We start from the raw sequence: 71756 nt of genomic DNA on the forward strand, positions 1-71756 counted from the left end.
AGAGAAGAAAGAGCAGCGGGGAAGGAAAGCGAGGTGTTCACAGGCTATTTTGGTTTAGCCGTCTATTCTGAATCTTTCATGCAGAAGCAGCCGATTTACTGTGTGTGAAACGGCCTGGTTGTAATGAAGCAGCACTGGGCACCAGGAGCCATTTTCACACTGCATGTTGCACATGGTTAGCTGCATCCCAAAGCCCTTTCTTCCCTCAGTAAAGGGCAGCTCGGGACTCTGTGTTCAAAGTTTCATCGGCTCGAGCTTGAAAAGGCACAAAGAAGAAAACGCCTCGCACGCTGAAGGCTTTAACAGAGGACGCACATGACACCCTCACCAGCCTGAACACAAACGCAGCATACACAGAGGAAAGCCATTAGAAAAGCCATGATACAACACACATTTAGCCTCCTCTCTCTCACTCTGAGCCACTTGTTTGCACCTTCCTCGCAGATAAAACTGCCCAAAAAGATGCATGCATCTGCAGAAAATATGCTAAGCTATCCATGAGCACAGTGTTGACATTTCAAACATTATATGACATCACATCAATGCCAATCAACAACAGCCCCGCAGCAGGACGGGTGAAGCCAACCGTGACTGCGCTCTCATGCCGTAATCACGACTCACAAATGCAGCCTTTGGCCCACCAGAGCTGACAACCACAGTCAAAAATGGGGAACAAAATTGAAAGCAATACTTGTTGTGATGATTCTGGTACAACCACAGCAGACGTAAAGCAGCTCAGAACGCTGCCTGTGCGCTTCAGAGCAGCCTCGTGTCAGATTGAGTGGGACTGCGTGAGTATTCAAACTGTCCACTTGCCTACACAAGTGGGCAATGAGCCTACATACAGAGCAGTGAAAGCAACCCAGCTGATGAAGCGTTTCGAGGATGCTGGTGATGACATTCACATTAGCAGATGGTAGGCTGAGGTGATATGACAGTGTAATGAAGTCACAGCATCAGAGAGTTTGTACAATCTAAATTATATTTCAGGGTGGATGAGGTCAGAGTGGGTAATGTTTGTGGTAATGTTGGATGTTTGTATGATTTTTGCATCAATGAGATGGTGTAACTTCATTTGTCATGGATTTAACCCACTAGATGACCTCAAAAACACACTGTTTTCTTTATTTATCAACAGCTCCTCAATAGAATTTCAGGAAACTAGACGTCACCATCTAAATTTGAGTGCACCACAACAGAGTCCATGTCAATCCATGTCGTCCACTTATAGCAGCTGGGACACTCAAAGCTTTTCGGTTCCCAGAGGCACGAAAAGGCCTCAAGAGGGCCTTGAGGTGAACCCAGACTTCAGTAGACAAAACAAGAGCTGCAATAAGAAGTCGTTTTATTAGAAGATCAACAAAAAATGTAAGTATTTAACAGTAAATTATTTACATGCCAGACCCTCCAATATGAGGATTATCCTCTTATATCAATGTCGAGAAATGCTGACGTTTGATGGTGTTTGATGGGAATTTTTCACTATTTCCAGACATTTTATAGACAGCACAATTTATTGGGAATAGCCAGATGAATTGATAATGAAAATAATCACTGTTTGCAGCAATGACAGGTGATGGCTTCCTTTTAGCTGGTCCCATTTTGGGTCTGGTTGCTCGCTCGTGAACTGATTTGTGAAGCCCCCAGTCTGACAAATGTCTCGTCAAACCTTTTGTCCCATCCGCCTCTTTTCATTAGCAAATTTGTGTGAGCTTCAGCTTAATATAACTCTTACATACAGGTGCTGAAAGCTGAGCATAAAAAGGATTTGGTAAATGATTTGGCTTTGATTCAATTCTGGATTCAGACACAATAAAATGCTGCCCACCTCCAATCTGAGCAGCACCATGGCTGAAAATGAGAATCAAGTGTTATACTGGGAAGGCGCTGTTCTCTAAAAATGAATGCATCTTTAATTAAATAAATAAACATTTAAGGGAAAATAAATAACACTCGAGAATACTTAGTTCTTATTTAAGTAAAAATCAAAAACAGGGATAAAACTACTCAAATGGTTTCCCCTCTCACTAAAAGGATGAGCAGGCCTATAATAAACTTTCACTGTTGCCTCTCCATCTGCAGTGGAGGTGGTGGTGTTCAAGTGTAATAAACTCCATCCAACAACGATAGCGTGCTCAGATGGAGGTCCTGAGCTGACAGCAGGCCCTGTGTGATCTTACCTCAGCGCTGCGCCCTCCGACGCTTCTCCGGGACTCTTTCGCTGCTCTCGGTGATCTTACGGGCAGATCCCAGCCGCTGTGCAGGAGGATGGCTCTTCTGTGTGTGTGTGTGTGTGTGTGTGTGTGTGTGTGTGTGTGTGTGTGTGTGTGTGTGTGTGTCTGTGTGACACTAGAATAACACTGAGCATGCACGCACGCGGCTCCTCGTGCACCGAGGGAAACTTGTCATCCACTCCTCTGCGGTCTTGTTGCTTTCTTCCAGGCGCAAACTTGTTCGACGCTGCCGCCGGTCCTTTCTGCTTCTTCACCTTTTCACCAGAAATCCTCCTCCAGAGAAGAAGGTTTCAGAACGTCTCTGTGATCCGCCAGCGGTCTCCCTCTCCCTCTGGTTGTTTTAGGAAAACTTCAGAGCACGTCGCGTCGGCCGGTCCGAGCCTCACCGTCTGCTATCAGGGTGAATAGTTTCTCGGGAGGTTTCTGTTGTCATGCGTGCAGCTCGACACCTCCGAGGAGCTCGTAGTAAAGCGCTGTTTGTCTGAGTGTTTGAAGCCGGAAGCGACGAGACAGCCTCTCTCTCTCTCTCTCTCTCTCTCTCTCTCTCTCTCTCTCTCTCTCTCTCTCTCTCTCTCTCTCTCTGTCTTCTTGACTGTGCCGCTCTCTCCCTCTCCCGCCTCTCTCTCCCTCTTCACCTCTATCTTTCTCTCTCTCACTCTCCTCCCTCTATCTCCCTCTCGCACCCTTTCCCTCTCTCTCACCCCTCTCCCTCTCTCTCTCTCTTCCTCTCTCTCTCGTGCAGTCACCAGCGCGGGGAAGCCCTCAGATAAACATAAAGCACGCGTGCACGAGCGCGCGAGTAAACTTAATTAGTAGCGCGAGCACTTAGTGAGAATCAAAGGTGAACCGGTGCTGCGGCTCCCCATGAGCACTGATGGAGCCTCCCGAGCCTTTCAGCGGTTCTTCTCAGCTGTGGGCAGGCAGGTGGAGGAAACATTCACATCCTTTGCTTAAGTAAAATACCACAGAGTGAAAAGAAGTCCTGCACTGAAAAAAACCCTTCAGAAAAACTCTGTGTCACCAGGGAAATGTGTCTAAAGTATTCAAAGTAAAAGTGAAAGCAGAAAAATGTCCACTGTGACTGTTGAACTGTTATATGACATCATTCATTATGTCATCAGTGTAAGAGCAGCAGTGGTCGAAGCCAAATTCAGCAATAAAAATACTTCATTCTAAGTAAAAGTCCTGCATTCACCATTACACATAAGTACACATACAGATGTAGTAGTGACCTCATTCATAGTGTTGTATTAGTATAAATATCATGTTATTGGATTATTATTACTCATGTATTAGCACATAAGAGGTATTATAATGTGGCAGTATGTTAATTGTCAGTACTTTATTTACTGTTTGGTAGTTTAACTGAGTCATATTTTATTTGTAAATCATGTATTTTACATGTAAGATCATAATCTGAAAAGTGTCAAATCTTAATGTTTAAGGCGTTTAGTTTCATGTTTTCTTTCTCAGGTTTTCCATTCCTCTAAAGGATTATTTGCACAGATTTTCTGATGACATGATATCTTCCAAACCAGAACATTGACTATAATGCAGAGCAAAAAGAGAACTCTTAAATAATAATGGAAAAGCAAATATGTTGTATTGTGATTAAGCCTGTAATAAAGTAAGCAGGTGAAATTTTCAATGTGACGTATAACAGGACTCTGGTCTCAAACAGGTCCTGGTACACCATCAGTCAACCATGAGGTTTTTTATCAGGGTGGAGAAGTGTTTACCTCAGGTGTGGATGTCTGTGTTTCAAGGACCACTATCAGGAACTCCTATGTCTCTGAGCCACTGCCAGGTTTATTGGTTAATGACATTCGTGCTGCGATGGTGAAAGAGTCTGAATGCTGTCAGGCTGTCAGGGCTGACACACCTTCAATCTGTGTATGCAGGAGAGTGATCAGTATAGGGATGACAAGTAAGATCCTAATCAAACTGTCCTGAGGGACTAGAGTAGATACCAAAACCCCAGAATCAAGCTTGAATCCTGGTGCAACAATGCATCAGCTTGCTACCATTGATGTCGGAGGATGAGAGTCCTTCCAGTGTTTCCACATGTGACAGGAAATACATCAAGTTTTCTGAGATGTGGGGAGTCACCAGATCATTTATTAACAGCATTAATTACAAAATTAAGTCTGCAACATTTTAACTGAGAATGTAATCATATTATTTCCCCTCTCACGGTGTCATGGAGGATATGGGAGACTTAAACATCATATAATGATATAAGTCAGTGATGTCAGCACAGTAAGACTCAAAGAAGTGCCAAACCTGTTTGAAGCAATACTCAGGAATGAATCATCCAATGTCATGACAGTATTACATTAACAAGGTTTTTAAGATTTAATTTCTTTATATTTTAAGTCCGTAACAGGGACTTTATGACATTTATTGGGGTCGTCCTGCAAGCATAATCAGTTACAGTATGTAAGCTGGGGTGAGGCGTGTTTCCTCTCAGCTCTCTTGTTATGAAATACACAAAATTCCTCACATTTTTCCGGGAGGGCTTCAGTATGACTGTGACTTTGTGTAGAGTGCAAAAGAAAGAGAAAATCAAACACGACGACATCCACTCGTCTAACACTTGAGGAAAATGGGGCTCTCCTCAAAGGCAAATTGATTCAAATCTTTGTTCTAAAATAAAGAATATCTGATAGAAAATCTTTCTCTTCTATGTCTTCAAGATGGAATTCATCACACATGCCCAAATGCAGTGAAACTGAAGCTGAAAAGGTTTTTGGGGTTTTTTTTGTTTTTTTCCACTTTTGTGTCATGTGCTGAGATGAGGCTCTGGTGGTGCAATGGGGAGCTGCTGCCCTCTAATGGTCACTCTAGTAACATGCAGAACGGGCTGGCAGTGAAAGCATCACCACCGCTCTTATTTACCGGTGTACAGCTTTTGGAGTTGGATAGAAAATAGAAAGAAACTGTGAAAAATAAAATTTTTAGGAGTATTAGCAGGTTTCATACAAATGTTCACCATCACATATAACTTTTCCCATTTTCTAAAAATGAATACATCCGAGTGCACGCTTCTCAGAAAGCCTATGAGATAGTTTGCATGTCACGGATAACCGCAGTTCTTTCAGCTTATTTACTTGAAGACAGCTTTCTGTGAAGATTCAGTGCAAACCTGTCTCTAGTGGTACCCTTTTTCTTAGGTTTCATTGCATTTTAGTTGGTATTTAATGTATTTATAATGTCTATTATGGTTCTGACTTACAATGATCACAGCACAGACTCACCCTGAGTGTCAGTTCAGAATTTGTGGGTGTACACATTTGCCACACTCACACATGTGAACACACAAAACAAATGCAGGCGTTTGTGAAGTTTCTTGTTTCAGCTTTCTTAAGTCAAGACACACACACACACACACACACACACACACACACACACACACACACAGCTGAAACCTTTAATGAAATTAATAGGCGCAGTGATGATTGAAGAACAAGTTTCAGAGTAAACTAACATTTTAATTATCCTTTACTGAGGCAGAGATGCCTCCCATCCCTCTCTCTCTCTCTCTCTCTCTCTCTCTCTCTCTCTCTTTCTCTCTCCCTGTCTCTCTCTCGATCACCCCTTTCTGTCCTCTGCATCTTTCTTTATCTTTCTGAATATCAGCCAGTCATTGTATCTGTTTGTCCATCCTGATGTTTCTCTTTCATAGTCGTTCTCTCTCTTCCTCCCCTCCTTGGCCGACATTTGATCCTGGAGTTTAGAGTTACAACACACACACACACACACACACACACACACACACACACACACACACACACAGAGAAGTGTAAGAGGAAGAGAGAGAGAGAGGGAGGGAGCTGGTGGCTGACATGACATAAAACAAACAGGTGTGAAGTATTTGCTCAGTGTTGTGGTATTTGACAGAGCGAGAAGGGGAGTCACATGACAAAACAATCCAGTCAAGCAGCTCGTCTCAGCCACTATCGACTGGCTGTCAGGTAACATACAGTTCCTTGTGCATGTGTGTGTGTTCTGTTGACATGTTTGGGTTAAAGCATGTGTATGTCTTCAGGTTGGATGTGTACATTTGTGCTTGTGTTTTCCTATCCACGCATGCTGGGGGTGAAATTTGTGAAATATGTTCAGACAATGGCACAGACGCCAGCTTCGTCCGCAAGATTGTACTAAACAGCACTTGGGTTGGTGTTTAGGGCAGTAAAATGTCAGAAAATGAGCATCTCCTGCATTACTGAGCACACATGGTGGTTTGCGTTACGAACGCTGACGTATGTGCTGAGAGCTTCACTGGATTTCTGATGATTAATCAGATCTGTGTTTCCTCCAGTGGTGACTGAAGAATGACTGACTGAGAATGCTTTTTAGGAGCTTAGTCCACCTTCTTCCATGCACATGATTTACCAGACATCAGTTTGTTTATCATGAATGTAAAAATAGGCTTCACTCAAGTAAAGTGGATAATGGCTGGTGAAGATGTGGTAGCGCTTTTGAACAGTGGGGTTGCCTGATTGCACTTTAATGCAGTCGGCTGACTTCTTATGGAGCGCATTCTTGAACAGCCATGGAGGCAGGGAGGGTCCCTGTAGAGAATGAGTATGTACAGGGCCTAGAGTTTTCTACTACACCCCTGGAACTGTAGCTAACACTCTGTGAGCACAGTGCAAGGGCTAAAAGAGGAAGAAAATAAAAACAGTATGCTACAGTGGCCTTCAGTCTGTAGATCTTGTATCATAAACCTCAGACGATAATGAATCACTATTTATGTTACAATCATGAATATACAGTGCTTCAAATCAAATAACTTTTTGCCTCCAATCAGCAAAACGCAGAACAAGAACAACAAATCACACGTGAAATGCAGCTTTATGCCACTTGATTTAAGCATGCTTTCATTCGCTCTGTACCAGCTGAATGGATAGAGTACAGCTTCTAATGTTAGGGCGACTGAGCCACTGAGTTTACTGTTTTCTTAAACCAGGGTACAGAGTTGAATCAATTGGCTGTTCCTTAAATCCGGAGTGGAAGGATGAGTGGGCGATAGCTTCTTCAGATTAGGGCACAGAGTTGGCTGGACTATGCTTGGTCTAGTGGGCAATGTTATGCAGTCCAGATGGCTGTGTGAGGGTAATTCTCCTCAGAAGGGCTCGCCACTAATCCTCCAGAGAATCTGTTCCGACTTGATCTCATGCCTGCATGGGAAACTGCTAACAGCTAGCCTACTGTAGCTCTCTGGCTGCAGGACGCTGTGTTTCTGCCAAGTCTTTTTAGCTTATGGACCCTAGCACAATGTGTTGGTACACAGTGAGGACACCGCGAGCGTGGATGGTCAGCGCGGCACTGTGAGGCCAGGCAAAGGAAGGTAACGAGGCGACCGCTGTGTCCACTGGGAGGTTACTGTAGGTTAGGACGTGAGGCGAGGAGGTGGAGAGACATAGCAGAGAAGAGTGAGAGCAAGGACAGAGAGATACCCTCCATCAGGTCAGGCTGATTAGGTTTAGAGTCAAGACTGACAGCTGTCTTAATCTCAGTGTGGGAACCATTTCTGCAACATGGGACCTTTGACAATCAGGTACAGCTTTCTGACTTTCTTGGCTTTTTGTATGTCAGTAGAGATCTAGAAAAACATGGAGGAAGCTAATTGTAGTTAGTTGTCTTCACTGTGACCTTATCACAGCTGTAAATGTTACATCTCTTGAATGGATGGTATAATGATCTGTCAGAGAACCAAGAGACCATCAGAAACTGTCATGATGCATTTACTGACTCACAGTCTGCATCTGAACAAAGCACTACAGGTAGAGAATAAGAGCTCTGTTGCTTCTTATTCAGCAGATTTTACAGTGTTCTTCTGTTGTTCTACCTCTCCCATTTTTACTATTAATGTAGTGAAATTACCCTCCAGGTGTCCTGTATTTTTACAATGCAAAAAGCAACATCTAAATAAGAAAACATCTTAAATTGAGGCAATACACGCTTGTTTTTTGCTGAACGAGTAGATTTTATGTAAGAGCATTTCACGTGTTTCAGGCTTTTTTTTGTCTGTAATTATCTTAATAAGATATTAGAACTTCTTACTGAAATGCATGAACCTTGAATCTCTCGAATAATAAAGCTGTTTGATCAAAGCTGACAAGTACAAAACTGATTTGATGAGGTCAGAATTTCTTGGTATCCAGGCAAATGTAGTTATTTTTAGCCTGGTTGCATTATTTCTAAGACAACTGCAGGTTTTTCCCAGACTGGATGTTTTTACTTGTTTTAAAAATCATGGCATGTGAAACTTTCAGTTAAGATAATTTTACTTATCTTACATAACATTTCCTCCATTTTATTGCTTTTTTTTTTTTTTTTTGCTTGGCTTTGAGAGCTGAGTTTGTGTAGCTTTATTATGATCCAATCTGAGAGCGATAACGGTCCTCAGCAGGTTGCAAATCAATTTAAGGGCTGGTGAGTCAAAAGGGTCAAAGACTTCAGGGACAGAGGGAGGGGACTTCAATTCAATTATCCATTTATCATTTGTGTGATTAAATTTTCCCTCTGTGTGCATTTCCTCTCACTATCCTGACATGCAGATATTATGTCAATAAAATGACTGTTTGCTAGAAACCAGACTATTTGCTGTCACGCCAGACGGGAGATCTGCTGTGCACCGTCTTTTCCTCTTGACTGCTCTGCATGCTCATGTGTCACTCTTTGCCTCACTCATTCCCGTCATACTGTAGGGATCGTGCAGCTGGAATGAACCAAACAGCCAGTAAAATCAGCGTTTTCTGTGCAATGTAAGTACATGACATGATATTATGATCCTTCATTTCCTTGATTTTTCAACTAAATCTGAGGTTTGAGACTGTAGCAGGTGCAGCTCATAAAATAAACATGTCGGTGTGATGAGCAGTGTCTGATCATCTGTTCCTCTGCTCTCCGTTCCTTTTGTGTGTGCACGGTCTGCTGGGCTGCTGGGTTTCTCTGCTGGGTCCATGCTGCTCCACTAATGGTGAGTCCACTAGCAAACGCCTTACCTGCCTCCTGGATACTGAATTGGGACCCTAATCAAGTTGCATAATGTGATAACTGACTTACTGTCTTGCAATCAAACAGCCCCTTTTCTCTTGCTGCTGTTTGTCACAAAATCTAAATTTAATTTGCTAGTATTGTTATTACTTCACTCACTGAACTTCCTCTTTAGGTTGTTTGTATTATTCTACTGTACGTTAATGGTCTTCATATGTGGTTGTTTACTCCACCTCTTTTGTAGATGTCAAATCTTCACACTGCCTTACACTATAAGCCAATTACTTCAGCTTCTCTAATCTGGGTGTGGGTGTGTGTATATATGTAAGAGGTGTGTGTGGGTGTGTGTGTGCGGTGGCAGTAACCATGCCTTATGTTAGACAATGACAGGAGTGTGCCCTTTGCTTGGTGTGTGTCAGTAAGAATGAGTTAAGAAGTAATCAACATAATTAAACAACCAGTTATATTCACATTACTGCACTGCAGTGTTTCTCAAAGGCTCAGTTTGTGTCAGGCTGCAATTTTACTGTCTGTGAAAGCTCAGTATGTAGGCGTGAATCACCAGTGCAGGTTAAGCAACTTTGCAAGAAAGAATAAATGCCTTGAAAGGAGGCCATAGCCATGATTTTAGAAACAAGGAGGTCCAAGCAACCTTATCAGCCCAAATACTGGATTAATTCTGACCAAAAATTAACCACTTTAAGGACACTGATTTAATTAAAAAAAGCATATTGTATCCTCTTTTCAAAAAACATCAGTGTGTCCCATTAAAAGATGAAAAAAGAAAGCAGTTATCTGCATCATCAACATATTGCAGTGATCCTATTCGTCCTCTAGAGGGAGCTGCCTCGCTACACTAGCACTGCCACATCCGCATCGAACGGCCCTCAAATGCGAATGGACAGCGCGGATGACCAATCACATCTCAAGATCTGATACAGTATCCCCTCTGAGCCAATGGGAGACAGTCAAGAGATGTTTTTCACTGTATGAGGCGGGTCTTTGGGATGATGGACACGTCTGACTTGAGCCCCGGCCAGATTTTCGATGTGTGGACTGTAGTGGAGATTTTTGGAGGCTGAGGGACGTACGTTATTTTTTGGAGGAGAACAGGAGTGAGAGGCCACGTTTGGAAAAGTTCCCCACACGCGTCGTTGGAAATTACAGCAGGTAACATTTGATTTTACCACCTTTTAAATCACGTGATATACACATTATCGACTGCGGTTGGTCCAATGCTTTTCGGGTATTTAGCGTTTTCTATTGTCGATTTTGTTGCGGTGAATTTAGCTGTAGGTACTCAACCTGCATCAACGACCACCGTCACGAGAAGCAGCTTTTTGAAACGGTTTGCAAACCGCACTCTTCCCTCTCAAATCCGTTATCCGGGCTTGAAATCATACCTTCGGCGGCGCTTCATGGCGCCTATCTCCCTCCACATTATCCCTGTTATCATCACCCAAACTACTTTCATGTCCCTCCTTGTCCCGCTTGGCTGTGTTTGATGTGGTTAGCATCAAAGCTTTCGTTGAAACCTTTAGCGTAGCCGAAAACAGCGTCGCTGACATGTTTGAAAGTCATTTTGTGGCTAAATGACTGGTCCCCGCTCGTTTGCTGGTGGTTGTATTTCCTGGTGTAGGTGAAGGCTGCAGCGACGTTCACGGTGATTTAACGTCGGCCGTTGGCTCCTCTAATCATGCTAACGTCGTCGTTACGTCTCAAAGACTCAGACTGATCAAACATCCGTCTCAGTTTTCGTGGGGCGGTTCGTCGAGCTGCTTCCGACCGCCGAGTTAACAAGGAATAGACGGATGTGTGGAAGCGTGAAGCTGTGGAGAGCAGCATCTCCTGTGAAGCCGTTTGTGAAGTTGTGTCCGCTCCATGATGTACAGGCAGCGCCTCCTTCACAGGCAGCAGCACCGCAACACGTTGTATCACTGCTTTTAAATCATGTGGTTTTGTGCTGGGAAGTGATTTACAAGGATGTTTGACTGAAATGAAAAAAATGGCTCTGATATGGTGATGAAATTAAAGGTGGGACTGAGGCAGCCGAGGTGTTTACAGCAGAGCAGCTAACATCCCAATGAAGGAATAACAGTGTGTGGATTGGCATCATCTATTAGATATTAGTCAGCTGTGTGTGTTCTTGATAATTTAAATCTAAGTTGGTCAGCACCTCGCCCATATCAGCTTACCAGAGCCAAAACTGATGTGTTGAAACAGCTTCTAGTCTGACCAACATCCAGAAGAGATGCTCTTCAATTTATAAAAATAAGAAACAGAGAAAATGAAACCAGTCTTTCCATTTTCAGATTCTGATCAGCTAATATTTTACAGGATAAGTGCCTCCAGTCATCAGTTTAGAGCTGCAACGATTAATCAGACCAGCTGATTTGATTACCGATGAATCGGCTTGACTAAGTTTTTAAGAAAAAGTCAAAATTCTCTGATTCCAGCGTCTTAAATTTGAGAAAATAATCATCAGATTAATCGACAGTGGAAATGATCATTAGTTGTATCCCTAGATCAGTTGGACTGTTGTTTAATTTGATCACATTGGGTTGATTTTAATAGCCTTAAAGTGGATTTTAAACTCTCAAAAGTTAAGATTTCCCCTATGCTTTTTGTAAATGTGCCTGCGTACATACAGTCCTTTACATGTGCGTTTCCACACACGGCCTTAGTGTCATGCTTCGTGACAGATGGCAGGGTTCAGCTAGTTCACACACAGATAGGCGGGCAGGCAGACTGGACTGAGGTTAGATTGTGCTGACTTGTAAAAAGTCAGCCGCCATTGGCAATCATATCTATTACATCAGCCTAATTCAGTTTTCATCAGTTCAGTCAATGTCTGCCTGGTGCCACAGTCAGATGTAATGTGAGTGGCTACCTCTCTAGTTATTTCTATTAGTCTCTTTCTGAACAAACATGCCTGACTTTATCAATACATCTCATGTATGCTTTTTGCAATTCATTGTTTGACGTGTGCTGCAACTTTCTCATGATTTAACAAGACAGGCAGGTGGTTAGAGTTAGATTTAAGGGTGATTGTTAATAGCACAGCCTTAATATTAGTCTCCCTACTCTGTGTGTGTGTGTGTGTGTGTGTGTGTGTGTGGCCTCACGACTCCTCTTTGGTGCTCACAGCCTTCTCATCTTGTTTCCTCAGGGGGAAATGAAGGTAGGTTAGATAGAAATGGAGGGCAGGCACAGACAATGTCATGGACAGGAGGACTGTGCAGGCTGCAGAATGTCTCATCATGCTTCATAGCATTTTCATTGAATTGTTTTCCATGAATGACCCAGACCCTGTTTGACTTTGCATCACAGTTTATTCTCTTGTGATGGGCATAAACTAGACTGCAGGTGATGCCCAGCTTAATTCTCTCTATTGTGGTCTTTGTGGTCTGTGTTGGCCCATCTCTGTTTGTTTGAAAATGGAGCACAAGGCTATAATCTTTCTGTGCAACCCTAAAAGCTCTCTAACAGAGGAGTGGAAACCCAGTGGAATTGAACAAATTACATAACAGTGTCGCCATCCATCCATCCATCCATCCATCCATCCATCCATCCATCCATCCATCCATCCATCCATCCATCCATCCATCCATCCAGCCACGCCGCCCGCCAGTGACATTAAGGAGAGAATGAGTTTTAGAGGTGCCCGCTCGGTCATTTTTATGGAGATGTCTGCTTTTAAAATTTCATTGTTGTGATGTTGGCGTGCTGATTTTGGGATATATCAAACAATCACACTTTCTAGGATTCTATGTCTGTGTTCCCATTCGTTTGAGAGTGGAGACAAATAATCCAATCAGCACAGAGCTAAGGACCTGAAAAATAACACCTTTCTCTCTATACTCTCAGCAGCTATTGAACATCACATGCTTCGCAAAGGTATTATTTCCTGCTGTGCTATTGTGCGGGATTATATTGCGTTACAGGTGTTGTTTAGTACAGCAGCGCATGAATCCACTTCAGCACAGCTCCAGGTTTTCACGACATGCAGCCACGCTGACAAGCACTAAAACATTTACTACTTAACATAACTTAGTGCAAGCAGGAAGGATTCTTGCTTTGGTAAGCTGGAAGGGAAATCCAGCAGCGAGCATGTCTGTCGCTCTGGTGTGCTCTTCCTGTCAGGCCCCTCTCTCTGTGTGTGTATAGTTTATCTATAATCACTGGGGGCCATGTTCATTCTCAGACTCTCAGGATGTGTAGAACAGTGGCGGCACTGTCAAACCCACTAATGAGAGAAGCCTTAATTGGTTGTTCTGGTGGGAGAATCTGCTCATTAAAGGTAGCTGGAACTAACTAGAATAGCGCAGGATGTCTTTTTTCCTCTCAGCATGGCTCAGCATGCATTCACAGTCATTCTGGGATTATGTGTATTTTATGAAATGATGTTTTTGAATATATTTTCTGTGGTTTGGTTTTCAAGGTGTTGCAACATGCAGGGGTCAGAGCTGTAGCAGTTGAAATTAAAGGTCTTACTTGCACTGAGATACAGACTGATTTGTCGACTCTGTCTTAAGGGGGCTGATTTAGCCTTCATATTTTAGAACATCTTAACAGTTTTAATGTGCCACTGCTGCATCAGTTAAAGGAAAACACTACAAATGCACCTTCAGACTCACCCACTGCACCTCAATTTTTCTCCCTCTCTCCTTGTGAGATGCACAAAGGCAAGATGGAGAGACATGGAGACAAAAATAGGAAAATGGGAAACCAGAGATGGAGTGAGAAAAGCAGAAAGAAAGGAGCACAGAAACGAGCAGAGAGGAAGAGAGGCTGAGTGAGAGCGACAGAGAGTGTGAGAGATATTGCTTAACCATTCGGAAAGGCTATGGGAACATCCCTGTGTGTGTGTGTTTTCATCCTGACCCTGTCGGTTCAACAGGAGCGCAACACGTCACGTCAGCTCAGGCGCACACGGACGTGGCCCCCGCTGTCCCACGTGGAACCGAATGACCAGAAAAGAAGCACATGCAGAGAAGCAAAGTGTCACTTAAAAATCAAAATGCAAAGAATCCCAGTTGATTACATGTATCGTGGATTAGCACATTGCATCGTCCTATTCAGGTCTATCAAAGTGGTTTAAGACTGTAAATCCAAATCACAATCTTTCATCTCCTCCACGATTGCAGCAACACTGGGACAGTCACAACAATTACCAAGGTGGACGTACTCTACAGTGTAGCAGTCGGCCGTGACCGGCGGAGTATTAGCCTCTAGCTTTCAGAGCTGCTTGGCCGGCAGGCACTGCGGGACTCGCATTCACGCAGAGAAGATCAGAGAGGCATGGGTGAATGGAAACTGTAATGCAATGTTCAGCTTATTACCGCCACAGAGACAGTGAGGGAAGGAGGGGGGTGAGGTGGGAGAGTGAAAGAGATAGAGATGTAGAGGATGTGTCCAACAGAGGGGACAGAAAGGGAGGCAGAGGGAAGAGGGTTAGCTAACTGCCAAAAAATGTAAATGTGTAAGTGTAAGCTAAAGGCTTTAAATATGCTATCTTAATTGCATTCAGCCAAAAAGCTAATAGAATAGTCGTAGATTAGCAGAGTCATGTTGTTTTATTAAATAAGAGGGTCTATTAGAGGAGAATAGAAAATCCTTGTGTTGAAGGGGGACATTTTTACACCGGAGAGGGAGAAAAAGAGGGCAACCCGCCTTCCCCAGCAAGTGTCCGGCTCTGAAAGAAGCAACAGAATAAAAAACAGAGAGAGAGTGTGGGCCCGTGGCTTTGGCGGGGGGCCAAACATAGTTAAAAACAGATTAATCAGCATAGGGTCACATTCTCACAGAGAGAGGCTGAACGGAGCATGGCACGACGGGCCAGAGCCTTCGTCTTTTTAAAGGCCACATCTTAAGGAGCAGCACGAGGAACTGCTGGCACCGAGGTTTATATTGGCAGAAAAGTGGGTCATGTTGTGCTTTCAGCGCTGATACCTGATCTAAACATTGGCGATAGCGAGGTGACACATCATCCACACATGGTCAGAACATCAAGCAAATTGGGGAAGATGAGGTTCTTCTTTCTGTGTGATCAGCGCAGTTCATTCTTCTGAGCCAGCTCGTCAGCCAGGACTCCTTTATCATCCAAGATTAAGGAAAGACATTTAAGATATTTGACCAAGAGCACAAGAGAGAGTTGAATGCCAAAAATGGGATAATGAACCAATTAGGGATGCATGATAGTGGATTTTTGCCAATATACTGATATTTTCCTGCTCATTTTGGCCAATAGTCGATGCTTTGACCAACACATGCACATTTTTTCCACCTAATTGCAGGAAACAAAACAGCACTGAAGTGGTACTAATATTGCTTTTTTAAAAAGTGTAATAAGTCTTTGTTTGAACCATATGACTACAGGTTTATTTGTGTTTCCAAACATCCGTTCATTCTCAGAAACCAGTAACTTGGATGGAATTCCCTGCCTAATATGACCTAACTACCACATTTTTGTGGTGGATTGTGCCTTTAAATCTTCTGTACGATGATAGCTGGTAAAACAAAAGATTTTAATTTTATTAGGTCATTCATTCTTTCACCGATGGATTAATGGATTCGCTCATTCGTCATTTCATTAATATAATCATTCATTCATTTACTTCATTCATCATGTGTTGACCATTCACTCATTGGGGCTGTCAGGAAAGAGTCGGGGAAGGGCTTGAGAAGCGAAGAGGAGGGGGAGCACAGAGGAGGTGGGATATCAGGGCAGAGCGTTAAAGAGGAAGGGATGAGGGGAGGAACAGGAAGGGAGAGGAGAGGAGTGTTCGGGGCAAGAACGATGAGAGGGAGTCCAGACCAGCTAACTTGTTGTCATTAGTGGCCTTTGAGAAGCTCTGAGGTTTGGGAGGTCCACCTGAGACAAAGGGAGGTCCAGGGGAAAATCCCTGCAACACATTTTAGACAGCCCAAAGAAGGCCGCACACTATGAGGACATCTGTGACGTAACAGCAGTTAGCTGATCAGAAGCTCCACAGGGGAGGAGGCGGGACTTAAAACACTCAGAAAGATGTGTGACTAATCCTCAATCAATCAGAAGACACAAATGTTCAGAGACAGATACAAAAACACGATCGCACTGATGTGTTGCACTCATTTCCTGTTTTTATGTTGACAGGTTCCTGATAAGAGACACACACACACACACACACACACACACACACACACTGAGACGTATGTATGGCTAAAAATGAGCATTGAAGATAGGCTAAAGATGGAGGGATGGGAGATAAACAGAGTGAAACGGGAGAAGGGTTTGAAGTTGCCCCCTTCGCCAAACTTCCTGTTTCCCGGTTATGGGTCAGAGGTCAGTGGTCTGGGATTAACTGATACCAGGCGCCTAAATAATCTGTCTGTGAAGACGGCGGCTACAACATATTTCACATGGTGACGTGCACGTCCGGACTTTAGAGGCAACAGTGTCCTCATAATAATGGAGAAAACAGGATGAGGTTTTGAAAATGAGGACGTCTTATGGTGTTCACAAGGGGAATGTCTAATTTTAGAGTTAGGGTTTAAGGTTAGTAGTGAGAACATTAATGGAAGGCAGCTGTGAGTTGATGTGTGTTCGAGTGCTTTACATTCCCTCTGTGCTTACATTATGCTTTATATTCAGGGATGCACATAGCATTTTTAGACTAGTGATGGCTGATATGACCTGAAATTACTTCAAACCCGTGCAGAAAACCCTGTGAAACACATCTCTACAGCCAGCTCTGTGCAGAGGCAGAGGATACGATTCCCTGCATGTGCACCCGCTCGCCACATTAGGCAGCTGTGATAATGAGCCTTGATGCCCATGAAGTCATTTGTTTTGCCAGAGCACCTGTTGTTACCACCCTCTATGGGATGTACGTCGCCATAGCAACACCACACCCACTGCTAGTGGGGGAGAGCCTGCATCGAGCTGTGTGTCTTTTCACCGCAAGTTTCGCCATTTTTCTTTTTCTTTCACTCACTCGCTCCCCCGCCCCCCCCAGACAACGCCTACTTTCTTCCTCTCTTCTTTTCAATCCCTCTCACATACACGCAGTAAACTGTATCACCTCGCATGTGCACTCGTGTGACCCACCCATACTTTTGCACACACACACACACACACACACACACACACACACACACACACACACAGTCACTCACACATTCACACAGACAGGCCTCTCGCGCCTGACTGCTTTAATCGCTGAATAGGGGAGTTTAGCGGCTAACAATAGTAGTTATGAGCTGACCCATTATTCTCACTCACACACAGAAAGGCAGACTTGTAGTGCTGGAACATAGGGTTCATAAAATGTGATTTAATTTTAGTAATAGTAACATCAACAGCCTTTTTTTTTTTTCCAACATCCAGCATTTGCCACATTGATTGTGCTACTTTGCATTGAAAGCATTAGCAAAGTACCATTAATGCTAAGTAATGGTAATACAGTGTAACAGTATAACACTGCATCCATACATTAGCATTAAATCAGCGTTTGGTAGTAAAGGACATGCTATTACATTGAATGAGGCCGAACCTGCAGTATTATTACTGAGTTATAGTAGCATTGAGCGGAATAGAGTGTGTTGGTGTTTTTTGAAGAGGAAAATTCAACGGTTCTACTGCCATATAGTTTTGCAGCTGACAATAGCAGTTATGAGCTGACAGTAATGATAGGGTAAGAAAAGTAATGACATAGGATCTGTCATTTAAACACACCTTATGAGCTGACCGTTCATTTGCTGAGCTCAAACTGAAGGCGGCAGGGGGAATTTGTGTCAGCGTGTGTGTTCTTTGAGAGCAGCGAGGTGTCGATCAGGTGTAGCCGGGAGTGGAAGAGACGGAGGCGGAGAGAAAGATGAAGGGATGAATGGATGGACAGACAGGCGGGCAGACAGAGCTACAGACAAACATACATGGGGATTATCCCTTGTGTAATCCTCAGTTTGAGGGTTAGAGTGCAGCGTAAAGGGACGGGCATGTTCAGAATTTTCACACCAGCAAACTCGTGTGTGTTAATGTGTGCATGCATCAGCGTGCGATCGACAACACAAACCCGCAGCGAGTGTGTTTATCAGCGATTCTCTGTGCGCGTTTGCTTCAAATCCTTTCACGTGTGTGTGTGTGTGTGTGTGTGTGTGTGTGTGTGTGTGTGTGTGTGTGTGTGTGTGTGCCATTGTGTGACAGATGGACAGATCGTACAAGAGAACAGCACAGATTAGGATTCTGCACTCTTGTGTGTGTGCATGTTTGTGTTATTTCAAAACCAAACTGTCAGCTGTTGGCCTGTGGTGGAATAGTTTGAAAAAGCTGTCAGCTTGTTGCATCAGCGTCCAGTATTTCGGGACATCCCGGTGCGATCTGCTGGATTGGATTTTTAATTCATTAGTCCCGGCCGTATGATGGCCAATTGATTTCCAGTGCGTCGTTAATTGAAACCCATTGAACTCGGCGCACACCAGCTGTCACCAGCTTTGTAGCTCAGTTGAACCACTAACACAGCATTCGATTCAAAGTGAACTCATGGAGTGACCACAATTAATGATATCCAGACTGACAGCAAGCAGTGCATAGTAACATAGGTGCTGTGTGTGTGTCTGTGTGTTTGTGTGTCTGTGTGTGTGTGTGAGACATGAGGTTGAAAGCAGCTGGTTCTGACAGCTAATACACTTTGCCATTACACTAATCCACGCTGCACAGCACCCAACACAAGCACACGTGCGCACACACTCTCACCCACATATCTCTGGATAAGATGCATAAAGTTATGATGTAATAACACCTGTTACTACTTTCACACACATGCTGTTGAGCCTGGGTCCAGACCGCTGAATCACTTCCCACAGCGCAGATCTTATCAAGCAACTCATTTGGAAGAGCCAATCAGAGCCTTTAGATGGGACTGAGATCGGGAATTACATGTAACTGCGCCAGAGTCCGAATCTAAACATGTCGGATGTCTCTTCTGCTGGCTTTAGGAATAGTTTATCACTTTTCCCCTCTGGTGCATCGTGGGTTGGACGGACAACTAGAAAAGTGCAATGCCAACAAAAGAATCCACCATCATTCGTGTGACCTTCATGTCTGCTGTCCGTAGCGCAAACAAGATTCCAAACTCAAAAATTGTGAATCACCGCCACAGTCATAAATTGCACAAAAAATATTAGGTTGATGGGTCCAGTAGTATGTGAAATTACACAGGGGCACACCCACATGCAGACACATGCACACGTGACCAAACTCACGATCCCCTCCAGGCTAAGGTGCAGTGCAGATACTGTGGTTAAACAGCTCCACACAACATGTAACAAGTGCTACTAGCAGCTAGCACAGCATCTGGTTTGAGCGAGAATGACAGAGTGGATGGATACAAGCCTCATAAGCATCATTAGCGCCGCTCTCTAGAGGGTGTGGTGCATCAGCGAGGATGAGCGTGAGGAGGGGAAAGTAGCTCCTGCAGCCCCTGTAGGTCCAGCGTGTAATATCTGTAAATCTGATGTGCTTCAAAATGGGTTTATGCACGGTATTAATCTCTATTGTCACTTTTACGCTCGTCCACTAATCTGTGTTTTTGCTCTGGTAATCTCTTGTCTCCATGGGGACTTAGAGTTGTAGACCATGAATGTTGTTGCCATGAAACCCCCACCCCCAGTCTGCACCTTAGAGTTAGGGTGGGCGGTGATGTACATGTTTTTTTAATAGACTCAGAGTTGTCACACCTGCTTTATCACATAGTAAAAGAACACACATGGGCAAATCAGTGAAGCCAGTGAGTTAAATCTGCCTTTTCTCCTCATCTCCTCTCTCTCCTCCTGCGTCTGCCTGTCATAAAACTTTATCTCTCAGCCACAGGTCAGGTCAGGAAGTCGTCGTTGCCATGGCAGCAACCCCTAAAATGCAGACAGACCGCAATAAAGTTGTAAGTGGGAGAGCCGTGTGTGACTAGTGCGCCTGCGGTGTGCTGTGTGTGATAGCATGAGGGGTGAAAACAGCCATGCTTTGAATGTGGACATGAGGATATGGTCTCCTTTGGGGAATCTGGTGTGTATAAAAGTCGGCAGGGCTCTCAACGCAGGGATTTTTAGTTGTGTTGTCTCTGGTTATCAATTTGGGAATGTTTTCATTCCTTAGTATGTAATATGTGACGTAATGGCTCAGTGTTGAAGAGGCTCTCAGAGGGATTGTCCATTGCATGAGTAATCTGGCATCGTATTCATACACAGTTGTGCTGTGTCTCCCTCTCCTCTGTCTCCATCCATCTTTCACCTTTCTCCGTCTCCCTCTCTTCCTCCCGTACTCCCTTTGCCTCTGCTCCTCGCCTCTCTCATTCTTCTCCAGCGTCTCCACCCCCACCCTCCCCGCTCTCTCTCTCGCTTTCTGCCCTTGTTTCTCTGAGCGATAGTCTCGAGGGAAGCGGGCGCGGAGCTCCGAGGGAGGATGGAGGAGAGAAAATGGCAATGGCAGTATTGTAGGGCAGGCATTTGCTGAGAGGTGGGGGGACGAAAGTTAAGGAAAGAAAGACGAGCGCAAGGAAAAGAGAAAGTAAAAAGAAGAGACAAAGGGAGAGGAGTTGCAGGGAAAAAGAGAGCAGCAGGAGCAACGATAGGTAAGGCCATGAGTGTTATGCATCAGTTCATTTAACCATTCATTCAACCATTCATTTGGAAAACGGAAACTAACACAACAGGTGTCGAAAGGATGCGTTTAGTGTCTTGTGTGTTGCATCAGTAAAGCCCGGAGGAGCTGTCCAGTCCATAGGAGTCATATAAGTTTTCATCTTTGCTGCAGCTGCTCATTGAATACTGAAAGCGCAATTTGTGTCAAGAAAACATCATACTCTAATCTGATTGAGTCAAGCAAATAATAAGATTAAAAAATACTTAGCAAAACCAAAATAAATACTGATAAGCTGCTTTCAGCAGCAAGTAGCCAGAAAAGTATGTAAGCTTTTAGATAATGATAAGATGAGGAAATAAGTTGAGATACGTGGCCCGAGCGCTGGAGAGAAACAGTTGAATCAGAAAATCTTCCGAGCATGTGTACAAAAACAGAAACGACTCGTGTAATCCGATGCCTCGATGGACAGCTGGGTTACTTGAACGCTGCTAATTGCCTGTGAAACAGTCACAACCTCAGAGGAGATGTACGGCACTCGCCCCCAGACAAAATCTGAGTCACTTTCCCGATGAAACAGCCAAACACATCTGGCAATGTTGTTCAACCCGTGTTTGACCCCATACAGATGGAACTGCTGTCACAGCTCAGTCGCTGTGGTGACGGCCAGCGTCCCAACACGGACTCACATTAGATGCTATGCAGATTCTTTTCCCGCCATAAAGCATTCAGTGTGTCCGCATATGCGTGTATGTTGAATAATTGTGTAGGCTGTGATAATTTCACCGCTATTGTTTATATGGACTGTGGGAAGAAGAGAGGGCTGTAGGGAGAGATAATGCAAGCAGATGATTGGAGGGGATTGAAAGGGGGCCCGGAAGAGAGGGATAGAGAGAGGAGGGAGATGAGTGCAGAGACTTAGTGAAAAAGAGAAAAGAGGCACCCTGGGCTGGAGAGGAGAAGAGGAAGATAGATAGAGAGAGATGGAGAGGGTGAGTTAGAAGGTTGTGAGAGGGGTAGAACAAGGTTCCCGGTGTTAAACAGTTGTAGAGAGAGAGAGAGAGCGAGGGCCGGTTTAAAGCAGGCCTAAGCGGCCGTGACAAACATCTTGCAAAAAGCTGCACTCTGATGCCAACTCACACAAACTCGCACATTCATTACACTGCGGGCTAGTTCATTGAGAAACAAAGTGTCTTAGAGGGGTGGGAATGGAGGTCAGGAGGTAGTAACAGACCTGTTTTGATGACTCTACTGCAGGGTGGGAAGAATGGACAGATCCACTGCCTCGTACACAGGAACAAAAGTATGCTCAGGTTGATTATTCCTTAATTTAACTGAGTATTAATGATAAAAGTAAGTGTTATTCCTTGTCTTATTGTACAGTGCTCATTCAAACAACTTGGCAAGGCAAGTACAGACAAGGGCACTGCAATAAGAAAGAATACAAATATAGTGTAACCATATATTTGATCAGGTATCGCTCATGTTTCTATTGTGAGAAAATAAAGGACTGGCTTTAGACTGTCTCTGACTGACTCATGGTATGAAATAGTCCAAACCTCCATGATGTTACGTTATACCCCAGCGTCTCTCTGGCCTAATTTCAGCTAATTGGTGTTAGCTAAATCTGCCGTCTCCAGCAGATTTGTGTCCATTTTGATGACAAACACACAATTAATAAAGAAATACCTACAGTCTGTTTCATCTCCGATTGGTGAGAATCAGGCTTAATCAGGGGCGTTAGCTTTGTGAAGCGTTATATTTAGAGTAGCTTTATGAGGGGCCCAAAAAGGGGAGAAAAGTGACGGAAGGCATTTCTGTGCGTTACATGTGTTTTCAAACTAAAAGCTGTAATCATGCATCTCTCTGCTGTATAATTAGTTTCTGCCTTTCAAACGCTTACCACAGAGACAAAGCAGAAAGTGTCATTTCCTCTAATTCATCACCTGCACAAGGTGTGGCATTGGCTGGCTTACTGCTCCCACCTTAACAGGCGTTGCCACGGTGCGCGTCGTGCATCGTAGCGTAGACGCAAATAATCAACAATGAAATATGTTGCAAACTACATTTGGAATCATTTTAATCGATTAGTTGTTGCAGCCCTAGTACACCGTGCCAATGCCAAGGTTGTTCAGAATGGATTCATTTAGCAGAGATTGGCTGTACATACACGTTGGATGGTTGCTTTACAATGTACATTGTACTAAGCACTAAGGCTATGATTCTCCAGCCATGAGCGTCGTCAGCACCACATCAACATGCTGATGTTTAGCAGGTATAACCTTTAACGCGTTGATCAATCGGATAATGTTTCAGCATGCAAACATTTTTCAAACACAAATTAAAGCTGAAGGTTGCAGTATCATTGGCGCTGCAGGTATTTGGTCATAAACTATAAATTCATGGCAGTGCAGCCAGTAGCTGTTCAGACGTTTCAGCCTGGATCAAAGTGGTGGACTTAACGACGATGACATCCCTATAGCCAATAATGTATTCATGACCTAATTTAAAGATTTCCATCATTAATGGGAAACAGTTTGCTCGAGGCTGAGGGCTCATTGTTTCATGTCAGTGACACTTCCTCTTTCTGAGACAGAAGTCAGTTGTAAGTCTTTTTCTCTCCTCATCTGCACGAGCACATACGGCGTTGCCTCTCTGATATTTGCACACACCTACACACACACCTCTCTCCATCCCTCCCCCCTCCTCCCCTCCCTACCTCATTAGCCGATCATGCGTAAGGAGACCTGTGCTATTTTTACTCCCGCCCCCTCCCTGCACACCACTGCTGCACTTTGGATGTGTGTGTGTGTCCTCTCTTATTGAAGGTGGCAGGGCAGAAAAGAGAAAGTCAAGAGAACTGCTAAGACGGTCAGAAAGTAAATTGCAGACGACGTAATGAATAATAGAATCAGAGGGAGAGGCCCAAAGAGACACAGTGTGAGAAAAACAGGCTTAGAAAGATTCAGAACAACTGAAAGAATAGTGAATGACAATGACTTCACAGCGTATGAATCATGCTGAACCCTCAGCCCGAAGCTGCCCGTGTGCAAACGCTCAAACACACACACACAGCAGACCGAACCGCGTGCGCAGGTAGACGCCCGGTAGGTAGGTGTGCACGCTCTGACCTCAGCTTCACCTCAAGACCAGCGTCATGGTCATCTAGTGTTATCAGCAAATTAGCGTCACACTGAATAGCTCTGTCTGTTGCTGTGATGGGGGGGTGTGGACAGCGCTGACAAAGATATTTGGGTTGAAGACTGTGTTGACCACAGCTGCAGGGTAAAACCAATGACTCAGATATTAAGACTTGAGTAATTCCTCCTCCTTCACTGTGTGTTTGTGTGTATGTGTGCACAAATGTGTGCAATTCCTTGGAACCAGCTGTTGAGCTGTTGACCCAGATGAAACTCGTTGTGTGACATAATGACATCCTAAACTCTTGTGTTTTTGTGTACTTGTGTAAAAGAGACTTGGACGACTCCAACCCAACGAGCGAATGCTTTAAACAGCTGTGAGCTCATGTGCCAACAGCGATGAGCCACATAAGCCTCATGTGCTTATATAAGCTGAATATATCTGATTTTGGTGCTGTTTACAGTACCAAATCGCTTTATATTTCCAGAGATATTTTTCTGTCTTGCTTGCACTGTAAAGGGAAACATTGATCTCTCTCAAAGAATAAAAACGGGACCATGTGGCTCATTTATAAAAGATACTACAGAGTCAGACTCAAATCCAAGTTGCGTGCCATGAAAAATTCATGTTCGTGGCTAATTCAGTGTGGCAGTCTGATTTTTGTCTCGCTCACCGTGATATACCAGCCGCCAAAACAAAATGAATGCCACCAAGTATCATTTTAATTTCCTTTCTGGCTTATCTTATTTAGGATGATGATCCAATGAAATGAACCCTAAACACAACTTATATCATAAAACCAAGCAATGAAAATACTAGAATATTTTCGACTTTAACTCAAATCTACCGCCTTTCCTCTCCCCGCTCTGCAGGCTGACGTGTCACCATGACGACAGAAGCGGGCTCTGAGACCGAGGTGAAGGAGAAAGCCGAGGAGTCGGCCGCTCAGCCTGACCCATCGGAGAAGGCCGCAGAAGAAACACAGGAAGTAGAAGTAGAGAACACCGAGGGAGAGGAGAAGGAAAAGGAGAAGGAGAAGCAGAAAGAGGGGAAAGAGGGGAAAGGAATATCTCGATACCTGCCAACATGGCTTAAGAAGCAGAAGTCTCAGAGCCAGGTGAAATTCCTCTTGTAGGCTTATTAATGTCATGGCTGATTAGAAAACCATGTTTCAATTATTGAGCAGCAATCATTTTTTTTATAGTCTAGACTTTGAGTTTTTAATTTTTTTTGTGTTTGTCTTTTTTTGTCTACATGAAGACCTCCCCGACCAAGGAGGCCCCCTCCTCAGAGGAAGCTGTTAACGAGGTGACGCAGGAAGAAGGGGGGCCTGCCCCAGAAGTGAACGGTCACTCAGAGGAAGTGGAAGAGAAGGAGGCAGTGAAGTCGGAGCAAGTGACGGAAAAGGAAGCAGAGTCTCATTCCAACGCCAGTGCAGACACTGAGGTATTGGTCGCACCTGGCCTGATTTCTCTCCACACCCCATTGGTGCACATGCTGGATGATAGAGTAGACAGGGGGTTTCTCACCACTGTGCTTGTGGCTTCACGTGCAGGTTCACGAATGAAGGAAGTGTGAGTTATTAAATGAAAAGAAAAGAGAAGGTAGGAAAGAGAGCTAGTTAGTAGCTGGACATAGATTTCATGTATTGCTTAATGCTAAAAGGTGGTGATAATGGACTAGGTAGGCCAGTCTGTGGTTACTGGGCATTTCAGTGAGTGAAGAGGAAAAATACAGCACAGGCTGCACCAGGTTTAGGTTATTCCAGCAGGAATAGCCTGTGATTGTGCAGAAAGTCATATAATTATGATTCAACTTTTATGCCTAATTGTATGTTTTTTTTGTGGCTCAGTCATAGATGCTCTGGATGCAGGTATGGTCTTTGGACCAAGGTTGGGAAACCTTGGAACTAAAGGCATAAATAGAAAAAAACACCCAAACCTTAAAGCAGCAGTTCACCTTTTCTGAAATGTACCTTTATGAGCTTTCTGAGAGTTCAATGGGAAGATGGATTAGCTTAGCGTAGCATAAAGATTGGAAGGAGGGGGGAAACCGCTGGCGTCGCTCCAACCAAATGTAACGAAACCCATTCAACAGCACCTTATTTACATGTTATCTTGTTTGTTTGATACGTGCTGGATTCTTGGAAGTGCGCGGTCACTTCCTGGATTCATGTCATCACCGTGAGGCTGCCAGGAGAGAAGAGGCAGAGACTCCAGGAAGTTAGTGCTGCCAGCCAAGAAATATTTCAGTAAACATGAACAGAGTATCAACTTTGTGATCTAACTCTTGGCAAGAAAGACAAAGAAATTCATTTCCAAAAAAAACTGTTCCTTTAACATAATCCTTTGACTAAGAAGAGGAACCGGTTTGGATCGTCCCTGCTGCAGGTTAGTTAGTAACCACAGCGACAAAACCACCAGGAAACCTGTCCCCCAACAGTAAACTGATGAAAAGTATTTTACCTAAACAAATTTCCCCCTTTGCCCAAGCCACATAAACACACACACACACACACACACAAAGTCATTCTCCCTCACGGACATGCACACATGTTCCATCCAGTGATCACATTAAGGCACTCAGGCCCACCCAGTGACATCAACATTTCAGCAATCAGGCCAAAAGAAACGCCTGCAGTTCCTAAGAGCAGATTCAGTCGAGAGGGGGAATTACAAAAGGGGAGTGACAGAGAGAGAGCAGGGTTCCTTCTGACTGAGTTTAGACAGTCAGATTTTCAGTGTTTTCCTTCATTATGACCTTTTTAAGAAGATCATAAGCTTTAAATGTCGGCCACAGTGGGGGGAACACCGTCTGCAACGGCGGTTTGATGCACTTTTTCTCCTTTTTTCTTGCAAACTTGTCAGCCTGCCAAGGAAGAGAAGGTGGAAGAGAGTCCTGAGAAAAGTCCTGAAGAGGCCAAGGTGAGAGCAGAGGGAGAAGGAGCAGAGAAGCCGAAGGAGGTGGAAGGCGAAGAGGAGGGAGGAGGAGGAGAAGGTCAGACCTCCATTTTCCAGTCACCACTTCGCCTGGTGAGGAAGACCAAGATGAAGCTGGTGGTGTGTCACGTGACCCTCCTGGATGGGACCGACTTCACCTGTGAGGTGGAGGTAAGACTCGGGCGGGAAAAACCCAGAGACAGGCACGCACACGGCGTAGAGTAAGGTGATGTCATTCAAATGAAATCCTTAAAAAGGTCCTGGATGCAGCTCATTTGAGCAATTTAAGAACTATGTTCCCCAACATTCTGTCCAACGTTCCAGTGATCTGTCATTCTGCTGCAAATGGTTAAAACAGCCATCTCACATTCCTTTATATCTGTTTAGGCGAGAAATAAGTGGATAAGGATCAAACCAATGTGTCATGGCTGATGTGTGCAGAATTACAGAATGTAATAACATAGAGGATTTTTGCAGCTTTGAAGATTTCCTGGAAAAGTGTCATGGTGCAAGATCCACATTAACTATCAGCATTTCTGCATTTGATGTGACTGATTCAGTGTGTGAGGGGCTGATGAGACACACACACACACACACACACACACACACACACCATCAACAGGTTAGCTTTTTTTCCCACAACATCCTGACAGAGAGGATTGACACATTGTCCGTCATATGTTCTCCGGCTAGTCAAGTAGGCCACACGTGAGCGCCAGTGTGTCAATGATGTAATCTCTAATAGGATCAGATCTGGTATGTGTGTGTGTCTGTGTGTGTGTCTGTGTGTCTGTGTGTGAGCGGGAGCGTAGGGGTGTTTAACTTTCCGGCTCAAAGTGCAGTAACGGCAGAAGCACCCGCTCACAGTGTTTGGGCGTGGTTTAGGGGATAAATGCAGAGCAAAGCAGAGCACGCTACAGGGGCTTGTCTGGTGACCAGAACACACACACACACACACACACACACACACACACACACACACACACTCATGAAAACCTTGCAGATTATGGGGGTCCCACCAGATTAGTTTTCTGCATCTGCTACTCCCAAAAAAGCACGTGCCCCAAACCCCCCCCCCCACACACACACTCAAACATGCCTGCACAGATCCTCACAACATCATGTGTTATTCATGCGGGTGTACAACTATGTCTCTAGAAGGACGTCCCTAAAAGGACAAACAAGACACCCAGAAGTGTTTTAATTTGGTGTTTGCTTTAGTGAGACAGGAGGATAATGTTTGACCAGAAATGTCTCTCCACTGTTACTTAGTGACCTCTTTTCTCATTATTTCTGCTGCTCATGGTTAAAAACGTGTGTTTCCCAAGCAGCCTGCGCTTTTTTAGCAATACCCCTCCTCACATTCTCACATTCAGTGGTAAGGTACCCAGAATAGCCGCTGTGTAGGTCCACTGGAGCTGTCAACAGTTCAGTGCCGGGTTCGAGGGCCTCTCAACAGAACAGTCTACAGCATGTCTAGATTTTCTCACTGGGTTCGGGGATTTCAACTGGCAACTTTACCACAGCGAAGCCCTCTTTCCCTTATCGACAGCATGCCAACGCCCAACAGCGTGCCTGTGAGTGTCTACGGTCGTTTGAACAGTAGCGGCTTTGTCTCGCTACAGAAAACGCTGATACTGCAGCTAACTGCTATTGTCCTGAAGTGCGCACACACACACACACTTGCACACTCTTACACACATATCTATCCATCCCTCCCTCCACACACTGGCATAGTTAGGTCGCGAGAGGGAGAGATGCACAATGCATTCCAGAGATTAAATTTTCTGTTTTGCCCAGCAGGCCTCACACACACACACACACACACACACACACACACACACACACACTGGTTTCTACTCTAACTCCATGTCCATTCATCTATCATCCTTGTGTCCTGTTTATGAATCTTTGGCATCACATTTCTCCCCGTGTAATAACTTAATGCATATTTTATTAGTCGTAGTTGTTTGACTGAACTTCTTGCCCAGGCCTGTTCTGACTCTCTTAAAATAGAAAGTTTTCAAAGGAGAGTCTTAGTGTCACATGGTCTTAATGCCGTTTCTAAGAATTTCATTAGTATTGGTTTCAGCGGGATTTGAGTGTCACACGGTTTAAAGCAGCGTTTCATAGGATTTCATTAAGATTCAGTCAGACATGAGTCAAGTAGCATTTGCACATATTATGCACAGTTTTGGTTTTGACACGTCGAGCTGTGCATTTACTGCCACTTGTTTACACGGGAAACAAGATACAGATAAGCACTTGAGCTCTCCAGCTGGTTTATGGTCACTATATGGTTTCAGTCTTCCCCATGATTTATGATTTTATGACTCCATTCATGTGAATCTTGTAATTATGGTAGTTTGGAACTTGGCGATGTGGGTATTTAAGGTCAGTCAACCTTGATAGTGCATTATGTTGCCGAGGATACAAGCTGTAAAGCGAGGAAGTGTTTCAAACTAATGATCAACAGTTAACATGGCAATATGTAAATAGTCCTGATCAGGCCTATCACATCAGGGAGTCACAAAACCGTGTGTGACAGACACTGCGAAATTCATGATAAAAGGAAGGACTCTGTAGCTGCAGCGTTTTTAGGCAGTGCCTTGCTTGGAGACACACTGGCTCAGACGCAGAAACCTTGAAAGGTCACATTCTCACATTCATTGGGGCGTTCAGAATGCAACTGCACTGTGAGTTTCTGTACATGGTGCATGTGCTTGACCAAGTATAGGAAAATACCGCAGATGTTTTCAGTTGTCGCAGGACAAGGAGAAAAATGCGCTCTTTCATCCTCTTTCCTTCCACTTTCACCACGCTCCCTGCTCCGTCTGTGCGCCCGTCTGTGAATGCCACTGTCGTTTTGGTGTGTCGGGCCGAGGCTGTGCTGCCTCACTCCAAAGAAATGAATATCATTTGATTATTTCATTCTTTCTCATCTTTTTCCCCCTTTTCCTCCCTCTCTCTGTCTGGCCTTCTGTCTGTCTAAAGGGCACTGTTGTGTGTTTGTGTGTGTGCGCATCGCTCGTGCACGCATGCACGGATTTGTGTTAAATGTCATTGTCATAGTTGAGTGTGGAGGTTTTTTTATGGCTAACGCTCCCATCGGGCCTATGAAGGAATGCGTTGCCCAGAGACAGTTGGAGAAACTGAGAAAGAGAGCAAGAGAATAATGGAACAGATGGAGATGAAACGGACCATACAGAGATGCATTGATAGAGAGGATTGAACAGTGACGCTTTAAGCATCTCACTTTTTTTTTTTTTTTGAAAATGAACATTGGAAACTTGACTGGAAACTTTATTTCGTAGCTTTTAACTTTGTTTTATTATCAAAGAGCACCATAATGTACAAAGCTTAAACTTGAATCTCTGTCTGTCTCTCTGCAGAAACGTGCTAAGGGTCAGTACTTATTCTTTAAGGTGTGTGAGCACCTTAATCTACTGGAAAAAGACTACTTTGGTCTGACGTACACGGACAGCCATGAACAGACGGTATGTATTCATACACGCGCGCACACACATGATTTACTACACGCCAAATAAGTCAGCAGTGTTCACTTCTAGAAAATCCAGACATTGATGTCTGTCTGGTGCCTTTTGACACTGTTTCATGATAGAAGTTGACTTTCTTCCTCCTCTGTGTCTCGCTACCTCTCGCCCGGTCACTCCAGTGTTGGTTGGATCCCACCAAGGAAATAAAGAGACAGATTCGCAGTAAGTTTTATTTGTCAAACCTCACTCTTGCTGCCTTTTGCAAGTCCATCCATCCATCCATCCATCCATGCATGCTTCCCTCTGCCTGCAAGATGTTTCTCATAACACAGGGGCCACAATTAAGTCAAACAATGCCGGAGACATTTGAAACCAAACGACAGCAGTCTTGCTGGAGAGGGCGACGAGGAAGAAGTTACCAAAGTGTGATCGCTTTGCTTCATTATTCATAGATATCTTCATTAACTGTTGCTCGTTTATAAACACAGGGTGAGGCACGGCAGCATCTTTTGTTGACAGGCAGCTATCGAGCGTGTGGAGCAGCCAAGCATTGTTAAGATTAGTTTGATTTTTGAAGGCACACATGCGCCTGTAACCATTAAAAAAGGTTTCCTCCATTTGTGAGGACGTCAGGATCATGTTCAAATTGAGATGAATTTGTGGTATTTGGAATAAATTATTGGATTACTTGTTATTCTTTACATCTTACATTCTTATTTTTCTGAGGGTTTTTCAAAGATTATATCAATAATAACACAAATCTTTACTCCTTTTCTTTTGCTGCTTATTTTGCCGCATATCCTTTTACAATAGAAGCCAAAACAGGTCAGCCTAAAACTTCAAGTTGCACTTTTAAGAGGAAGCCTTTGTAAAAACATGTCATTTTGGCTCATAAAGTGTTATTTTAGAATTAGCGTATGTGAGCTCGTTACATCTGGGTGTGTGCAGCCTGTGTGTGGTTCCACGCACTCCTGTATTTTTGTGGCTCTGTCGCTGTGTGTGTGCCTGCGGCTCGTGGACCAGAGGTATGCCACTGACCGCGTGTGTTCATTTGTGTACATTTTTCTGTGTATGTGAATGTTTACAGTGTGAGAGAGAGGCTGTATTGTGTGTGTTGGGTACGTCGGTGTGTGCAGACAGCCCCACATGCTCGGCCGTCACAAGTTTACGTCACTTTATGCTGCACCAGACCACCCTGTTATATGAAGGCAAAACAATGAAGATATGTCCCAAAGGTTTGGCAGACATGTTTTTAGTTGATTGTTGTTGAGTGGAGGCTCTGTCTGTGCTCTTACATCTGGAGGGATGGCTACCCACAATGCAGCTATGACCGAAGCCGTGTGGGTGTGTCTGCTCTTTGTGTCTGTGGCATCATGGTTTGAGGGCGGGCTACAGAAGTGGAGAAAAATCATGTAAAAAGAAACAAAAAAAGGTAAATTAAATCAGAATGTGGTTGGGAAAAGCTTGTAGGTAAAGTGATAGAAAAAAATGAGAGGAGGAATTTTAACCAGAGAAGCTTAAAGTGAAAGAGAGATGATAAAAATTAAAATAAATTCCCAAAAATTGTAGCTTTCTGCAGTCAAATCCAATCTAACAAATAGCACAAAAAGCGTCAGTCGCCAAGACCAAATTGAGCATCACTGAAAGTAAAACTCTGATCCACATAAGCGAGCTCCTTCTTTGATTTCACTTAATGAGAACAAGATTTCGCTCTAAGCTGAATGTCGCTGGAAGCTGAACAGAAAGGCTGAAGAGTCTGGACTTAGTCCAGTCAGTAGACCTCTCCAGTGTGTGTGGTCTCTGCTAATGTTTAACTGCAGCCACACGTTATCTCTTCCACAACCACACTAACCTTTATAGTGCTGGGTGTCTCACCATGCTGTACATTTGCAGTCAATTGAATGTGGAACAACCCTGTTTAGCCTATGCTTAAGTGAAAGGATCATAAGGGCAAGTATATTTTAGAATTTATCATCAAATTCCTACATTCCTCCCAATCAAATATTTACTAAAACATGTGCTTTTTTTATGTTATGTAGACAAAATCACCCAAAAAGGTTTGGTGGGAGGTAAAGAGAATGTGCTAATATGAAGGGAGTGGAGGAGAAGTGAGGAATTGTTGCCAGGAAGGGTGCAGGGAGGTGAGGGAGAGGATGCGTATACCTGTCAGAATGTGTTTATTCTGTGCATCATGGGGCGGATTGATGGGCAGCACGTGATCGCGTGGAAAGACGAAATGGTCACCAGAGACTCCCAAAGCACTTAGTGCTGCTGACAAGACATACAAACTTAATCCCACCCTCAGACATATCAACACACATCCACACGCAAACAAAAGCTTGGAAACAACGCAGTGGAAAAGAGATATTTCACCTTGGGTTCGCCCCATGTGTTGCATCTTTTTGATGCAGTGAGAGAGTGTCAGTGTCCACCCTTCTTCCTGCTCCTCTGGGATGCAGCTGCGAAGGCTCTGCCTCTGCACGTGCGTGTGTGTGTGTGTGTGTGTTTCTGTATGTGAGGATTCGTTCCCGTGTGCGCATGTGTGTGTATACTTGGATGTGTGTATGACCTTGGAGGAAATGGTCTCGATGTGATGTCAGCTTTTCCCGGATGGAATTTTCCAGATGATGTGATCTCCATCTTCTATTAAGTGTGTGCACACGTGTGTGTACGTGTATATGTGTGTCTGCATGCTCACGAATGCCTACATGTGTGTGTAGTGCAGAGCCTGACAATACAGAAAGGGTGGAGATGGAGGAGGTGGCAGGCGATATGACCTCCTGAGGGAATGGGAATAGCAAATGTGATGTCTTGATGACCATAAACATTCCAGTTTGGCATTTGGTGAAGCTAAAATCAGGTTATGCAATACTAGATCTGTTTCATACTTGTGTGTGCGTGTGTGCATGCATGCGTGATGCACCAGGCTTAGCACAGTCTAAAAGCTGTTCTGCATTAGACAGATGGGTGAGATCGGCAAAGGGATGGATGGAATTGCATAGAAATGCAAGCTAACTGCATTGAAATGCTGGTACACAAATCAAAGAGGCTCCCCTTTTTGTTTTTCTAGTATTCATCATGTTTATATGTGTAATGCATCCTCCTTTACTTATTATACATAATCTAATGTCACTGTGCCGTAAATCGCTCTCTTTCTGCAGGTAACAACTGGCAGTTTGCATTCAACGTCAAGTTCTATCCTCCTGATCCCTCACTGCTCACTGAAGACATTACCAGGTACACACACACACACACACACACACACACACACACACTTACTGGGCTTGTAGCAATGATTTGCTTCAACCCGCATTAATAGATTTCTTTAACAGCCCAGCATTGATGTATCGTCATCTCTTTAAAGGACCAGTGTATAAGATTTAGGAGAATCTATTTGAAGAATATTGCAAAAATTTAATATATATGTATAATATTGTGTTGTTATTACCTTAGAGTAAGCTCTTTAAAGCTACAGAGGGAGTGGGTCCTCTTCCAGGCTACCATGTTGGAGTACCGTGCTTCTACAGTAGCCCAAAATGGACAAACCAAACCCTGGCTCTAGAGAGAGCCCTTTGCATTTTCATGAGTTTTCACAAGCTCTCCTGCATGCTTGCAAAGGGAGAGTGAGGTATAGCCACTAAATTCTGCACACTGGTCCTTTAAGTTGTTATGCTTATGCTTATAAGCAAACAGTTGCACATTTACACATTCAGTAGACATGGAGTAGCGGCTATTTGGGCTTGTGTTTGTCCATCTGACGAATTTATGTCCTACATTGTCCCTTTCTTTTAGCTCTGCTTTTGGTCTGCACTGACTCTTTAGCTGCTAAGTGCTGCGCTACATTCACCACCTAGTTGCCAGCTTTGTGCGGCTTTTGGTGCAGGGCTGGTAGCATCTGCTTATCTGAGCTTTTTTTCACTAAAAGCAGCTGACCACAGCTTTTAAAAGCACAGTTGATGAGAGCATTGAGAGTATACTGAAACGTTAAAGTTGTGTACCAAAACGATGAACTGAAAGATGCTAAAAGGCTCCGTAGAGCTATGGGGAACTGCAGATTTGGGTGATAATTCTCTGTGGGATTGTTACTCCAAGTGACCCCCTTCACATTACTGATAATCATTGTTGATGTAGAAATATTGACTGGTGCAGCTTTAAAACTCAAGTGCATGTCTAAAGCAAACAGCAAAAGCAAAGAAAACCTCAAAAAACATGGTGCACACAGTTAATTCATTAGTTTTTGCACATATGCATGCACACACACATACACTCACTGGTTGCTCCAAACACACATCATTTAGGTTGCAGCGTATGTCTAATGGAGCGAACAACCTCTCTGATGGTTGGGCTGTAGCTAAGGGCTAATCGAGGACACACAAATACACAGCACTCACTTGGGCAAGTACCAACAACTGACCTGCGCTGGCAGCAGTAATTGATTATTCATGTTTTGCTGAGTTTCAATAGACGCATTAAAGGCAGTTTCATACCTGTTTTTCACAGGATTTATGTGTATTCATGTATAAATGGAAAGTTTGCCTTTCATTTAACATACTTTCGATTATTTTTCATTCTGTAATTACCAACATTAGCAAGGTAGAATACTCTACTGTCCTGGTGCATGCAAGGTGAGGAGAAGCCCTGTAACTGGATGACTGGGGGTTTAAGCCTCCATGTCAGCAAGTGTCCGTCCCACTAAAGTGACTTTGAATGACATTTTTCAGCACACGGGATGATACATTTCCCAGCACCCTGAGGTGTCTGAATTAGTCATCCACACAGAGGCTCCATTCACATAATGAATTCTTCCATGAGGGTTTGCTGCAGAGGACAGCGTCGCACTCTGCCGTAAATCCTCGCTACCGCCGCACAATACACTAACTGTAAATGTCCATGTTATGCAACTGAATTCGGGTATGTCATGGTGAGGATTAGACATAAGGTTATCCCAATAAACCAGTGTACCAGCCTACTAAGAAAATTATACAACAAACACAGCAGCAACAAAGACATTTAATCCTCACCAGCTGACCCTGGCCTCACAGGAGGAGAGGCACTTTGGCCACTGGGATCGTTTTATTATTATCATGAAGAATGGAGCCGCTTCCAGTTCAAATACATGCTTACAACAGGCCTTTGTTTTTTTTTTCTTTTCTTTTGTGAGTCGTCTTGTTTTCCACTAAAACCCAGCCTGCTCTCTTCCCCTGTAGGTACCTGTTGTGTCTGCAGCTCCGTGAAGATGTGGCTTCGGGTCGACTGCCGTGCTCATTTGTCACTCACGCTCTGCTGGGGTCGTACACGCTGCAGGTAGAACGCGCTGTGTGTGTGGATGTGTACTGCATGTGTGTGGTGGGCAGTTTTTGCCTGCTTACGTGTCTCTGTTTATGTATTAGTATATATGAAGTGGCTGCCTTTTGGTTTACAGGCAGAATTTGGCGACTATGAACCCGACCAGCCTCGACCTCTGGACTACATCAGCCAGCGGACCTTTGCGCCCAATCAGAACAAAGAGATGGAGGAGAAGATTCTTGAACTCCACAAGTCTCACAGGTTAGGGATAAGTTTACTGAATGCATCTTTCTCTTGACATCAAAAGCTGTAGTACTGGCTCTTTTTCATCTATTGTATAATTCAAACATGGATTTATGCCTCCATGCTGCTGTTAATCTGAGGGTGTTTGACGTGGTTTGCCTTCTCTGTGTCTCTTTTTAGGGGAATGACACCAGCACAGGCCGACACCCAGTTTCTAGAAAATGCCAAGAAACTGTCCATGTACGGGGTGGACCTGCACCATGCTAAGGTCTGAGTAAATGAATGAATTCTTCTTTTCTCTCCTCTCCTCTCCATCGTTGCTGACATCAGGGGATTAGCACGGTTTCTTTGATGTGGAAAGAGTGTGTCTGCATGTTTGTGTCACTGTATCTGTGTGTGTGCGTGCATGTGTGTCAGCTGTACAAACACTCAGGGAGGCCATTGCCATGGGAACAGCCCCTCTCTCTCACTGGGATAGCAGGTCATCAGCAGACTGCGTGCATGTTTCCGTGTGTATCTGAGTGTGTTTGTGTGTCTTTGTGCAAGACGGGCAGAGAAAATGGGGGCATGAGAGAGACGGAGAGTTTGAAAATAGAAAGCGAGGATGAGGATATAGAGAGGACAAAGACATGACGGACGGAGATAAGGTTAGAGGGAGATGGGGACAGATCCTTGAAAGAGAGAAAGAGGCGAGTGCCCTTTAAGGGCATGCTCCACTTGTTTTAAACACAAAGAGAGAAGCAGGGGAAAAGAGGAGAGCAGCAGCGAGAGCGTTTCAAAACGCTGAAAATCTTTTTTTTATGACATACCAAAGTTGTGGGAATTCATGGGGCAGATCTATTTCTGTCGTGTGCCATTAATTTGTCTTGCAAGTTTCATGACCTACGCAGAAGCAACAGAACAGATGCATAGTATGTAGATAAGTAACAAGAATAGTATCTACGTTATGAGCATCTATTGTACAAAATGAAGCTTAGAAAGTACTAAATAATATATACACCCAACATAGATACTGTAGTATCTGAAAGGTATATTGAGTAATACGAATATTTTTTTATTAGTAATAACAAAATGAATGCAAAATCTGGGCATGAGCAAAAGTTACACTTAGGAATTTGATTGGGTAATTTGTGTAAAGTGTCGGCAGTGTTACCAGAAACAAAAGCAGCTGTTTCCCAGTAGTTGTCCTCTCATTAATTTGTAGTCCACTGGCTGTTTTGATCCGCCGAGGCTTGAATTTGAGATTTAGCAGTCAGACCGCAGCAGGGACAGAAACACCTGAATACAGCAGGTTGATTAATAAAGCAAATTGCACAGATTCATTTTCATTCTGCAGGTCTCCACAGTTCTACAGAACCTCCGGTTTCAGTTCTGCCATCTTTTATTCTGTGTTCAGCTATTTGGCATGACTTTCAAAACTGAGACACACTCTTCCAGAGCTGCACTCACTGAAGATTGAAGTTTACACTTCCAAGCCGAAGTGCCAGAATCAGATGTGCCTCTGCTCAGAGCGCAGAGATCGATGACCAGCTGATAGCATGGCAAGGCCATGTGACATGTTTGTGTCCCAGTAAAACTGTCCATTATCAATATATTGCATTCTCCATTAGTCCAACAGATTTTTCCTGTTAATTTACTGCTTTAATCAATACCACCCCTTACATTACCAGATGGCCTTGGACTTAAAAGCTTTGTTAGTGAGTTAGCCTGTCAGCTAACCCTGTTAGAGTTGGACTGACCGTCAGTGTTTGTGTGTGTGGTAATTGAGTTTCTGTTGACCTTTAGCAGGCTACTTTAGAAATCAATGGATGTACAGTATGATCTGATTTACGCCAACAGGCAGCGCACATAGATGTTTCACAGAGGTCAGCGATGATAACGTGTATGTTGTGTATGTTTGGATGTAACTATCGCAGGATTCTGAGGGTGTGGACATCATGCTGGGTGTGTGTGCCAACGGACTGCTGGTTTACAAAGACAGACTCCGGATAAATCGTTTTGCTTGGCCCAAAATCCTCAAGATTTCATACAAGAGGAACAACTTTTACATTAAGATCAGACCAGGAGAGGTATGCAAAATAAAGCGATAATAATGCAATCATAACCAACATTCTTTTCTTCTGTGGTGGATAAAAAGTCATCATTTCTGTTGCTCTGCTGTTTCTTTGATAGACGGAGCAGTTTGAGAGCACGGTGGGATTCAAACTCCAGAATCATCGATCTGCCAAAAGGCTGTGGAAAGTCTGTGTGGAGAATCACAGCTTCTTCAGGTAGAAGCGTGCACGCTCAAACACACACCATGAAGCAAACGCGTACCGTGTGTGCACACGGATTTCAGAGATTATCCAGTCGGACTTTAGGGAAATCGTAACAGCTTGTTAGGTAACGTTCAATAAAGAGATGTGTGCTTCATCGTGCTCGACACAAAGCTGGCTCTCTTCCCAGACAATAAGTCGAGAGTATGTATCTTGTGGCTGTTTAACCAGTCTGATGCCCGGGGCGATGAGTATACACACACACGCACACACACACACAAAGATGAGCCAGGTGCCCATCCTTGCATGTTTGTATATCTGTGTGTGTAAGAGAATAAGCGCGAGTAAGCTTTAATATCCTGTTGAGGGAAGAGCTGGAAACATTTTTGCCCCCCCTGCACATGCACATGTTGTTGCGACTGTTACATTTTGAACCCCTCAGAAGAAGTTTTGAAATTCATGTTTCTCTCCCCCATGTCCCCATCTGTCTCTCTCTCCCTCCCTCTATCTCATATCTCTAGGTTAAACGCACCAGAGCCTCCCACCACCAAGGCCCGCTTCTTGACTCTGGGCTCTAAGTTCCGTTACAGCGGGCGAACCCAGGCCCAGAGCCGCATGGCCAGCTCCCTCATAGACCGACCCGCACCCAAATTTGAACGCACCTCATCCAAACGTATCAGCCGCAGTCTGGATGGAGGTAACGCACCGCCACTCGTGTGATTCTCTCTAAACGATAATGAATAGATAGATGAGAACAGAGGAGTGGAAGGAATGATGGGCAGATGGAAGCGGGGTCACGGAGGGTTTATATGGGGTTGTGTGAGTGTGTGTGTGTGTGTGTGTGTTTGGATGTCAAATGCTAGTGTCTGACCAGATACAGGAAATAGCTGCAGCATATGTTTCCTGTCACACAGCGAGAGACAGAGGAGGAGAAAGAAAGAGATGGAAAGACGTGTACACGTGTTATGTGTGTCTAAAAGAAAAAGGGACCCTCGTGAAATCCAGCGTGTAAATCCACTCACTCTCATGTCACTCCGACAGAGTGGAAAACCAAAGCAGGCCTCACCAAATCCTCCTGTCCTTTCATTCTGGGCCGCACAGAATTCAGACATAACTGAGCGGTGATCACATTCGATAATTCAACTTGAGCTAATATCTTTTACATAACCAATAATTAAGTACATATTTTATTGTCTTTGGCCAGTGGCACTCTCCGTTTTTCTGGGCTTTTCAGGATGTGGCTTACAGATCCCACTTCATGCAGCCATGCACTTCTGTTTCACATGTGTCGGGGTCCTCTGCTGTCTTACATTGTCCCCTGCTGGACACATTGTTCCACTGCAGGTCAATGTTCTTGCTAAATTGTTACTACCTTTTTTCCGCTTTGCTACAAGACCAAAGCGCAGTGTGTGAAACTGACAATAAGAGCTACAGTACTTGCATCCTGTCCGGCCTCAAGTAGAGGTCACAGTAACTGCAAAGTATTCAATAAAGGAAAGCAATCGATTTAGTTTGCCCTTGTATGGGATGGAGTGAGAGTCAGCTCTGACCTTCATGTGCAGAAAGTGTTTTATGTCTCTCGAGAAAAGCAAATCATAGATCTTAAACTGAATGTGTGCACCCTGTAGCTATCAGACAGTCTTTACTGTGTGTTAAATTGTAGTAGAAAGTCATGTGCATTTTTAATCGAGTTCATTAATAATTTTATTTTGTGCTCTCCACCTTCCTTAGCACCAGTGATCAGCATAACTGAGGCGGGCAGGGACATGGCTGAGAACGGACGCGAGCTCCACTCCGACTCTAAGGTGTGTGTGTATCATGTTTTCGTCACGTGTGGATACATGCAAGGAAAAGAAACAATATAAGATTCAGATTCAGACAAGATTAGACAGCAAGTCTTTTTGTGTCTTCACTGTTTACATGTTTGTGGATCAAAGAGAGAGACATAATGTTTCTAGCTGTGACGTTTTTTTGGCATTGACATTGTATAATTCTAACATTGTAACAACATGCATTTATCCTGGGTTGGGATATATTGTAACAGGAGGTAAACACGAGGAATTCTGTGGGCGACTCACAGGACTGTATATCTGTATATATACAGTGGAATCATGCATGGAGAGGGTGACACTGCTTTTATCTAGTTACTACTGAGGCTACTACCTATAGATAGTAGACGATAATTGTCCGATGCTAATATCGTTTCTATTTCCACAGGATCATTTAGATGCTTAGCTTTAAGCTTTGAATATGTGTGTGTGTGAGAGAGGCACACATACCAACAGGACGTCTTCATTTACCTGACAAACGTGATGGTTTTTGGATTTTTAACATTTGCAGCTACAGCTAGCCTTCAGAGCAGCTATAATAGGTCGACGTGATGACATCCTCTAGCTCGACTTCGCTGAGCGTCCTGTACCGTAGCGAGGATCTGAAGTCCACTGCGCCCGTCTGTGCTTAGCACCGGAGTGCACTGTATATATAGAGGATTGCTGTGTGTTACGCATGCCTCCTGCTCCCACCACCCTCTCCTCACTCTCCCTCTTCTCCGCCTCACCCTTACTCACGCCCCGGCCCTGTGGAACTGACCTCTGTCTCAGCCTTCGTTCAGTGGTGGCACCCTGTCGACACTGTTTCTGCTCGCAACTGTACTCTGCACAACCCTGCGATGTTCACTTTTAACCTATTTTTGGTGTGTTGTTCATTGACTAATGTTGTGTCTCTTTCCCTCTCTCTTTTTTCCCCCACACGCTTCCCTTCCCTCTTCGCTTTCGTCACTCCCCCCTTGCACGCTCACGTTTTCATCATCATTTCATAAAAATGAAAAATGAAATGATGGTTTTTAATGCACATTGCTTCGGTTGCTTTGGTTTTCTGTTTAACTTGTTTTTCACTGCTTGCTTTGTGTATGTGTGTGTGTGTGTGTGTGTGTGTGTGTGTGTGTGTGTGGTCTCTCCTTTCTTCTTTCTCTCTCTCTCTACTTCATTATTTTCTCCTCTGTCTCTCTGTGGCCTTCGCCTCCTTTTCCCTCTTCCTCTCTTCCGATTTGTGTGTGTGTGTTCTCTCATGCACTTCCATCAGTCAATCTTCATGTTTCCTCTCTCTTTCTCCTCATCATCCTCGCTCTCCTCCATCCCCCCTTCCCTTGACTCCATCTCCGAGCACGAACACGGCCTTTCAGACATTTCTGAAGACGATGACATTATCGACAACGCCACCGCCTCGCACACACTGTGGACCCTCCCCTCAAACACCCCCTGTCTTCTCTCTGATCAGCAGCTGGCCGATCTTGAACGCCTCACACAAACCCCTCCAGCCTCCCGCCCAATCACAAGCCCCCAAACATACAGTCCAGAGCTTTTGGGAGTTGAGGAGGGCTGCCGGGCTGAAACCAGAGCGACAGCTGGAGTAACATATGGGTGGAGCTGGCTCTCTCTGAGGGGTGTGGTTAAATGTGTTTCATTGGTCCTGTGTTTTCTTTCCCTTTTGGGAAAGAATGCAACCAGGTGTCTGCCCACGAAGCTGTTTCCAAGATTAACAAGGAAGCTGAGCTTTTTCACTCCCACTGTGGCCAAGTTCAAGTCAGCAGGGAAATTAAAGATGTTCGCTGTCAGTGCCCCCAGATGTATGCTGTCCAGTATGACTGGACCCAGGCTACGTCACATTCTTCACCTTTTGGCATTAAAATGGGCTCATTTAGTGGCATTTATTACCAGAGATCTGCCTACTAAATGCATTCGTTTGGTTCCTGCTGTTCTTTGGCACCCGACACAACTCCATCTGCCCTCCATCTCCTCTCTTACCTGTTCTTCAGTTGTCTCCTCCCTCCCCCCTCTCTCTTCTCTGCCGTCTTATTTTTTTTCTGTCCCACCTCCCTCCTCCATCCTGTCCTCCTTCTCTTCTTCTAACCTAACTCTATCCATGCATCGCTACCTCCTGAACCCTTCCCCTCTGTTCCTGCCCTGCCTGTTAGTGGTCTTCCTGTTGGTTGTGATGCTGACAGCGAGCCAGTCCTTGGTCTTCGCCCTGATTTTAGCCACACCCCTCGGCCTGACCCTGTGTTACCTAGAGAACGTGGTCTCCAGCCAACGGAAGTTGGCGTTGTTGCCAGTGTTTGTCAGTGAAACACCAAACGGTTACTCCGAGGGTCAGTTAAGCTCTGGTTTTAACAAAGCGGCTTCTCCTCCCACACCTGCGCACACGCCTCCACGCATCAGGCACCATGCTCACACAAGTGCTACCTGGACGCAAGAGATGTGCGACCCCGCTGCGTGATTACAGCACACCATACACACCCTCCCCCACTACCTGACCTCCTCTGTGTTTGAATGATTGAACTGAATGTCTGTGCATTCACTCCCATCACCGCCACCTCCTTTACCTAATATTTTCTTTTTTTCTGACCACGCCTGCACCCCGCCAACCCCTCTGTTTTGTTTATAATAATGAGCAAAGATAAGAATAAGTAAGATTAAACGAAGTGTTAAGTCACAAGAGATTATCTTTATTGCTAATATAGAGAAAAAATAAGTATATTAAGAGATTTAAATACTGTACAGAGAGTTTAAATGAGTCATTATTAGTTGTCGTCCTCAAAAGGAGGTCTCCACTGTGCAGTCGCTGTGTGTTTAACGCTCAGCAGATTAATGTCACACTCATCAAATGGTGTGACATAATGACATAAGTTGCAAATAAATAAGCACTTAAAGCTGCAGTAGGCAATGCGAACCCCTCCGCCTGTTTCTCTGCTGCCTGGTATCACTCGTCTGAGCCCCTAAGGATTCAACCAGAGTTATGATGAAATGATGTTGTCTACTGCACCTTTAACCAACAAGATATTGTTTTAAGCTGTCGACTAAATGTTGTACATACAGATAGACACCCAGGATAGATCCGATAACCTCGTCAGCCCTGTAGCGTAGTGTTGGTTTGTATATAATTGCTAATGAATGTTAAGAGTTAACAGTGTTACGCTTCCCCTGATCCCTAATGCTCAGGACTCTCTCCTCAACCCCCTGTCCCTTGTTCCCTTTGTGTTAAGTCAAATTGTAATGGCAGTTTTGTGGTAGCATTTTGGCGTTTTCTTGATCGGGTGAAGCTGTGGTGTGTGATCAGACCACCGGTCGGCTGGCATATTCAGCTCACTGCCAGAGAAACTAAGTTTTAGTCTACTGAAGTAACGGCTGGCCTCTGGTAGAGAATACCATAGCATCCTGAGAATAGTTCCATAATCTTCCTCGTAGCACTTCACTTGCTGTACGTACAGTGAATGTGACTCTGTTACTAAACACAGTACTGTAGACTCGTCAGTTAGTGTATTTGTACTTCAGGATAGAAAATCTACTTCGACACCGACTGTGAGCCTTTTTTCTAACACAGGACGAGCAGTCAGTAGCGCCTGCTGTCTCCCTCTATTGACCTTTCATGTTACTGCTCCTCTGGGTTTGACGCAAAGGTCACGTGACCAGCAGTACTCCCCGGCGCCAAGAGTGCTGGACAATAAACCAGCTTTTCCCATCATCCATTTCACTTTTTTCTTTCTCCGTGCCCCCCCCTCCACCCTCCTCATTTTGTCATGACCGCCATCACCATGTCTGCGACACTGAAGGTTAAGGAGGTGGACTTAAGCCCTGGTGATGCGGACACCTCGCCCACCCAGGTCTGTAGGGCCGGTATCTACAGCATTTACCAGCATGCTTTGCAAATTCATGGGAGCAGAATGGAGGGATGATAACAGATGATGCTTTGCTAAGAGCTAAGATGGTTTGGGGGTATTAAATGGAGATGGTTTTATGGTCTGGTGGAGTACACATGCCGTAAACCTAACCTGTGCTTACTTTCTCCCTGATTTGGCCTCGTCAACAGTCGCTCGGAGCCAGCGAGCTTCCCTCCTCTCAGGTTCACACACTGTTATTGGTTATTCGATTGGTGTATTTGGTCTGTCAGTGGTTTGCTCTGCCCACGTCGGCTGGTTTGCTGGTTTGGTTCACTGTTCTGGGGTGAAATTGCCCTTGCATGATGATACAGAGTCAGTTTTTTCAGACAGATTTGGAATGTGTACAAAATCAGAATATCAATGTTGAAAACTGATATTTAGCCATACATTTGTACTGATCTGAAACTGATCCTGGATGGGCACTTTCACCCCAGATCCTCACTTTGACCTGCTCTGCTGTGGTTTCTGGTTTCACAGTTTGATTTTCGGTGTAAGTGTCTGCTGCTGTTGTGATGTTTGGAATGCTTTGAATTTTCTATGTGTTTATGTGGAAATGAGTGCCACCATCAGTTCATCCACTGAGAAATACCAGGGTGTGTCTAATGTGTGCTTGTACCCATCCTCCAGCCTTCATCATTAATTTTTTTTCATTCTTCCATTTATTTCTTTGATTTTGATTGATTTAATGATTTATTTCATTTGATAGTTATTGTTTTTGTTCCAGGTTTTGTTTTATTTTGTAGGGTTAAATGCATTATTTTTTAAATTAATTTTCTCCATTTCATTTTTTTGCTGTATGTCTACCTTACAGAGTCCAATGAGAGTGCATGGGGACAGTATTTATGTGAGGCACAGTAATTTAATGTTGGAGGTTGGTACTGGCGTCGTCTGATGGCTGAAAATAAGAACTACATGTTTCTGTGTACTCTGACGCCATCAGAACTACAACTTCCTCTATGCAGAACTGTACAAGACTGCAGCCCTCTCGCACTCTCAGGCTCTGTGTGCATGCCTGCGTGTGTTCACGTGTGTCGACGCTTGTATATCAAGTCAATTCCAGCTTTTTCCGTTTTTTTCCTTCGTAATTCTAGCATGAATGAAAATGTTTTGATATTAAAAGGTTTCAGCGCTAAGTGTCCCAATTCACATGGCAGCTATTTTGAACACGAGCAGGGAGACCTTTCAGCTCGTTTCCAGCTTTTTAGCAACAAAGCTTTGATAAACCCTCTGATAAACGCCACCTGCCCAGCACCAAATGGCAGACAGCTAGCGAAGAGCAGAGAACAACTTTAAGATAAGGAGCCAGATATTTCCCTCATCAGGTGACAAATAATGCTAATGTAACAACTGTACAACCCCATAATATATCAAATGTGTCATTTTTGGCTTGTTGTGGCTTTATGCGCCCACATGGCCAATAAAAAAAGATGAATGCAGCTTTAAACACATTAATTAGAAGGCCTTCTACACTACTAGCAGGCCTTCTAATCGCTAATTATTAGATCAGCAGCAATTTTCAGGAACAACAACCACAGCTACTACTTCAACTGAGCACATCAGGCACGTTAGCTGGAGGCCGTGCGTGTTCCCTGAACCCTCCACATACTGATGTGTTGTTACCAGAGTGGGTGTACCAGACGAGAGCTAAGATGTTTTCAGTGTTGAATCTCTGAAATGCTAAATGTTTATTTGATGTGTATCACATCAGTACAGCAGAGACTTTCTCCTCCAGGAAATTTCCCAAGCCGAGTGTACACAATGGCTGCTTTGTGAAAGGAGTCAGCGGCGTGTGAACGTGACTTTGATGCATGCTCTGTGCATGTCGACTGCTGTTTTGTGACCTTCTTACATTGTTTTCTAATCCTCGATTCATCAAAGACTCTGATTATTGCCAGGCAGCTGCGTCTAACCTGACTAATCCCACCTCCCTAACACACACAAGGAGCTTTCTTCCTGTTCTCTGGTGATTGGCTGCCGGCGCCGAGCGATGCGTGGTTTGATAACGTACTAAAACATGTCTGTTTTTATGCAACATGGGACTGATAGTGATGCATTGCCAGCTGGTGTTTGTAGAAAAACAAAGCTGGAATTGAGATGGAAAGCTGGAGAAAGAAAAAGACCCAGAGAGAGAGAGAGAGAGAAAAGGATGGAGGAGGTGAAGCAAACTGAAAAAGTCAAACAGTTACACGTGGATGCAGTGAAGGAGGGAGAAAGTGTGATCACCACTATCAGCTCCATGTTCTGCTGTTCCTGGCCTGGTTTAAGGAAAAAATCCTCAACAAGATGGAGAGGCCATATTTCACTGCAGCCTGTTAAAAAACACACAAATTCCCTCTCCCAGACGCACACACACACACACACACACACACACGCCTGAACAATATACAGGCAATGAGCCAAATTAAGAATCAAGGCTCCACTGAGGCATGGCATCCATCTTGTCTTCCTCCTGATTGACAGACTAATGTTCCTGTGACCTGTTGAACCAAATTTTTCCCCTGCCCCCTTCCCTCTCTCCTTCCCTCTCTCCTTCCCTCTCCCCTTCCTTTCCTCCCTCCTCTTTTCCCTATTCCCCTGACCTTCCATCATCCCTATATCATTCTAATCAATTCTTCCTCCTCCTCCTCTTTCTTTCTCTTCACTCTTTTCTCCTCTCTCCCCTCTTTTCCCAACCACCCATCCTCCTTCATCTATCCATACTCATCTCATTTACTCTCCCTCCCTTGCCCCCTTACCCCCCCTCCTTCCCTTCCTTTCCTCTCCCCTCCCCTCCCTCATTAGGACCATGATAAGACCCAAGAAGAGGTTCTGAAACACCAAGCTAGCATTAGCCAGCTAAAACGCTCCTTTATGGAGGCGCCACCTCCCTCTCCTCCTCAGCCCAACCAGTGGGAGAAACGCCTCACCTCCTCTCCCGCTACAACGATACGTATTCAACAGCATCAAGTGGTACGTCTGTCTGGATGTTTCTGTGTCCGCAGCTTGAGAAAAGAAGGTTGAATCACAGAGCATTTTATTTGCAAACACTGTCACTAGTAAACATTGTCTCTCCTCTCCTCCTCTTGCATAAAAGGGTGTTTTCATGTGATGCTTCTGCCATGGTCGGGTTTTCGTGTCCTGCTGTTTATAGCTCACTCATCACTTGGTGGATTAGACGGGTTTTTCTCCTTCTGTGGGAATTCTTCCGACAAAACTGACCCAACTGTCACTGCTGCCCTGCTCTCATTCTTTATCCCTTTTCAGCTGGACTCGCATCCCGTCTTTCCATCGTTTCCATTTCCCTGCAGCAGAAGGCTTTCATTTGCGCTACGATGCTGTTTTCTGATCTCCTTAACAATCCGGTTTCACTCTGCTCTGGTTGATGTGATCATTACAAGAGGTGGAGATGCTCCCTCTGTATTTGGGTTTGTTTTTCTGTGCTTTGAGGGATTTCTTTTCTCTGTCTCCTCTGTGTGTCTGCCTGTTGCTGTAGAGCCTTGAAGAGGAGATAGCTTCTGTACTGTTCAGTAGACACTCTGGCGCTGGCTTTTGTTTGGCTGCAGCGTCTGCCTGCAGCACTCCCGAACCAGCACTAGATGCTGCTGTAACTTCTTGCTCATCTACTTCCACTGCTGTCTGCAGTCCAGCTGCTCCGCTGTCTGCCTCTGAGGTGCTGCTGCCACTACTGAACATTTAGGAGTCAGTTCACTTTCAGTTGCAATTAGCACCTGCTGATTTAGTGTTAAATCAGTGCTGTAGCCAATGCGGCACTTCATGTGGAGAGTTTATCTTCTCCACAAGTCGGCCACCTTGAAACTGAACTGACACCCTGTAATGCCTCAGTCATTTAAAGATGCTTGCCAGATGTGTCCACAAGCCACAGTGAAACAATGCGAGCCGTCTGTAATGCCTGCCATGGATGCTGGATGAATGGTGGTAATCCTTGTGATGTATCAGGCGCCATTCATCCTGAATGATGGGCACAGTAAATCTAATCTCAAAACAGCTAACAGCTGTGAATGCCACGGATGTTAGGATGTCATCTGTTTGCTTTGTGATGGTAATTGTGTGTGTGGACCTGAATGCAAATCTGCTCTTCAGAAGCTCCTTTAGGCAAAAAGCAGCAAGTATTGAAGCAGCAGTTTGCATCACAATTCAGAACGACCAAGGAAGGCCAGAATGAGTTCAACTGGAAGCTCTTTTTCCACAAAAACCCTTAAGCCTGGACTTTGAACTAAATTCATTATGGGATGCAATGTCTAATGTGGTCACCGTCCTAAAGGAACTGCTGCTTTCAATATCATGTTTCTTTTATTTCAGTAAAGATGAGCTTCTTTGTTCATGGATGGGATATTCTCTTTAATCCATCGTTTGTAGAGCTTTTTTATTTTCCACTCTTTCAACTCTTTCATCCCATCTCTATTGCCGCCTGCAGCAATGATCTTGATGCTGTATGGAAATGATTGTGCATGAAAGACAGTCCACCAGGGCCAGAGAGGGACATTGAAAGATGAAGAATCAGTGACAAATTGAACCCTTTCCCCCGTGCCGTGGTAACAAGCGTCACAGTATCGCAATGGTGTTGTTAAGTGCTAACCGTGAAAATGTCCCTGCCGGTGTGTGTGTGGTTGATGATTGTCATGGTAACTTCTCTGTCACGCAGGTGAGTCAGCCCCAAACGGAAGCCGCCGCTGCTGATAACACGATCTCTGATACCAAAGAACCTTCAAAGGTGGTCCTAACTTCCTTCTGTTAATCCATCCAGATCTTCCATTCATGACGCTTTTCATCCATCGTGTCCTTCATACCTCCAGCTTGAGATTTCCTGTTCTTCACCCGCTCTTTTCACTATTCATTTGTCTGTCTTCCCACTTATTCTGCTTACTTTCTTACATCTTTGTCCACAGTTGAACATCTTTCTGATTTTTATTGTGTATTCATTTATTTTCATTTAAGGTAGTTTTCTTTATTTATTTATGTTCAATGATCATGTTATGCTTTTTTTTTTTGTCCCCATGCGTTTGTTGTGGATGCGTGTGCACCTCACTGTGTGTGTCTGTGCACTACGTGTACATGTGTGCGTGTGTGTGTGTTTATGTACGTGTGTGTATAGACAACCGAAGTTGAAATTGAAGAAACCGTTGTCGTCCAAGAGGTTTCCAAAGCACCCAAACCTGGACTTGTCAAAGTTACTATCAGCTCACCTGCAGAGCAGGAAACGAGAGAGCAGGAAGTGAAAGTTGGACAGGAAGTAGCGGTAGCGGTGGAAGCAACTGCAGCGAAGCAGGAGAGCGTTTCATCTGAGAGCGAGAGTGAGGAAGAGGCAGAGTACCACCCAAACGTCTCAGTATCCATTTCTCACACACAAATACCAGAGGAGAAGGAAGAGGAGGAAGAGCAGCAGAAGAAAGAGGAGGATAAGACTGCGGAGCAGGACACGTCGGTTCCAGACGCTCCTTCCCTTCCAGCCGCAGTCAGTCAGCCTGTAGAGGCGACCAGCCGAGAGGAAGAGGAGCCCAGGAAGGAAAACGCAGGGGCAGAGACGAAGAAGAAAGAGGAGGAGAAAGAAGGCGAGAGGGAGACGGAGGACAGCACCGACGATCCCATGGTGACACCTGAAGAAGCCCCGAATGGCCTCACCCTGCCTGAGGAGAGCGTGGCCGGGATGCCCCCCTCTGCAGAGGAAGAGCCTAAAATGAACGGAGAGGCCTCTCTGGTCGAAGCAGAACCACGGCCGCAGGTTATTTGTTGCTCTGAGGTAAAGTCTTCACTGGGCCGACTGCGGAGCTTCCCTGGGCTTTGACCCCTCCCATCAACTGTAGAAAACACCCACCTTTTTTTCCCCTCCTGCTTACCTCAGTGCCGGTTTCCTTCCTGCTTGCGTGATTACTTAAGCCCCATGTACATCCTCACTCATGTTTGCCCCATAAGAGCTCCAGAAGTACAGTTAAAACTCCCTTAAAGAGTTCTTCAGTGATACAATCCACCACCAGTGTTTCAGTGTTGGTATCAAGTTACCATCCTCTTACATAATTCCTTTCAGTCTTCATTTTGATTTTCGCCATAAGTTCTGCGTTGTCTACTGTCCTCATTCTTCATACCATTATCGACATGCCTAGTTCACTCCTGCCTCACATAGTGCGGTGTGTTGCTGCCTCCTGCTCTGTGTTGTGTTGTAGTGTTGTGAAGTAAATGGGGCCTGAGTGGGAACTGCATGATGCTTTTAGGTGTACATTTGCTTGTTGCTCTTCACCTTTCGGTGCATGCGTGTGTGTGTTTGCGTGCTTGTGTGTCTTCCCTGCGTTTGGCAGTGATGCTCTTCTCTCTATTAATTGGCTTGCCGCAGTCACTATGGCAACAGTATTGTGGAAATCATCACTGCCAGCCGCTCCGGAAACGCCACCCGTTCATCTGAATGTCATCTTTGCATGCTGTTTACATATCAATCGGCAATGCGCTCGCAGTCCTCTGAGTAAAGCTTGGTTTTATTGGCTCATGTTTTATGCATGTTTCATTTCCGTGTCGTACTTTGAGTTGCATGTCGACACCAAAGGTATTGTTGTAGCCGTGCCGCCGTCGTAGCTGTTGCTTTTGCACTGCTGGAAGTAGTGGTTGTCATGTTTGTCATGTTGTTTCGTGATGTTGACTCGCATGAGTTTGGAAGCTCTTGATATGTTTTTGCTGGTAATTTGCTGCATATATTGTGTTTCTACATCAATGTGTACCACTGTGAATCACTTCCCTTTCAATACAGTACATTGTAATGCAATTTGCTGCTAATTAAGCACACATTTAGCATTCACATTAAAGAAAAATTAAATATGCAGCATATAAACTGATTGAGTTGGGAGTGGCTTTGCAAAGTGTCACAGAGTGCACAGATACCAACATGTTTCTTTATGTTTCCCCTAACTGTCTCAGGATTAATGCATTAACCCTCTTTCCTCTCCCCCCCTCACTTCTCTCTCTCCTCCCTCCCCAGCCACCTGTGGTAAAGACAGAAATGGTGACTATATCAGACACGTTTGCAGCCCAGAAAACTGAGATAGCCACAAAAGAAGTGCCCATCGTACATACGGAAACCAAGACCATCACATACGAGGCCGCACAGGTGCACGTTCAAGACACACAGGGAGCTTTTGTTCATGTTGTCCTTTCGCTTGTCGACGTCTGTGTTGTGTTTGTGTGAAACATTTCAGTTTTATCAGCTTCTTAGTGTTAATGCTGTGTCCCAAAGAAAAGCTTCTTTTCTCGCAACAGTGCATGCCGCCGCGATTCATTGCCTCTCCCTCAGGGGAATCATGTCTTTCTAAGTTGCTGACAAAAGAGTTCATATTAAACATCAAACATCCAGCGGGGATGCTCTGCTGGTAGCATCGAGCTAACGATCTCTGTTTGTCTCCTCTGCTGTCAGTTGGATGGTAATGGTGACGGCGAGCCCGGAGTGTTGATGACTGCTCAAACAATCACCTCTGAATCTCTGTGTACCACCACAACCACACACATCACCAAGGTACAGACGAGCACACGCACCCTCCTCCTCATGCACTGTGACATCACCCCCTGCTGTTCTTATGTAATGGGACTCTGTGCGAACACAAACACATTTGCTCTCTTTAAAATTCCATTTGTTCGAATTTCACACTTTATGTTGTTGTTCATAGTGTATGAGGTTGCAGTGGTAATTGTCATCATAACGAATCCATTGTGAAGTTGTTGCGTGCTTTGTTGCAGACGTTAAAGGGCGGCCTATCGGAGACGAGGATTGAGAAACGCATCGTCATTACTGGCGACTGCGACATTGACCACGACGAGGTCAGTTTCCCGTACGATGTGTCTCAGCAGCTCGGCTGATGGCTCGCTTTGTTCTGAGTTGTGTGAATCCAAATTTTGCACCTTTTACATTTTGTTTTTTTGATTTGGAAAAATGTCATCCGGGGAATGACGAAGCTGCAGCCCCGGCTTGCTTTCATTTAGCTTTTTTCTGAATAGGCATCTGGTGACATGTCCATCATGTTGCTTGCAGTCTGAATGCACAGTTTGATTTATTAGTCACTTGTTAGTGGTAGTCCCGCTCTGATCCCTACAGATCTCTTCACTTACTCATCCATGTAGAAAATGGCGTCTTAACCTTTTCTGTTCTCGCCACGCTGTGTCTGATTTTGTTGCTCGTCCTGCCCAGTTTGATTTTCGGTCTTTGTCTTTGACCGTCAGATGACCGCAGAAAATCACATTTGTACTTTTGGGTGTGCCAGATGTGACGAATACGTCAGCTGCACTGAGGAGATCACATTTATAAACCTTGGCCTCTAAGTTTCTTTTATGACCTGATAAAATAAATATAAAGATTATTCAGATATTTGAAAGTGATGCTCGGTTCATATTTATTTTGCTCTTTGCACCCACTTTCTGATGGGTGGCTTTCACTCATGCCACGAAGTCTACAGCAAGTAAAACGACAGCACGCAAAGCGCCCACGAAACATCCCAAATATCTGACCAAGAAAAGGATTTATTTTGCTCAGGTCTGGGTCTTTATGCACGATCCCTCATCCAGTGGTTTGTTTAAGTTGCCTTTCTTGTCTGATCTGCTGGATTTACACATGAGCAGTGTCACATGGAGCTGGAAATGGGATTTATTTTTGAATAATTTCTTTTTCCACCTGATGTGCCTGCTCCACCTTAAGCCATTTTACTTCCTGTTTATGTTCCCCAGTTAACCCGAAGAAGTAAAATAGCACATTTATGGTAAATCCAGCATTGTTGTCATTTTCTTTATGCTTCTTATTTAATTTTTCATTTAACTCCACCATCTCCCCTCCCCCTCCTCTCCTTCCTCCACCTCCACTGCCTGCCGTGCTCGGTGCTGCCACTGTGTGGCTGCCCCTCTGTACTGCAGGCACTGGCCCAGGCCATTAAGGAGGCCAAAGAGCAACATCCTGACATGTCTGTCACCAGAGTGGTGGTTCATAAAGAAACTGAACTGGCTGAGGAGGAGGATTGACTGAACTCAGGTAATAATAATAATAGTAATGGATTATTATTATTATTATTCATGGTGAAAGTGTTTTAATGACAGTGCCGGTGCATAGAGTGGGTTTTATACTGAGGACAAAAAGTGAGATGAAAGAAAAACTCCCACACATGAAGCTGCTAAAACCATCTGCCTTTATCACACATGCGAAGCTGAAAGAAGAGAAAGGAATATTAAATTTAGGAAGGTATGACAGAGTGACAGATGGAGGTCTGCGTGTGGAGCACAAAGCAAATACTTCAGTAACTAATGTTGAGTGCCAGTCATCTCCCCACCCGGGCTGATCGCCTCCACCTCTGTTTCCCCAGAGCTGAAGGGCCCATCGTGACTGTTTTCTCTGTTGACGTTGAACGACATCACCCTACAACAACCAACCTTGACTGACCGAAGAGGAGGAGAAGGAGGAGAAATGGAAGAGGAGCTGAAAAACAGGAGGAGAAGGGGTGGACGAACGGAGAGAAGTCGCCGATTTCTTCCCAGACGGTCTCTCTTATGTCCGCGGTGCATCTAAATCCCTCACTCCAAAACCAAGAAAAAGAAAAATAATATCCTCTCTCTGTCTGAGGGAACAAAAAAGAACCACTTTGTTAGCTTAACATTCGTAGCGTGTTTTATTTTTTAATAGTGTTTTTTTTTCTTTAACTGTTTTACAGAAAGAGAGATGGTAGTGTGTTTGTCATGTATTGCATAAATAAAAGCTGTAGGGATGCACTGATAACCAATCCTCATGAGGTACCAGCGACCTTCAGTAACACTCGGACGACAAAGCAAATTCTTTTACTGTCATCATAATCGTCAAAAAGTGCTAAATTTGACTGAAGTTTTGTACTTGGATTCTGTGTCAGCAGTGGAAAAGTGGTATTGGTGCATTCCTTTTTAAAAAAAAGTTAAATTACAGCTCCCTCCTTCACTTCATTATGGAGAGTAACATAACACAGTAATTTCAACATTTTTACAGTAATGAGTAGCACTACAGGAAATAGGGAGGCACAATTTTTTTTTTTTTTAATGTAACAAAATTACTCACAGTCAGATGAATGGTAAAGCAGCCGTGTCACATGATCACTTTATATGACTAGTGATTACAGAGAACAGGGAACTGTAACTTAAGATATTGCAGTAAAAACCAATCAACCAGGTTTATGAATTTTTATGATTCTGTCTATTTTTTTTCTGTGTAAGTATAGTTGATATTCATCCACATTCCTTGTGTGTTCGACTAGCGGCCGAGTGAGTTCATGTTCAGTTCACTTCACTTTTTGCTCTGCGAAGAGGAGACATTTGACGATTGACAGCAGGAGGGAGTGGAAGGAATTTTAATTGGGTTTGTGGGTTTGACGTTAATTAAGCTCGAGAAGCCAAATGATGCAGGTGGAATTAATCCTTTGTGTTATATCTGTAAGTTTGACTGTATTTTAGAATTTTTACTACATTGAAATAATTTGAACTGAAAATGAACTGACTTCAGAGCTGGTGTATGCAACACTGTGTACAGTACAAATGAAGGTTATTAGATGGGAGCAGTAAAGCAGCTTTTCAGTAGTTAAACGCTCTCCCTGGGCCCGCCCACTGTACGACACTAGCCATTCCTATTGGGCCACAGGGGAGCAAGGGAGCAGACTTCTGATTGGGAGAGAGGACCAGTAAACTGAGGGATAATTGGGAGACAGAGGTGGCGCTGGGCAGCGCCAACTAACAACTTGGGAATGAACAAGAATCTCAACATTGCATGTGAGCCTCACTCCTGCAGTGAGTTCATTCAAAAAGAGAGAGCTTTGTGCTACGAGCAGCACAGGTACCAAAACAAGGACATACAGTCGGGACAACTTGAAACCAGAATTCAGACTAATAGACTTTCTACCAGTTTGCTGACTCTGCATCAGAGCCCATTTGTCGTCGTAGTTCAGCACTTAATTTCACTCCCGGCTTCTTTTCACCACTAGATGATACTGACGAAAACCTGCTAGATACAAAGCGATCTGGGACTAAACTCAGCATGTCTTCACACATTTTTTATCTTGCAAGAGTATTTTGAGCGAGTCTAGATAGAAGGCTACTGCGTTGATTGGTTTGAGAGTGTGTAGATAACAGATTATCTCGGCTCATACAGTACGTCTAGATAAGATTATCTCTGAGCGGACGCTGGCTGTGTTGGAGCTGTTTCACCGTGACCAAATATGCTTCAGCATTAGGGTGATTTTCGATGTTTTCTGCCACACAGAAAACTCTGACGGTACACTAAACAAAGACGCGGAAACAGTCACAACTTGCATCTTAAAGGGAAGTGTATCCAAGGGTTTGAAGTGCTCTTGAAACCCCGAAATGGCTTGATGTTTTCTTTATTTCCTGTGTCCTTTTACCTAAACGCTCAGCAGAATTCCACTGAAATGTGACTTTGTGTGAATATCAGTGGCATTGAATTGGTTTGGACACGGTGCGTTCAGCTGGCACAGAGGGACAAAAACATTTTCCTGCAAATTGAGCTGATTGTAAGCAAAGAAGTGCCAGAGATTAACATAAAAAAAACATTCCACCTCTACCTGTCTGCATTTGTCTGAACCCTTTTAATAAAGACATGTTGACGCACTCCACATTTTCAAATCGTACGAACCTCTTAGACTTACCCCAGTTCAAGGCTTCCTTGCTGGACTGAGGCACGTGCAGACGATGGAGCCGTAACGACTGTCCAGGCTTTCTTTTGGGGAACACTGGCCTGACCTCTACTATGCATTTAAATGACATTCCAGATGAGGGGGACGCTTTAACCTCTAACCCTCTTGCAAAGAGACAAAGCAGCAGAAAAGCATTTAAAAAGCAAACAAACCATGCAACACTAGGCAGCTTTGGAGGCTTTCGCTGTTCCAAAAAAAAAACATCTTTTCAAAAGCATCGGTTATATCACAACAGCTATATTTGTAGATGTTCTCATCATTAAACGTTGTCTTTTCTGTGATCTAGTTGTTGAAAGGTGGGATTTATTGTGTGCCCCCTTGGATATTTTGAATATTGTCACAGTGTTTTTGACATTGAAGGAACACCACTACAAATCAAATTTTCTGCCACTGTTTCCTCTTTTTTTTGTACTTTTGGCCCCCAGGTTTAACCTCTTTTCCCAGGGGGGGTTCTGGGCTCTGTTTTAACCAATCACAGGAGCTTTGGGGGGCTGCAAGGCCTGGTTTTCCAAAATGTTTTACTGATTTTAACGCTGTCAGGGATCTCAACATGTTGTGTAATGAACAATATACTTCTGTTAGATTACATCTAGTTCACACATCTCTTTCTGATGATGTTTTAAAAGACAGACACTAATTGGACCACGTCTCTACAGTTTCTCAGGCTTTGTACCACAGTTTGGACACAGACCAGCACAATTTTATATTTTAACGACTTAAAACTCACTTTCAACAGAACTTTGTAAAGAAAGACATTGTGAGAAAACCAAGCACAGCTGCCTCATCGCTCCCTGTCAGCCGATCACCTGTAGGGTTTTTCTATCTAGCAGCTTCATTGTCTCGTGTCTCCCCCACACACAGCCACTCCTCCCCTGTGTAACACTGTTTAAATAAAGGATTGTTATACTCTGAAATCTGGTGGTCTTCTCCATTTATTGATCGAAAATGCTGTATGTGAAAGTACATAAAACTGTTGTAAGCTGCAGTCTCTTGTCATTTCTGTTAGTCCAGCATGACAGCCCATAAGAAATTGATCACAGTTTCTGGAGGACATGCTTGAATAAGAAGGTAAAAAAAATTATATAAATTAATTCAGCTGTTAAAAAGATGCCTGAGATGTGGCTCTCAGGCCCCTGCTGGTGTTTGCATTGATCTCATTGCCCTGTATAGATGCCCATTTTGACAGCTTGAAACAGGAAATTGTTCATTTCAAGAGGTGAGGGAAATCTTCCTCCTGTGTGCTCTGTCAGGTGTGCTCGTGCTACCCGACACTCCTCCTCCTCCTCCTCAGGTGTGTGCTTTCCTGTCGGTCCCTGTAGATGGCGTTTCCGTCCTGTGGAAACCCCGACAGATCAGCCTCAGCTGCGGATGAAAGAAAACATCCAGAGCAACGTGTGATGAGATTAAAGTGGGCCACAAAATACTGCATGGATAATAGCCTTAATGTTATCGTTGTCGTTTAGTTAACACAGCTGAGATCACAGGAAACACGGAAGTATTAACCACCTCATTTTCACAGCAAGTTTCAGCTGTTTTTTGTTTTTGTTTTTTTTTATAAATATATTGTACTTTTACCACTGGATTGTAACTTCTTCTTTTAAAGACTAATGAGGAATGGTTTGGATGTTTAGCTCTGCATAGTTGTTTTTCTTTATAATAACTGGTCTAATTAACGAGGAAACCCGTCATCAAACGTTGAGTATTAGCTATGGTTTACTGTCTACGCATGCACAGTGAGAGCCATAGTGACGGTTACAGGTATGACAGCAATAAATTGTCTAATTTTAACTTTTTTAAAATGTAGCGCCGGGTAAATTAAATTAAATAATAACTGGAAAGCTACCACAAAAGCTCAAGCTGGCCAACTCCCTACTTTAATAGATATGTTGCATTATTAGCATACATCTGCTTTGCTAACAGTTTTTAAGCTAGCTTAACATCAAGCTAGCTAGCACTCTAAACACTGTTGAGTAAAATAACTCCAGTTTCTAGCCTATTGTTTTGACTTTGCACACCTTACTACTATGGAGCTGTTCATGTCCTGTAGCTGAAAACAGGTGTATTATTAGAAACTTGACTTTTAATGTTTCATAAGCTTTAGAGTTGCCCCTGTGGCTTGATGAAGGATGGATGACACCTCACTAAAACAATCAGCTGGGAAAAGGCAGCAAGGAGGAGCACCACGTTAATGGGTGAGTATATATTAAAAGTGAAGTGAAGTGAGTGTGAGCACATCGATTACCCACTTAGCATCTGTCTGTCAGTGATTTAATTACCAGAGGTGATCAAGTCAGTAAACACTGAACTAAAAATCAGGTGTGAGATTAGTTGTAATTGATTATAATTGGCCTCAGAATAAAAGGCAGATGATGCGTCCTGCACCTTGACACACACTTTCTGGCTTTCTCACAGCACCTTGTCCATTGATTCAAGCCCATTCATTCCTACAGAAGAGGTACAACTTTGAAAAATGGCCATTAATAACATGCACCATGGATCATGTTACCCGACAGTGTGGCTCAATAATGTCTTTTTAATAGTTTGTGGACAACAGTAGAGATCTTTGTATCAGGCGTTAGATGCTCAGACAGGCCTTGTTAGGAGCATCAATTGTTTTTGAGAAGAAAATTAGGATATCAGACTTGACCTTTTAGTTTGGGTTTAAATTACCTTCTTGTCGGACACACTCACACAGAAAAGCCTTTTTTCCTCAGTTTTCCTGCTTTCAGGACAATAAATCCTGCAGCCACCCCCTCTTAACACGCACTGTCTCTCTCACACATTGTCATGTAAACACACACACACACACGAACCAGGCCAGTGTCTCTAATCGTCTTATTGATCTTCACAGTCAAATTTATTGTAATCCTAAAAATGTCACTCTGCCAAGTTTTTTTTCTCTCTCCTTGTAGCCATTTCAGGATGCTTTTCATTATTTAGAGTCCAGCTTAGCTTTGCGGCCCCCTAAACATTTTTTCTGCCTGTTAGCGGGATGAGCTGTCAGGTATTGTTCAAAAGACAACGTGACTACGAGACTTCGACATGACACTGATGGTTGTCTGCAGGTAGAACCGGGCTCTTTTGGTGCTTTGTTTTATTTTGCTGTGGAAGCTGGTGTGAAATTACTTTCTTAACAAAGGCAAAATGGTGCGTTGTTGTTGCTGCAAGGATTGTGACATGTAGTGTAATCTAGCCCTCCTTTGGAGTACATTTTTATGCAGCTATCCTCACACTGTGGCGATGAGTGTATTTATAGTGTGGCCGTGGAGAAAGGCATCTCCCTACAGTATCCATCTAGCTACACAGCACCGCAGTAAATGTAACATAGCAAGAGGTCTGAACATGGGCTGGACATGAAAAGTTAATGACGTGCCTACCCTGTCTGAGTTTCCAGCTGAGGTAGACGATCAGTTGCAGCAGCAGCAGACTCACAGACAGAAACAGTAGCAGGCCAAACAGCCAGAGAGGAAGAAAGCTGTCCGTCCCTCTGTCCGTCTGTGCGATGGTCTGTCGAAGGAGCAGAGCTAGATCAGCCCAGGGGCCGCTCAGCACCTCCATGCTGCTCCTACATGGGAAGAGGAAAAGGGAGAAGAGACGAAGGAATTAATTTGATTATGTGATACTGAGGCATGATCAGATAACGCTTCAGTAAGCATTAATTTAGTGATGTGAAGTTCAAAAGGCACCAATCCTTTAAAGTTACTTCAGTAAAATAAAATCTAAAGCAAAGTATTTGTAGGAATGTCCCGCAACAAGAGGTTACAAAGCAAAACAAAAGCCGACAGGTTTGACCCTTGTAATTAACTACAGTCACTGGAGCATTTTAACAGTGAAATAAGGAGAAGAGAGAAAACAACCAAGCAACTAAAATTTACCATTGAAAGTGAGACTAGGACCATTTTAGGCAAACTTTATTTTTATCTTTTCAAAAGTAAAAAGAAGTGGACTATAAGCCGATATAACAGGAAGATAGGCTGAGAGACAATTTATGTATGGTACCAGTACCTCTGGAAGTATATCCCTATTTTCTTTTTCTTTTCATTTCTGGAGATTGTCTGTAATATCTGATTGCACTTCGAAATAAAAAGAAAATAAAAAAAAAAAGAAAAAGAAAGTGAGACTAGGAAATCATGTAGTTGTAGTCGTTTTACATTAGTAGTTATTCAAACAGCAAGTCAGAAGCGGAGGATGCTCCAGTTTTTATCAGTGCTTAAATGGCTGAATACACTGAAATACAGTCAGCTTGCCCGTTCAATTTTGCATGTGTGCAATTTTTTACACATGCAGAATTGCAAAATATGTTGGCCTGCAAACATTTCTTAATAGAAGCCACCAAAAGTAAATACAGAGGAAGAGTCTCCTAAAACAGCTATCTGCCCTCAAGGCATAAACAGTCTTGATTTATTAAAGCAGTTATTACTAAGTATATTTCAAAAATCTACTTACAGTTTTCAGGATCCCCAGAAAGACAGTTTAATGGATGTGCTGTAGGTGGAAATGACTTGCAGACGGCTGCCAAGTACTATCAGCGAGCTAATATATACTTGTCCTGACAGTTGTCCTCAGTGATTTGAGGCTGTCTTCAGTAGCCAGGATTTGAGTAGAGGTCGAAGGTGGCGTTTTAGCAAAGGCACTCACATAACTTTCAAGACTTAAAAGTTCGATTTTAAGATTCAGGCAGTGTCAGTGTGTCACATCAGGTTCCACTGCAGAGCTTTAGTGAGATAATCCACAGAATAGTTCCACGGGAATAAAAGGTGGTCCAGAGGTAAAAGCTGTGATTTCCTCAGTGTTTTCTCCGTCTCCTCTCTTAATGTCTGTCCTTTCAGGTTTCTGTTCTGACTGGCATCGGTAGAAGTACCACCTCTGTTGTTGATGACGATGTGAACTTTGTTCTGTTCCAACAGTTGAACCTTGTGATTGCTAAGAAGATTATCTATGGGCCTTTGTCTGTGTGTGTTTGTGTGTGTGTGTGGGATGCAGTACAATATGGAGTGTGGTGTTCGGAGGGTTGCTGAGGGTTCAGTGTCCTTAAGACATGAAAATGTGGAAAGAACAGGCACTTTTCGTGCTCTGTGTATGTTTGCGTTGAGGCCAGGGGTAATGCTTCGATCATTGACCTTTGTGCTGTGTCATAAAACACACTCTTTTTTCAGCTGCTGCCTCTCTGATTGGAAATAGGTTTCTAATGTGTCTTATCTCCCTGTCTGTTCTGTCTGTGTGTCTGCTCTTTGTTTATCTTCACAACAGACACTGATACCTTTTTGAGTGGTGGCAGCATTGATTACTTTTAGGCAGAACTGACGGCATCAACCTTGAGTGTGTTGCTGCATCAGAATGAAGAGAGAGACAACAGTCAGCTTCCAAATAAAGTTTAAATACCAAGCTGTAGTGTAGCGCCTCCTGTTGGAATAACATGCACATCTTAGGTTTTCCTCTCCACATGAGTTTCAAGGTGGATGACCTCTTGTAAATGCATGCATTCACTGTTGTTTGCATACATTAGCTTCTTTGAAAAGGCCTCAATGTTACGATCAAAATGTGCTGTCACCACATGTTTTCACCTGCAGTTTTATTTGACCGCATCTTAACAAGCTAACAAGCTGCCGTTAAACCAAAAGCAGGCTGCGTTTGCTCTGATGTCCCCAGGAGCATCAGCAGACTGCTGTTTTATGCAGCGAACACATCTTTGTGCTCACTTGGAAAAGCAGCCAGCATTCGTGCCCTCGGTGCAGTTTGACACTTGCTTGCTCAGATCTCAGCATCAGTACTCTCGTCATGTAGAGACTCGCTTAAACACACCAGGACTGTTGTCTCACGGGAGAAGGCAGGGTTTAAGTGACAAGATCACAAGCGTAATTTGGCTCCGGCCGGCGAGAAGCGTCGACCATCTGAGTGATGCTGTCACTGAGATCAATGGAATTGATTAGCTTTGTTGTTTCTCTGATTGATCAGGAGATGTGTTTATTTTTGGAACAGAAATCTATGTGGGGGTTTTTTTTTCATTTTCTTGTGTGTTTATATGCTTTGTGCTTGTTTTCTGATTGACTCGGGCACACTGGAGCTATTTCTGGAGAAGACACACACACCACCATCTGTATGTGTGTGTGCATGCATGTGTGTATGTACACATGTATTACTCATGCTGTGGGCACATAAATCTGTTTACACAGTCACATTGTGGGGGCTCGCCTTCTGTATGGCAGGTCCTCGTAATGTAAATGATTCAATTTTAGGTTGACAACTTTGGCTAAGGTTTGGAGGAGCTTAGGCCAGTAGTGGTTATGGTGAGGGTCAGTCTGCAGGAAATTAATGCAAGTCAATGTAACGTCCTCTAAAGTAATGGAAGCACAACTGTGTGTGTGCGTGTGTGTGTTCTCTGTGTTTGTGCAAATTAGTTCTTTAAAATAATAAGCTGGGGATCAGTATTCTTGTGTGTGTGTGTGTGTGTGTGTGTGTGTGTGTGTGTGTGTGTGTGTGTGTGTGTGTGTGTGTGTGTGTGTGTGTGTGTGTGTGTGTGTGTGTGTGTGTGTGTGTGTGTCCGCTCTCATATTGATCAGTTTGTGAGAGACAGACAGAGGTGTCTTTGAAGTACTTGTGGTGTTCTTTTTCTATTAGTTTGATCAGATTTTCTTTATTTATTTAGTCTACCTTATATTCTAAAATGCCATGTTTAATTAAATCAATAGTGCAAGAAAATAAAATGGAGAAAAAGGATGTGGAAACTCGCAATAAAGTCAAACTGTGCCGCTCTTCATTATTTATTGTACACGACTTATGAAACATTTAAGTGGCTCCTGTGGAAAGAGGAAGTGAAACTCTGGTTTAAAATCTCTTGGAAAATCTCCTGTAAGCAGCCATAACTCTGGCTAAATGTTTCCTCTCCATCCGATTTGACTGCTGATTCCTGGGAGGAATTTTGGTTCATTTTGCCAACTTCCCTCTTTGGGAAAGAAAGCATTGTTTTTGTGTTCTTTGCAGCCGGTCCAGTGTTTCTGTCAGGCTAACAAGCCCTTCCATCAGCTTGCTTTCTCTCTCATTATCTCATTTTCTACTGTTGCTGCCAAAGCACTCATAGATATTCGTGGGAATTATAGAAAATGTACACAAAATAGGAGCATCCTCAGTTATTTATTGCCAAACTTTTGCAGAACAAAGTCAGTGGAAGTATACAGGAAGCTGCTGCATCATTGTGTGGGTGTTGGATCAAGGTTTTGGGACAGTGATGGACAGCTTGTCCTCAGGGTTTATCTCAACACTTTTGTTCTTTTCTCACGTTTTCTTCCCATCATGCTCTGATGTTAGCCTCCTGTATTCTTCTTCAGTTGCTCATGTTGCCAATGCTCACCATCAGAAATTCTCCCTCATCTCTCTGTCTGTCCGCCGATATGGTTACGAGGCAGCATCCACTTTGATAAGTGCGGTCGTCTCCATGTGTATGCGTGTGTTTGTGTGGTCTTGCGTGTGGGTGGGTGGTTGTCTGTGTGTGTCGTCAGCACTGTGGGAACGGATCCTGTGTTTCATTGATTGTAAAGTGGGATGAAACCAACTCTCTCATGTCTCTTTCACACGGTACCAAGGCTGTCTAATTGGTTGGACACACAAATAAAATCTCCTCTTATCTAACAAATAAAGTGAAATGTCCTTTTGCAAATGCGAATCTGCCAAATGATGGAACAGCTCATAAGCCTGTCTGACCCCACTTATGTTAGATGTTTGTGTGTTTGAACACAATTGATTTTTGTTGGTTATATGAAGCTTCCTAAACCACAAATGCTCATCATTGTACCAAACAGAATCTGTCTCTTTAATAGATGTTTCTAGAATGTTACTTAATCATGTGGGAAATGTCACATTTCTGTCTTGCAACACTGTTACCTTCCTTCTTTTTTATATGAGGAAAACGTTTCTGACCAAAGCTTGCTTTCCACCAGGCACTGGGGAATTCCCACATTGATTAATTCTCTGCATGTGTGCCTGATAAAGAACCAACTTGCACTCAAAACGATGTGATGTCATAAAGAGGAGATACTTATGGGAGCTGATAACAGTGTTGTGAGTCCTTCAGGAGACTCCACGTCATGTTCTGGCTGCAATGTGGCCGCCAGTGCTGATTGTGGCCATTACAGACAACGCTTGTGTTTCCACCATAAGCACAGCGGCACGTTGCAGAAGCGTCTTAGAGATGGCTCTCTGCTCCGCGAAGAGTATGTGTTTTTGACTGCACAGAGCAGATCGAACCCAGTGCAGACCAAGCAGCAACCTTCAGGGCTGAGAAATGGAGCCAGTGCAAAAGTACCAAAAACTGCAGTTCCTCGAATGGCCACTTGAGGCTCGTTCAAAAAGCATGTCAATCCCCATAGACCCCCATGTTAAAATGCACAACTTTACAGCAGAAGTAAACATGTTTACAGCCTGGAACAAAAACGGTTTTCATCTCTTTAGCTAATGTCCCTGTTCCTGACAACTGTGCAGGGGTGAATTATTATATATGTCACTTTCTTAAATAATATCAAGGCTTAAAGTTGAGTGACGGCTGCTTTGAGTGACAGCTATCTGTTTGGTTTCAGCAACCAGGCTTCATCCAGCTCAACCCACGCTCCACCTCTTTCCCCATTTTTGGATTAACCAAGAGTAGAGCAGTACGCTGCAGAAAAAGTTGTGGATTTAGGTTTTTAAGTGCAAATAATTAAGATTTTTAGTAGCTTAAGTCAACATGTGCAAGAATTGGAATTTTTGTGATTTGTCGGTCTCACAGTTTGGGGTTGAAATTCATTTATGCACCACGACTTCCTATCCATTCAGCTGTTGAGCTGGAGCGAGTAGTTGATTTAATTAATCAGTGGATCAACAGACATGTAATAAGCAACTATTTTGATAATTGATTCAACATTTCAATAATTTTTCAAGCAAAAATGCAAAACATTTGCTGTTTCCAGCTTCTCATGCATGAGGATTTTCTGCTTTTCTCTTTTTAATGTTGCTGTGAATTAAATGTTTGAGCTTTGGTCTGTTGGTCATGCAAAACACACAAAGGGGCATTTTTGCTGTTTTTTGAAGCAGTAATAGGCAGATAAATCAATAATGACTTAGTATTAATTGATGGCCTTTGTTCATCCATCGATCCATTGTACCTGACTGTGTATTGCCTGTGTGTGTGTGTGTGTGTGTGTGTGTGTGTGTGTACACTCAGTTAAACACATGCAGTAGAGGACAACGCAGGGAAAATTGTAATTATACTCATACATATTTTATCTCAAATGACCTCTCTCAAATATCTGCTCTGTTTATTTGAGACTGACTCAATTAATTTACATGTAGCCATCCATTTTCCTTTTTTTTAACTTGATTATTTTCTTTTTAAAGTGTAATTACAGAGGGTAAAAAAGAAAACAAATGAAAAGGAAAGAAAGGGGCCTATAGGGAGGAACAAGTCTGCATTCTGTTTAGACAGTATTTATTCTGTTTTTAAATGTGTAAATTAACCATTTTCCCTAGCGTTTTGCAAAGTAATCATTTTTACTCTGCAGTATATGTGAGATTCTCCATCGCTAGGCTGTTATCTATGATGCTCAGCCATTGTTTGTAATGTAGTGCATCAGTCTAGAGCCACTTCTTTGTGTTGTCTCCGACATATACAGTCACTGATAACCCCGTACCTCACACAGGACAGAATGTGTACCATCCCAAGTCGAATTTTCATTGCAGCTCTGCAGATGTATGTGTGATTTGGTTCCATGTGCTCACGTAGTGTTGTTATATTCATTTGTATACATTTGGTTGTGATGAAGTAATGAATTTGATTCTTCGACCATTAGTTTTCTAAATTGACTTAATTCATTTACATCTCTTAACTTAAAATAATCTGTTTTCATGAGCGCAGCCTCTCCTGGGTTTTTATCTGTGCCTGTTTTTTGTCCTCCTCTGCTGCAAGTTTGAATTATTTCTCTCATCGGTTATGTCTGCACCTCACATGTGTTTGAATTCATGCCTGAGCAGCTAAAGCTAGTGTTGCTGGTTTCACTGGTAGGTGTCAGTCAATGATCTGTCCCATTATAGCACATAATACTTTCCTCTGCAGCAGTCCATTATTAAAAGATGAGGGGAGACACTTCTGTCACTAGACGATCTTGTAATTAGCCCACACATTTGGCAGGAGGCTGTCAGATGTTTAGGCTCAGATGAGGCAAAGACACGCTCCTGGGTGGTCTGTGACACATCGGTACAGAAACAGATTGGTGAAGCGCAGAGAGCACGCAGTCAGGTCACGTGCTGCGGCGCGTTTCTGCACAGTTTCTCATCCATCAAGCAAGAAGACGATGATAGAGATGGAGCGATATAGAGAGACGGCGCAGAAATCAAAGCGCGGGGTTTCCAGGAACTCCACAGTGTGAGATGACAGGATGGAACAGGTTCTTTTACAGCAGAACAAAATGTTCACATATTACTCCTAATCAGCATTCATGTGAATTTGCTCCAAGAAGCTGCAGTCAGGCTGTCACTGCAGTCTCACTGTGTGTGTGTGTGTGTGTGTGTGTGTGTGTGTGTGTGTGTGTGTGTGTGTGTGTGTGTGTGTGTGTGTGTGTGTGTGTGTGTGTGTGCGCCTGTGTGTGTGTGTGTGCGCCTGTGTGTGTGTGTGTGCGCCTGTGTGTGCCTGTGGATACATGCTGGGGATGGACCTGGAGCAGAAGATGATGATGATAGAAAGGGACTGCAAGCAGCAAACTAACATGTTAATTGTCATTTTTTTATCATAAATTAACGTCTCCTATTGTTTTGTTTGCATGCCTTGAGGTGTTTTGTGTGCGTGTGAATTTATGCAAGCTTCAAGAAACCAGCTCCAACTTTCTCTCCCTCTCTCTCTTGTTTTCCTGCCAGTTGTCATAGCAACCTCTTGGCCTTTTTAGCATAAGTTAACATTGGGGGTCGTGGACGATGCTTATTGTCATACCTACCGGGGCTTTGTTAATGAGATTCGGTGCTTCCAGCGTTATGCAAGATATACTATGACATTTACCTACAATAACAGAGACTCCACTTGAGTGTGGGTTCACTGAGATATCAATGAGTGCTGATGCGCACACAAAAAAAACCTCAGTCAATCTAAATGCCTACAGCGTAGCTGCTGTCAGTCCTCGCCTCGGGGTTTAAGGTGGATTTCTGCTTCTTGGTCAAGGTGTTCTGGTGGTCTCTGTGTAGAAGTCTCTGGTGTAGGAATCGATTTATAGTTCATGTGGGGTTTAACCTATTGACTGTTATTGCCTTGCAAGATTTCATATTATATTTCCCAAGTAATTATTTTGACACGTTATTGTATTTTCCCATAGATCACAGTAAATCGAGCAGGTTGCTGAGCCTTCTTCAGCCTGAGAACTGCCCACACTGATCGACTGCTGTTGTCTCCATGTGGTGACTCCCACCAAACTGTGATTATACTTTTGAGGAAGCGAACATCTGCTCCATTGTAACATCTGTATGGAGCCTTGAATTGCTTCTGCGTCAGAATGTTGTGCTGTCAGACGACATGAAACATGGTGCTGTTTTGGCATGTGGAAGTGGAGATATTCTCTCTGTATGAGACATATTGCTGATCTGTGCGTAATTAGGCAGCTTGCTGAGACAAATTAGACGGCATTGTTGTGTCGTTTTGTCGGTGTTGTTACGACTCCTCCTGGTTGCTGATTAAGACCGTGTAGGTTACTAAATACCTCTTTACTGGAAGAAATTGCTTCAGACTTGCTTCTTACACTTGTGAGAAAAGTCCAAAATGTCTTTTTTTTTCTGTACATCATTTAGTAATGTGGAGGCAGTCATTCCCTCTTTGATCTCCTTGTATTTAGACTAGTGCAGCTTTTTTATTCCGGCATTGATCAAAAGTAGCTGTCACACCAGACTTGCTAAACTTCCTACAGCAGAAGTTTTAAGTGCTGCAGATAGATGAAATCACCTAAATCCTCTTAGCACCTTTTCACCTGTTAAATGTTGGTGAAGCATGATCAGAGTTGCTAGATGTACAATGACAGCTTGTTTTTCCTGAAATCTCACTTTTCATTCGATACTGATTACACGGTTTGTTTATTCACAGCAACAAAGCTGGGTGAGCAGAAAAAAGTGAATCTGGAAAAATGAAAATGGATTTTTATGGGATCTGTTTTTGCACAGCTTCTCTAGAGCATAAAAAAGGAAAAAGGCTGAGGCAAGAAGAGCAAATTTTCAGGATTGAAAAGAACAAAATGGAAAGGAACATCGAGGAGAGTAAGCGGTCAGACAGAGATAAGCAGTGAGAGGAGGGTGACAGAAAGCAGAAAATCAGTACATACTGTTCATTACTGCTCTGTTGCTCTTTCTCTCTCTCACAGACATCCACATCCTGATGCTGGAAGGTAAAGCTGGTGTGAAGGAGAGCCACAAAAGACAGCGAGATGCTGTAATGACAGATTAAATTAAATGCCAATCAGCCTGCAGTTGCTGAGATAAGAGATTGACTGGTCTGAGGATGAGGGAAAGAGGAACTTAAAGTGGGAAAAGGAAGAAAATTAAGAGAATCATCTTATATTAGTCTGGCCATGATTGATCTGTTGGTAATGGCAAAGGAGAATGAGAAAGTGTGTTCAGAGAGATTGGGAGCTGCTGGGGGACTAACAGCGAGACAAAAAATGAGAAAAGATGGTGGGTGGAAGTGTGAGAGGAAAAAGTGGTGGAAGTGAAGAAGGAGAGAGAACGGAAAACAGGCAGAGAAATATTTGGCATTTTATCTCCTGTTAATTAAATTTATCACATTGTCAGTCAGGGAGAATGAGAGAGGAACTGACAGGGACATGGGGAGGGGGGGGGCAGAGAGCAGAAGAGGCAGAAACAGTTAGAAATAATTAATCAGTTAATTAAGCTGTTGTTGAGAGAGAGATGGATTGACAGAGACGACACTGACGAGCAGGAGGGAAAGAGAGCACCAGACAGTGAGGGAGGACGTGGAGCATGAGTGGTAGAGAGACCTGGTGGGCGGATGTGAGAGAGAGAGATGTGATGAAAGAGACCTGAGGGAATGAGACGTGGGGGAGGAGGGGTGAGGAGAGAGAAAGCAGTTGGAAGTCAGGAGTGTACACTGTGGGGGGGGAGAAAAGATGGGAGCGAGTGTACTTCATTTCAGTGAAGCCCATTTATATTGAGTTAAAGGTAAGAAAGAAGGGGGACGAGGTGAGGAACAAAGGTGAGGACAGAGAGTCAGGAAGCAGAGGAAGTGAAAGGCAGAGAGAAGGGGGGGGGCTTTGCAGTGGCTTATTCTGTTGCTATGACGACGCTTTAGCATCAGGGCCGAGAGGGTTGTTACATAAGAGTGGCCAGTAGCATCCTTTATTATGTTTACACAAAGACATGCATGCAGCAAAGCAAGGGTCTTCATCAACCAGTGACCACTGTGTATGTCTGTTTGCGTGTGTGTTTGTAACTGTGGAGGAATTTAAACACACACACACACACACACACACACACACACACACACACACATGCTCCTGCACAGCAGAGACGAAGGTAAAATTTCATAACGCAGGTTTCATCCTTTAATCTCCACATCCTAGACACAGATCTGTTGCTGTAATCCCTCTGATTAATTACAATCGTGGTGGAGATAAACAGTAATAATATTCCAGCTGGAAATGGGAAATATCTGAAGTAATGCAATATTGCCCATAGAAGGGATATGGATGAGCTGGTGTCTTAAATTGATCAACATGGACTGATGTGAGAGACAAAGTTGATTAAAAATGACTGTTTGTCTTGAAGTCTGTTGATGACATGAAGCAGGACAGGAGACATTTGTCACATAAGCAGTGTTTACCCACTGTCTGGCTTCTCTTTATTGTTAACTGGTGCATTACTCACGCTGCTCCAGAAAAGTCTCCATAATATCACTATTGGCTGAGAGAAAGGCGGCACACATGGGCTCTGTAGAGGAAAAGACCCATCTATTGATTGGCAGCAAGCAACATAAATACGGTTTGCTATCACAGTATCTGTACATTTTAATCATGATATTAGTACATAGAACAACCATTTATAGATGAAATTACCAGATGGGAATATTTATGCCTGCATAATCCAGTGGATTATACCTCATCACACTGATGCAACAATCCTGTTAATCCAATATTGTCATGAAGCGATATTAAAGAGATGGTTATCTGTGTATAAACATTAAAAAGAGATCAGACAGCTGATATATTTCTGCTTTCTCATGATATATATTGTCATTTTACCCACTTCTACCATGGCACTTTTCTCTGTACCTCATTCAAACTTGATGGAGTGTGCTCTTACACCCCTCCCCCTGTCATCTGCTAAAGGTGTTCAGATGTTGAAGTCTTGTGATTTGGCATAGCTTGAGCCATTACTGAAAGATTTACTCATTTTTTAATGTTTACCCTCACTGGTGGCCTGGCTTGTAATCTCAATCGTCTTTTCAAGACGTGCCAACATAATCAAAACACTCACTTTTATATGCTTAACATCAGCATGTTAACAACTGGAATCAAAGTACCCATTTTCTGTCTGCATACAGACCTGCTCTGTAGAGCACTATGTCAATTTATATAGCATAATTTTTTGGTTTCATGATGGCTCCTTGGGAACACCGTATTTGATCTGTCTATGCGGATTAAGACTTCAATTTTCAGTACTGCTATTCGCATCTTGCATAAAGCCATAATGTTCTCCCTCTCCCTAAACATGAACACACGTCCCACATGGGGGAACAGTGCAGCTTAGGCACAGCCGTTTGCAGGTTAGGCAGCTAATTAGCTTCTCAGCTGCGGCACATTAAACAGCATGCTAACCTGCAAATGTCACTGCGGTCCAGTTAGATGCTGGTGTGGTTGTGCTCATTCTTCAGTCCTACTAAAAACAAGCTATCTGCCTATGGCACGTAAGTTTGTCTCGCCTTCCCTGCAGTGTAACACCAGTGCTCTGGCTGCCTTCCAGCTGCTGTCAGAAAAGGATAATTTCTGATGTTTCCCTGAAAACCAATGAAAAAGCTACTAACATGTTTAAAGAACACGTTGACACTCATTTTGACTATAAAAAAGGATAGCTAAATGTGATTTCAGTTCAACAATGTCACATTTCGTTAGCTCAAAGCACAGCTGAGTACATACAGCTGAGGCTCAGAACAAGATGTCCACTGCTCAGAGAATAAGCATTACCTTTCCGATCACACCACCACAGGCCAGACTTTGACATCTTAGCCCCACTTGTGGTAAAGATCTAAGAAGTGTGAAGTTGTCACTTCATTTCTCATCCATCCACCAGTGTAGTTTTCAGGCATGCGGAGTTGTTTGCATTCTGTTATTAAGTGTCACCATGAGGGGAGTAGTTGCAGGAGAACAGAGTGGTCCATGAATGAGTGTGTATGTCCTTTGGGGAGCGGGGGCGATGAACTGTACACACGACACTCACTCACACCAGGGAGCTGAATCAACAGTCCAGCAGTACAACTACATTCCTGTACAGCTGCCCAGAGACGAGCAGATGATGAGCTCCAACAAGGATCGCAATAATTCAAATATTTCTCTCACGTGAGCACTTTGCCGAGGCGCCTGCGTCATCAGCGGCGACAATCACTTTGAGGAGCGGAGGGAGAACACGGGGAGAGGAGCTGGAGGGAGAAAGCTTTTACTTACAAGTTTCATGTAATATTCACAAACATTAATTTGTCTCCGAGAGGGAGAGGGAGCAGAGATGTGAAAGGGTGGCTTGTAATTGAAGGCTCCTCTATTAGTTACTATGAAATTTGATACTGCTGCACATGTGCACACATTCACACACAGGAAGGGGAGGAGGCTGATGGAGAGGAGAGAGGGAGACAGGAGTGCATAGACGAAGAGAGGGTGTGTGTGTGTTTGTGTGTGTGAGAGAGAGATTAAAAGGATGGACTAAAAGGTTATCCATTCCCCCCAGATGATGCTTTTGTACCGAGTCGGGTCATTTAACCTCAGACAAAAGAGGTGGTGTTGAGAGAGAGGGGGAGAACTGGGAGAGGGAGGAACGGTTTGGTGGCGAGGCTGAAGAAGTTACAATGAAAGAGAGAGAAATAAAGGGAGTGAGAAGAGGAAGATGGAAAATGGGATTAGTTCCTGCCTGTCTCAGTTTCACTC

At 43.8% G+C, this 71756-nt stretch overlaps 2 protein-coding genes and 1 long non-coding RNA gene across 20 annotated transcripts in view; 1 reads left to right on the forward strand and 2 right to left on the reverse strand.

The window, feature by feature from the left end:
* The window catches only part of itpkb (inositol-trisphosphate 3-kinase B), a 25777-nt gene extending 23060 nt beyond the window's left edge, over positions 1–2717 (reverse strand). The window contains exon 1 of the mRNA XM_070987671.1: positions 2181–2717. The gene's annotated coding sequence lies outside the window, so the exon portion shown is untranslated. The remainder of the gene's footprint in view (positions 1–2180) is intronic.
* Positions 2718–9060: 6343 nt separating this feature from the next.
* On the forward strand, positions 9061–55384 carry epb41l2 (erythrocyte membrane protein band 4.1 like 2). 18 transcript variants are annotated; one of them, XM_070987547.1, is made up of 26 exons: positions 9067–9222; positions 10077–10409; positions 24864–25108; positions 25252–25437; positions 26859–27101; positions 30323–30427; positions 30607–30649; positions 33589–33664; positions 35635–35731; positions 35850–35974; positions 36137–36224; positions 37873–38025; positions 38129–38226; positions 38733–38908; positions 39943–40016; positions 43820–43870; positions 44077–44109; positions 46709–46876; positions 47400–47576; positions 48570–48638; positions 49020–49664; positions 50889–51017; positions 51321–51419; positions 51641–51721; positions 52805–52919; positions 53248–55384. In XM_070987547.1, the coding sequence occupies exons 3-25, from the start codon at positions 24878–24880 to the stop codon at positions 52907–52909; spliced, it is 3252 nt and encodes a 1083-aa protein (XP_070843648.1). In that variant the 5' UTR covers positions 9067–9222; positions 10077–10409; positions 24864–24877; the 3' UTR covers positions 52910–52919; positions 53248–55384. The 18 variants fall into 18 exon arrangements, 17 of the variants coding, with proteins under 17 accessions (XP_070843648.1, XP_070843651.1, XP_070843653.1 ...); XM_070987550.1 differs by lacking the exon at positions 47400–47576 and having other exon boundaries at positions 9068–9222; XM_070987548.1 differs by lacking the exons at positions 9067–9222; positions 10077–10409 and adding an exon at positions 20624–20842.
* A 1278-nt stretch (positions 55385–56662) lies between these two features.
* LOC139348205 (uncharacterized) lies at positions 56663–60405 on the reverse strand. The gene is made up of 3 exons (XR_011603368.1): positions 60058–60405; positions 58989–59176; positions 56663–56973 (listed from the first exon to the last, which is right to left on the reverse strand). It is a non-coding gene; the product is annotated as an uncharacterized lncRNA (long non-coding RNA).
* Positions 60406–71756: the final 11351 nt, after the last annotated feature.

The sequence above is a fragment of the Chaetodon trifascialis genome, chromosome 19 (assembly GCF_039877785.1).
Source record: "Chaetodon trifascialis isolate fChaTrf1 chromosome 19, fChaTrf1.hap1, whole genome shotgun sequence".
NCBI lineage: Eukaryota > Metazoa > Chordata > Actinopteri > Chaetodontiformes > Chaetodontidae > Chaetodon > Chaetodon trifascialis.

Coding starts and splice junctions, on each gene's coding strand:
- epb41l2 (XM_070987547.1), top strand. CDS start 24,878: ATGACGACAGAAGCGGGCTCTGAGACCGAGGTGAAGGAGAAAGCCGAG. Junction 25,109..25,251: donor AGCAGAAGTCTCAGAGCCAG/GTGAAATTCCTC, acceptor GTCTACATGAAG/ACCTCCCCGACCAAGGAGGC. Junction 30,428..30,606: donor CGGACAGCCATGAACAGACG/GTATGTATTCAT, acceptor CGGTCACTCCAG/TGTTGGTTGGATCCCACCAA.